Here is a 72,089-nt window from a genome sequence, read left to right on the forward strand (position 1 = left end):
ATGGAGAGAAGTAATCAAACAATGACTAATTTAGCAACGGGTGCAAAAGTGTCATGATAGTCTTGGCCTTCAATCTGATTGTAATCCTTGGCAATAAGACGAGCTTTATAACGTTCAATAGAACCATCTGAATGATATTTAATCTTGAAAACTCATTTACAACCAATAGGCTTATGATGAGAAGATAACGGAACAAGAGTCCATGTATTATTCTGTTCCAAAGCTGTAATTTCAGCAACCATAGCAGCTCTCCATTATGGAATTTTGACAAATTGAGAAAAGATGTAGGAACAACTGAAGAAGACACTTTAGACAAAAAAACTTTATGACAAGTAGAAAAATTAGTGTCAGAAAAATAAAAAATCATAGGATATGGAGTGGAAGACCTTGTTATCTTAGAGTCCGATTGGATGAAGTTGGCCGAACGAGGGACTGTAGGTACCTTGGTGAGAGTAGGACAGTGATAATCTTTGATGAGAAGTGGTGGGGGGTTTCGCACTCTAGTAGATCGAGGTGAGGTAGGAGGGTTGGGGTGTGGTGGCTGAGGGAGTTCCAAAATTGCGGGTGACGGAGCTTTCGGAGTTAGAAGATTATCAGGAGGGAGGGCGCGTTCGCGCTTTGTCTGTACTGGAGCAGAGGGCGTGCGTGCTCTATCTACTGGAGTTACAAGAGGGAGGGTGCGCGATTTGTTTTTTGATCAGATACGCGCCAGCCTCTCACCGAATTACGGAGAGAATTGAATGTCGAAAGTTTCATTGTCTGGGATGGGTAAGGGATAAACTAGCAGATGTGATGGTGGGGAAGAGAAATATTGATAGGGGAATACATTCTCATGGAAAATCACGTCACGGGAAGTATAAATTTTCTTGGAAGATAAATCATAAATGCGATAGCCTTTTTGAGCATAAGGATAACCAATGAAGATGTTAGGTTTCCCACAGTGATCAAACTTATTTTTAATGGAAGTGTTGTGAGTAAAACATAAACAATTAAAAATATGAAGATGGGCAAGAGTGGGAGGTGTTGTAAACAAAAGCTCATGAGGTGATTTGCCATTTAACAAGGTGCTAGGAATTTTAATAATGAGATAGCATGCGGTGAGAATGCATTCACCCCAGAAGGATAATGGGAGATGAGCTTGAAAATATAATGCTCGTACAACGTTGAGTAAGTGATGATATTTTCTTTCAACAACATTTTGTTGGGTGGTAGCAACGCAACTACGTTGGTGGATAACCCCATGTTTGGAAAAAAAATTGTTGCATGTTATGGGATATAAATTCGGATCCATTGTCGGATCGAAGGACTTGGATTTCATGAAAATGGTCATCAATGTTGCTGTGACCAGATATGGGCGAATGTATTGTAGAATGAAATTGAGTATGAACCATGACAAAAAAGGATTGTAAATGCATGGCAGTTTCAGATTTGACAGTCATAAGATAAATCCATGTAGCACGACTAAAATCATCGACAATAGTTAAGAAAAAATGAGCATTGGAATAGGATGGTAAATGAAAAGGACCCCAAATGTCACAATGAATCATTTGGAAAGGTCTAATAGTTTTTATTGAACTATGAGAAAAAGATAAACGTGTTTGCTTAGCTTGCGGACATACTATACATTGCAAGTAGCATTATTGGAACTAGAAATGAAAGGAAAATGCTTAGCTAAAATATGCAAAGGCGTGGAAGAGAGATGTCCTAAGAAATAATGTCATAAATTATTGGTGGTGGAGTTGTGGGATGAGAAAACGGAAGCTAGTTAGAGATGGTAGAGTCCCCCATTAAGCCGTCCCAATCCAATCTTCTTCTTCGATAACTGGTCCTGAAAAAGGCAAGAATCATTAGTGAACGTGACAGAGATAGGGTGAGATTTGACTAGTACATTAATGGAAAGCAAGTTAAAATGAAAAGTGGGAACAAACAGAACGTTGTCAAGACGCAATAGAAGAGAGAGAATAACACTACCAACATGAGTAATTAAATGGTCTGTTCCATCCGGAAGTTTAAGAGTATAATGTGTTAAACAAGTATGATAATGAGAAAACAGATGTAATGATGAACAGACATGATTGGTAGCACCAGATTCAATGATCCATATGGATTTAGAAAACCACGAGAGAGATATACCTGTCAGATTTGATTGTGAAGTGGTACTACCTGAATCAAGCAAACTGAGAAATTGGTTGTATTGATCTATGGAGAAAATAGGAGAATTGGAGTTCGTAGCAACCAAATTGGCTTAAGCAGGCTTGGGGGGGATAACCGTGAAGTTTGTAACATGTACCAATATGATGTCCAACGCGGTTATAGTGATTGCAGAATGGACGAGCGCATGCACGCTTTGGTTGCCCTATATCCGAAGCGCGCCGAGGGTCATCGCTACCGAACCGGTGTTGTGTTCATGGAGGTTTAGACGGGCCTGATTTCGAACAAGAAGCCCAGTTGGTCTTTTGAAAGTGGGTACTCAGGGTAGCAACGTCTGGAGCATAAGGAAGAGAGAGTGCATGAATCTCTTGTTAGTTGCTTCTCTTCCTGTCTGATTAAAGAATAAATCTTGGACATACGAGGAAAAAGATCCATTAAGAGAATTTGACTGCGAATGGATTGAAAACGAGCATCTAGGCCTTGCATGAATTTCATAGAACGACCATCTTCAATCTCGTTGGCAAAAATAGATGCATGACCACAAGTACAAGCAGGCATAGTAGACAAAGAACTTAATTCATCCCATAAAGATTTAAGCAAAGTGAAGTAAACAAATACCGGACGATTGTCTTGTTTGAGAAGAGTGACGGAATCCTTCAGTTGAATGACCTTGGATGCATTAGCTTGTGAAAAGCGGTCACCTAGATCTTTCCAGATTTCGAATGCAGAGTCGGCATAGAGGATGCTTCCACGAATATCTAGAGTAACAGAATTGAGAATCCATGAAGCAAAGAGGTCATCACATCGCGACCACTTGGATTTTCCTTTGGGACTAGTGGGAGGGGTGACAGAGCCATCGACAAAACCAAACTTATTCTTTGCTCGAAGGGCTCTAGAGATAGATCGTAACCAAATCGGATAATTGTCACCGAATAACAGAGAAAAGACAAGAATAGCCGTGGGACTATCTGAGTGGTGTACAAAAAAAGAATCATCGGAACCTGGAGGAGAGTCATTATTGGTGTTTGAGGCGTCGGCTATTGAGAATTGAGAGGAGGCGGAAGCTTAGAGTGGTTAGGGTTAGGGTTTGGATCGAAATTAGGCTGATACAATGATAAATTAGAGAGAGAGATTTGAGAATATTTACTTGATTAATTTTTAATGAGATTACAATGGTTTATATAGAGATTACAAGTTCCTAAAATAGGAACAAACACAAACGGTGCGAGTCTGTACAAACACAAATGGTGGATTTCTAAACAGGATGCGAGGCGCGGGCGCACTCTAATTGTACTTGAATAGAGCGCGTGTGCGCTCTGCACTCTAACATGCAGAACAACTTTTAATAGTTATATATTCAAAGGGTATGATCCATGCGAGTATGCAACCTAGCATCCATTAAATAAAACATGTATTACTTGTAATGGACAGTTTTACATAAGATACAAAGGAGTAGGTGACACTATTTTTTATGCCAAAATTGAGAGCAAAATACGACTAAATAGGTGTTATTTTTGGTGATATTAATTATATAAGTTAATTCATAACAAAGTTTGCTCCGCCAAAACAGAAGAACAACATTTGATGGGAGAATCAATATGGGTGTACGTGCAGCTGAGGACCCTTGCACCCCCTTGGCAGTGATGATCTCTATCTATGACCTGCATGTTTGTCCAGTATAATGGTTGGACGCTTTTGTGTTCGATAATACTAGACACTAAGGCTATGTTTGGTTCAAGGAATTTAAAATTCCTGTAAAGTTGTTTCTCTAAGAAATTCTTTTCCTTGATTTCAAATTCCATAAAATCTTTTTTTTTTGTGTTTGGTTCAACTGAAAAAAAAAAATGTTTTCCAGAAATTTATTTTCCACCTGTTTGGTATATGTGAACTATATATAGGTTTCAATTGGTACCTTACACGAATTGGATACACAAGTCGTCTAGTAATCTAGTCCAGACTGAAGTCTTGCTAAATTGTAAGAAGAAAAAAACAGGTTCTACGTTGGAGTTGAAATCTTGATACATATGCTTCCCGCATCAAAACGGGATTGTCTGGTATGGCGTGATATAAAGCTTGGAGTCTTGCTGGTGACAATTTTATGCAACGTCATAGCACAATGTTCATTCTGTTCTTCCATTAGAGATTTTGCATAACCCTTAACTTATATGGCTAGCACGCAACAACAAGACCTTCAAAAGTCTGCAGCTGACATCAAAGCAACTCTGTGGCTTTCTCATTTCAGATTGTAGTCTCAGTTGCTGACTGCTGGTACTTTCTGCAGTATATAGGGTGGCTAGCTGTAGCCACTAAGAGAGTGTCTTATACCTGTTATGGTCTGGTTTGATTGCTTGCAAGATCAGCAGCTGAATATCGATCACCTTGTTACTGATATCAACTCGACACTCTCAACATTGGATTGTACGTGTGTGTGTGTGTCCTACAAAGAACTGGACTATAGCTTCCAGGAGTTACTGTTTCATTTGGCCTCTACTCAAAATCAGGTTGCTGACTTGCAGGTCACTTTCAAGGCTAGTGGGTGAAAACTTAATTTCAAGTTTAGAAGCTTTTTCCTATATATAGGTACCAAGAATACACCAAACATGATAGTGTTTTGAACAACAGAACCTTGTTGAATTTCTCCATATATGTATCTTGCATTCTCATTGAACTAAATTGACTTGTGAGTTATCTGTTCAGTAACCAAATGATGTAATAAGTTCAGCATAGAATACATTTCAAACCATCTCAGTGCACAACATAGAATACATTTCAAAACATGCCTACAGACTAAACACGCCTGATTCAAAACATCCCTACAGACTAAACATGCCTGATTCAAAATATCCCTACAAACTAAACATCCCTACAGACTAAACCTTAACACAGTCCATAGCACTATCATTGTTATACGATTGAATACCAAATAAGCTACAAAAGAGTAAAAAACCAACAGGTTCACCCCTCCTCTTAAACCATCCATTCCTATTTCCTTAAAGCACACATCACTCTTTTGCCGCAAAACTCGTCAACCAATTCATACGAAGTTCATGAGTCTTTGAAATAAACTGCTTCCCGGCAAGAGGGTTTTCAGTTAGATACTCAAAAGCTGAGTTTAACATTAGAGTATCAAACCCTTCCATGTTCATCACTTCATAGAAGACTCAGTCACAAAAGCTTTGATCGACGTTACTCACTGCATTTGCTAGGCGGGAAACTTGCTGCGACAACCCGTCAAGCTTCGAAAATGCTTCCTCCCACTGTCTACTCCTCTTTGCCTTTTGTGGTGCCCCTCGAGTCTCGCTTACATCTTCAATATCAACAGTTTCAGATTGTATATCTGCAATTGCCTTTCCAGAACTCCCTGTAGCTTAGTCATCCCCACAAGCAAGAGACAACTCATCATATTGCTCTATTGGGACATTCAACAAGCCTTTTGCATATGGATTATCCTACATAAATTCAATATCATCTTTATTAATACCATATGAGACCGATCCGACAAAGACTACCAACCAAACTATATATAATACCAAGCAAAATGAGTCGAGCATGAACATATAGAAAGTCAACTTGAATACCATCCTACAATGGTAAATAAACCAAGCTACGCAGGCTCGACTCGTATTGAATACAATAACACTCCCAATATTTATCACAAGATATACCTTGTCCTACGGTGACAATTCAGATTTTGAGATCAACACAACAAACATAGTTGATAGTAGTAGTTACTTTATTTCTTCTACACAGATTTTCTTTCTCTTCCCCCCCCCCCCTCAGGTTGTTGATCAACCTTAAATCAGGTGATACCCAATTAATGTATTCATACACCAGGATTAAGTTATCAGGAGAATTATTAAAAAATTCTTCCTTTCCCCCACTTTTCATTAAATCAGTTCAGTTAGATCTGGACCTCTGTAATGAAGAAGCTCAGAGTCCAACATACAAAGAAGGGGTTGATGGCAGACTTTCTATAGAAGCTTGCTGCTCAGTCAACACCCTAAAGACTGGTATAAGATTAGAAATTAAAAAACGAACAAGAAATAAAGGGATATACATACAAGGATTTACCCATCATCCAAACTAGGAATCAGGTTGCTCAGATTTAAATGGTGAAAGTAAAGCAACAATAGTAATGAAGAAACAAGTAATGAACACTACTTATGAGCAGTGTTATTTCAGACTGGATTATCCATTGACACCTGATGTTATTTCAGCAGTTTTTACTCTTTTCAATCACTAGTGTTTTGGAAGTGGCATGAAAATGTGAAGTTGTACACTGTAGCTAAGTGAATCAAATCAAATCTTGGAAATCTTGAACAATGTGATAATTGATAACAGAATTGACTAAGTCAACCTAGGAAAGTATTATTTCAATAGACTTAAGATACTACTGTAAAGATCCACATGGTGATGTTAATGCAAGAATATAATGCGGTACTCTCTTGTACATGCATTGCAAGTAAATCTTCAGTACCTGAATGGATATGAGGCATTTAAATGCAGGACACGGTGTAGTGGGTCAAACCACCATACCTTGTGCAGTGTCAAAACTCAAAATATACCACGAGAACTAAATCAACTAATCACCAGCATACTAACACTGACTTGAAAAATCAATGGATTTGTTGTTTACACTTCATAACCATGTTGAGATTACATATGTACCATCTCGTTTCTAGGCGTTTCACGCCTATATATGTTCTGTCTCGGACCTCCTCAATCTGCCCTTTCTACAAATTCGAGCTTTTAGGGCAATCGGCAATTTTCATCTTTACTTAATTGTTTAGTTACACTCCATGACACAGCCAACCTTGGGGCAATTTTCATCTTTACTTAATTGTTTAGTTACACTCCATGACACAGCCAACCTTGGGTATAAAAGAACACTAAACTTAGTTCAAACAACAAGCCTAATCATCATATAAACATATACCTCAAACAAACAACTTCAAGAACCAAAAGACATGGCAGTAAAAGATTCAACTGTTGAGTTTGAAAAAAAAAACAAATACCTCAATAAAATCTTCAACATCTTCTTTGTCAACTTTGATCATCTTAAGCTCATCATCCCACGCCCAACCGCTCCTTTCCTTAAGGCTCTTAATCATCGCATATTTTGCCTTAGTAGTTTTCATACGACCAACAACATTTTCCGCAGTGCAAGTGTCGTTAAAGGCATCGGAAACAGCTTTAGCCGCCTGTGTAAAAGTAGACTTGCTGAATGGTTTTCCCTTCTTTTCTCCTTTTCTCGCACACTCTGCTAAAAATGAGATAAAAAAATTCTCTTTTTTATCAGTCCACCTATAATTCTTTTTCTCTTGCTTGGACTTTTCTTTCACAGATTGTTGAGTTTCTTCCATTCCTGAATATTATGTTAGTCACATGACACAATTAACAAATCAATATAGTTATCCCGTGTATGGGACAAGCATGTGCAAGTAACCATCGCACATATCTAAACTACCTTAAGCATAACAAAAATTACATCAAACGTTATACAATCAAAACATAGTATCATATTAATCACCATTGAAGTCTTATACAAGCATAGAACTAGGAAAACAAAAACCATAATAGTCTATGTACAAAGCTTGCAACACAAAGCTTGCAACACAAATTCTTCTACAGTACAAACACCACTTGTTATCCCACTCCTAATTTTTCTAAAGTTGCTCTTTCTGTGTCACCTTTGCTTTTTTTTTCTTACTAAGTTGTTATCCCACATAACCTGTGCCATATTCAGCCTAAATGCAGCCCACTCTTTCTTTTGCTCACGTTGCTCCTTCTGAGTAAGTTTTGTTTTTTTCTTTGGAGGCTCTCCACTCTCAGGTTCAGGATCTGGCTATGAAAGGAACAAATCATTAGGAGCGACACCGATGATATAGTTGTGTAGGATACAACAAGCCAGGACCACATCTACTTGTGTATCAAAAGAGAAAAAAGACTCGGAATCATCTAATATCTTCCAGCGTTTCTTTAGGATTCCAAAAGCTCGTTCAACGGAGTTCCTTAATGATGAATGACAAACATTAAATAACTCCTTCTCATTTTCTGGTTCATGCTCACTCCATTCTTTCAAGTGGTATCTAACACCGCGAAATGGAGCAAGGAATCCCATGTGATTAGGATAACCAGCATCTACCAAGTAATATTTTCCTACAAGGGAAATAACATTATTTATAGGGATCATTATCTACCATATTACATAAGTAAATAATACGTTCATATATACATTTATATATATACCTTCGGGGGACTTTAAGTCCATTAGGTCTTGTTAAAGCATCTTCAAGTACCGAGGCCATGAGTGACCCTTCCCAACCAACTAACACATAAGTAAACCTAAGATCAAAGGAAACGGCAACCAAGACATTTTGCGTAGGTTTTTCTTTCCTCCCACGAAATCTATTGCGTATACCTTCAGGTACCTTCACACGAATATGAGTCCCATCTATTGCTCCAATGCAATCCTTATTTACAATCAATAAAAAACTAATTACTTAAAATATAAGAAAACTTTTAATAATTTTAACTAAAGAATATACTTTATTTTACCTTAAACCAAGGCCAGAATCTCACTTCATTACATCATATAATTGGAGGTGTTTCCATATCAGTGGTTGGTTCCACCACTAGATCCTTGTAAAGACTAAGAACCGCCTTTAGAATAATATGAAAATACCGATTAGTTGTTTCCCCCGAACGTAAAAAATTATGTTTGATGACTCGGGTTTTAACGTTATGCCCTATAGTATGAAGGAACTCAGCAACTTGCTCTTCAACTTTCGTATTCCTTGAATCTCTTAACAAATTCTTTTCTCTAAATAAAACAACCAACTTTCGGAACGACTCTTTACTCATTCTCAAAAGATCGTAACACTCACTATCATCATTGATTATACCATCCAAGTACAATTTTCTGTCGATGTCACGATTCACATATGGCTTCCTTGGTATGCTATCTGCTAGTGCGAAAACGGTAGTTACTGCACTTGTAACCACTGCCATAGCTCCAACGACGGCAGCTACCTTACGCGTCCTTTCAAAATCGTTGTCACTACTCATCTAAGTAAAAGGAAAGATCATAGCCAATGTTAATAATACAAACAAAGTACAAAGGATATTCAAAAACACAAGGCTAGATCGAACTATAGAAGAAGAAGCTTCAACATAAACTTTCAATTTCACAGTAAAAAAGGAAGTTTGCATACTAGTTTTCTGGTCTTGCAAACCGAAGAAGAAGACCAAAAACACACGCAAAACTCAAAACCAATATGAAACAGTAACAAAGTTTTACAAAATGAACAACTCGTCACTATATAAACATCAATAAACACAAATTAACTACCATCAACAATCTCGAAACACCAGATCTACAACATCCAAACCACATAAACAACAAAACATAAAAATCATAAATAGAAACAATTTTTTTTATTTTAAGTTAGTTAGACTGAGACTAGAGATAAATCTAGTGGGTGCTGGGTTTGGAAGAAGCAAATAATAACAACTCAACAACGGGGTCGTGGTAATGAGATTTCGACAAACAAAATGATTAAACACTGTAGAGAAAACAATCTATTTATGAGAGAAGAGAGAAGAGAGAAGAGAGGGGGACACTTACCTTCTCGAGCTTGATCAATTTTTTTTTTCCAGTTCACTAGCCGTGAGTTGTTGTCGGGATGGAAAATAGAAAACGACTTCCTTTTTTATTTTAAGTTAGTTGTTTTCTTTCCTTTTATGTTTTAGAGAAACCATTTTCTGTTTTTTTGGTTTTCCACATGTTACCAAACACGCGACGCATTTCAAATTCCTAGAAAACGTTTTATTTTCTACCCTTTTTCGTGAACCAGACAAACCCTAAGAAAAATTCATACATAAATCACAAATCGCTCTTACTTATTTTTGTGTCTATGTTCATTTAAAATAACCATGCAAAGCCGGTCATCTTTACAGAATCACAAAATGTGGTAATTCATAGCACAATCAAATGGGATTAGTTAGAACTTAGACGTTGATGTTTAGCTTATATAATTAAAAAAAAAAAAACTATCTAGACTCCTTTAATAACTCCATAGGGACGCCATATCTTATGTGGCATCCAAATTATATTTGTCTTTCCAAAAATTAAAAAACAAAAATAGAAACAAATAAATAACTAATAACTTACCCAATTAAATAACTAAACCCCAAAAGTAACAAATAATAATAATAATAAACTTGCCTATATTTCCACAAACAAATCAAACAAAAAATTAAAGGAAAAAAAAATCAACAAAATAAGTTGGGCACTCAAAAAATTCACCTTCCTCATTCTCAATTCCCCCTCTATTTCTTATCACAAAATTCCACTTTTAATAACTTTAGTTTATAACCAATGTTGCACGGATGCGGACACTGATGCAGACGCGGACGCGGTCGCAAACACGACAACTCAGCTGTAACTCAAAAAAATAGGACGCGGACGCAAATTGGACGCGGGAATTAAATAATATATTTATTTTATTTTAATAATTGAACATTATAATTTATAAACTAATTCATATGTATCATAAAATTCATGATTACTCAAAATAAACATCTACAAAATAACATATTTCCAAAGAGGAGGTTTTTCTTGTGTACTCATTTCAGTGGAATGGAAACAACTGCTCTTAGTAGAAGTCGTCGCGCTAAAAGTGCCTACAAGTTAAATAAATTCAAAATTAACTTTGAGCAGAGAACCAATTGAGTTAACTAGGTCAGATCGAGCATACTAAACATGAATGTACTTTATGATAAAAATTTGGAGTGTTGGTAACACAACAAATGATTTCGTCCATACCTTGAATATCTATTTTTGTCGTTTCTCCTCCTCTCCTCCACTTCAATCTCAATCCGATCCTTTATGTTTCAGTAAAGAGCAAATTACTAAACTTTTCACAAACTGTATTAAATTAGCCAGTGAGAATAAGATTAATCAGAAGAATACTTGAGAGTTAAGGTTGATTGATCATATGTGTGAGATTATTAGAATTGATACTCAAGATGATAGTGACGTAGAAACTAATTTCCAAAAGGTTCCCCACTCAAGTAATGGTTATAATGCTGAAAGGGTTGGAGAGCAAGAGAGGAGATCAGGATTGCCAGAAAGCAAGGTGAGAATGAGAAGCGATCAGGAGATTGAGAAGCTAGGTCGTGGGGGGTTTTTTTTTTCTTACTCTGTCTTTTTTTTTTGACTTGCGTCTTGACTTGGTTTGACCGCGTCCCAAATGCATCCTGACTTGCGTCCAATGTGATCGACTGCATCTTGACTGTGTTGATCGCGTCCGCGTCCAACGCGGACACAGCTCACACTCTTTAAGACATGCGTCCTGTGTATTAGAGTTTATAACTATTTGGAATGGAGAAAAAAAAAATTATGTGGTTCTTTATCTATTGACCTGAACAAATGGTTCATATATATGGTGTATATAAATATAAAAAAATAGGATAATTTGTTTCACACCAATTCAACTTTTTTTTTGGCATTGAGGTTTATTCTTTCTTTATTTGTTTGTGGAAATATAAGTAAGTTTTTTTTTTTTTTTTTGTTACTATTTATTTGTTTGAGTTATTTAATTAACTAAGTTATTTGTTATTAATTTGTTTCTATATTTGTTTTTTGAATTTTGAAAAGAGAAAATAGGATTTTAATGGAGTCTGAGTATACTCTATATAATTAAGTATGAAAGCCCTGATTGGGCGGTCAATAATATTTTCTCAACTCTGAGAATTGAAATAAAGAGGTGTGCTAACTACCTGACTTGGTCTTTAAATTTCAGAATTTAATTCCATATCAAACAGTCAAAAAAAAAAAGTCCGGATCTTCCCACCGGTGGAAAAGATCAAGTTTTACACCTTACAAGATTTGTTTTACACGTGTCCCATCATTTAACCCCCAAAATTAATGTAGGTAACGGTTAAGATAAAAAAAAAATCAGAAAAATTGCCACAAATTAGGAAAGAAAACACAACCCGCATACACAAAACTCTTTGCCGCCTTTTGTTCTAAGCATACCGCCAGGTTGAGAAATTGGTGTTTTAGTTTCCTTCTTTTTGTCCCGGTTCATTAACTCCCCAATAGACAGAGGCTTAAAACAGACTGAAGTAGACCCATATACCAACAAGAAGGATCTTAATACGAACCATGCAACCATAATACTCTAAACCAATATATATAACACTTTTTCGATACCGAGCATTCGACTACATTGAAAGGAATTTCTGTGCATAATCAAACGTGTGAACCCAACTAAATCCGAATTCAATAAACCCCCTTATATGCTCTTCTCTTACAGGAAAAGTCTTATATATTTCCGAAGACGAAAACGGTCTATGAAGGAAAAACCCCAACCTCACTCTATTAATTAAAGCGGCCTCTTTCTCAAAAAGGTGGGCAATACCATCAAATGATAATCATGTACCCAGACAAAGTCGTCTTCTAGGTTAATTACTTTAAGTATTTTATCAGCAAAAACCTTATTAACAGAAACATAAGCCTGCCATAATGATCTATCGAAACGACCTCCAAAATCCGGTGAAAGGGGTAACATGCAATGAAACAAATGCCAAAGTTATTGTTTACAAAAGCCATGATAATTTAGTGAAAATATCATATGGTAAAAAAGTGGCATGGGCACAATGAGTCAAGCAGGATTTGAAACACTTCATCTTATTCACTTGGGTGTGTCTCTTCTCTTAAACAACCAACATATATAACTTCAACTTCATCATGATCATGGTTGTTCGTCGTCATCACAACTATTTGAAGATGATGAAGATAACAAACCATCTTTAAGTTGAAGTAAAAGTCCAACCTTTGTTATCAGCTTTGGCGACTAGCTCTAATGGGTAATAGATTAGCTACAATTATAGTTCTATCTCGAGGCATATTATTAGTTTTGTGTCTGTGTAAGACAGTACTTGTAGCAATTTTTTCTAATTTTTTTTTTAATCTCAACTCCGTTACCTGCATTAATTTTGGGGGTTAAATGATGGGACATGTGTAAAGCAAATCTTGTAAGGTGTAAACGTGATTTTTTCCACCCGGGTGGAGAAGATCCGGACTCAAAAAAAAAATACCTACAATTAGCACTGTAAATGAAATTAAGTGCAATTAACTAATTAATATGGACGGTTCCTCTTTCCTAATAAGGTTGTGGGCAGATAAATGAACATTATAATATTACATTGATAGAAACTTGATTATTTTCTTGTTTCAGACTTGATCCAAAATAATTACAAAATGCTAGTCTGCATGTGTAGCCCTAACTAACTCCCTAAGTATTTTCTTTCTCAAAATATAGGCGGGTCTCTGATGTGATTGTTTTTTTATGGAATTTATAAACTTGCCCGTGACATGCCCTATTTACATATCTACTATTGGCAAATTACCGTTTTATCACTCCTAAAAGTCAAAATAATAATAAAAAATAGCAAAATTAAGAAACTGCCGCTATGAAATCACAAAATAATAATTCTGACACTATGACAGAAATAGAATCTACTATTACACAAAACAGTAGATTTGTCTCTGTCACAAAAACAGAAATTAAAAAAACACTATAACACCTGTCAAAAACATCGATAGTCTATTTTTGATAAAAAATAATAAAATATTAAACAAAATTATTTATTTACCGTTGTAACACAAAATCAGTATTCTTTCTACCCCATATTTTTCTATATTTTAAGATGTCTGCTGTTCCTGTTTAAAGCATTTGATGGATCATGAACACGTGGTGAGGGGCGTGAGTGTATATCACTGTGAGTATAGATACCTGAGGAGTAACCAGTGGGATATTCGATTCGCTAACTTTTGGAATTTACAGGACAGAATATGTAGTGTACCTTCCATCTTTTGTCGTAATAACTCGGGCATCTAAGCAAATTAACTCATATGAATCTCTCGCCTTCCCAACAAAGTACTTTTTTTGGCAACAGTTGTCCTTATCCTACATCTGTTCCCTCCCCTTTTTCTCTGTCTCGTTGTTCTTTTACTTACTTTTGTATATAAATACCCCCCCTTCAATCATCCCTATCAATGCACAAGTAGCAAATACAACTTTCATCACCAACATGGCTACTACTGCCATCATCAAAGATTTTCTCCAACAATTTCCTTCCATCACTATAGCTTTGGCACTCTTGGTATTCCTACTTCTTAAAAAACTTCAAAAGAGTTCTCCAAGGAATCCATCTCTTCCCGGTATGTATGCAAATGTAACATTTTTTTTTGTACGTGTTTTATTAGAGCTTTAAATTTTTTACATATAGAGGACAAGGACAAGCACCGCTCTAAATTTCCAGTAGCGCGTTTTTTTTATTTTTTGGATGGTGGTGATTGATTTGAGACGGTGTTTGTTGAAATATTGTTTTTGTAGTTGTTCCTGGCTTGCCATTGATAGGAAATTTGCTGCAATTGAAAGATAAGAAACCGCACCAAACATTTACCAGGTGGGCAGAGGTTTATGGGCCAATTTACTCGATTAAGACTGGTGCATCTACTGTGGTGGTCCTTAATACAACCGATGTGGCTAAAGAGGTTACTTTTTCTTGTTAAAAAACACTTCTTTTTCATTAATTTGTCTTTCTTCTTCATTTGCAACCATAAGCTTCTGCAAGGTGGATTAGTTTAGTAATTAACCTTACCATAAGTGCGTGGATAGTTCTGATCCCATGGATTTTCTTGCTTTTTTAGTTACAATTTTTTAATAGTTGGATTTTCAGGCCTTTTTTAAAAGCATAAATAATGGCAATAGAATGAAATTTATTCCATCAAAAAGATAGAAGATAGAAGAATGTCTCAAAATTTGTGACCAAGGCGAGCGATAATACAAGAACGAATGGGCGGCACAAGTGCACAACACAGTTTTTTAGATGTTTGCTTTGGCCTTGTATTTTTGTTTTTCTCAAAGAATTTGACAGTAGGTAATAAAATAACAACTCATAAAAGAATGCGAACCAGTGGATTATAATCACAAATGTTTTGTTATTATAAGGCCTGTCTGATATCTAAGATATGTAGAATATTTCTTTCCATGATTTCCATTTTTAACCACTGATAGTCTGATGGATGCAGGGGTATCGCTATAGTCTAATTATAAAATGACAGAATACTATACTGGAATAAAAAATGATTCCAAAGTATCGATTCTATTAATTTTTGTCCGTAGGAAGATCTTCTCAAATAAAAATGGGTTGATTGTTCTATTTAATTTTATAATCATTAGTTTAACCTTGGCTTCCCTGTTGTTTACTTTTAGTAACTGACAGAAGCTGATTACCTCATGAAAGTATGAAACTAATCTACTGCTCTAGAATTCTGGAGAGCATGCAGGGCCGGCCTAACTTCCAATAGGCCCTCTAAATATGGGTCTTTTTGTTTCTTTGTTTTCGTGGACTGGGCTTTTGTAATGGATTTCCATTGGTTTTTTAACACTATAGCTTTTGTAAACAGAACCGGACCTTGTTTTTTGTTTATTTTTGGGGCTCTATGCTAAGGCTTACACAGCATAGGTCCAGGGCGGGTCCTGAGAGTGAGAGCATGCAAATGTTTTCTGGTTGGGTTAGAGACAGCACTAAAGTGATACAATATCTGAATATCCTGTGAGTGGCGCATAAGTGCGTACTACTAGTGCAGACAACACTTCTACACTTCATGTTGTATGTGTCGAAATCACAACCAAGCAAGAATGACATTATTTGGAAGCTGTCTCTCACATACATTTTACTGTTAGTACTTAGTAATACAGAATTTTTAATTTATATTTTAATTATTTAAATATGACATTTCAATCTACCTTTACTGATAAATTCATATTCGGGAAAACAAAAGGTTGATTTGTCTTAATTTTCCCTCACTATAGTGGATAAGATTATTTTCGTTGAAAAAAGCAAACCATCTACATAATATATTCACAACATTCAATCTGTGTGGTACATGTAGGCCATGGTGACTAGATTTCCATCAATCTCAACAAGGAAGCTTTCAAATGCATTGAAGATACTCACATCTGATAAGTGTATGGTTGCCACAAGTGACTATAACGAGTTTCACAAGACAACAAAGCGATATATACTATCAGGCTTTTTGGGGGCCAATGCTCAGGTTTGCTATCGTTTACCTTGTTTTCTAATCTAACCTGACTAAAGCAAAAGTGAAAACATACTTAAATTAGTCGTCCATGATGCATAAGACACCAACAATCTATGATGCGTATGTAAATTTTGGACTAATTAATATATCCATCTTGTTCGATATTCAGAAGCGATTTCGCAGTCATAGAGACACCATGATAAAGAATATGGTGCGGACATTGCATAGTTACACAAAGGACAAGCCTCTTCAAGCTTTTAACTTCAGAAATGTATTCGAGAATGAACTCTTTGGATTAGCTCTAAAACAAGTATGTTTCTTCTCTCCAGAATGATTTTTATTTGGTGTTAACTAGAAAATGGAAAAGCTGACTTCACGATATGATCATGCAATCTGGATTAAAATTTGCAGACTCTTGGTAAAGACTTGGAGTCACCGGTTTACGTGGAAGAGCTTGGTACCACACTGTCAAGAGAGGAGATATTTGAGGTGTTGGTGCTTGATCCCTTGATGGGTGCTATCGATGTGGACTGGAGAGACTTCTTCCCATATCTGAGGTGGGTACCTAATAAGAGCCTCCAAATGAAAATAGAACGGATGTTTAACCGGAGAAAAGCTGTAATGAAAGCACTTGTTGGGCAGGAAAAGAAACGAATAGCTTCTGGAGAGGTAGTGATTGTCTAGTGCTTCAATTATAGACTTAAGCAATGTAGTTTCTTCATAACCTTCCCGTAAGTCCTTTATGGTTTGAATAATTTAGTAACTCAGATGGCTTTCGAGCAGGTATTAAACAGTTATGTAGATTTCTTGTCATCAGAAGGAAAAACTTCTTCCGAGGAAGAACTCAATATGCTAATTTGGGAGCCAATTATTGAGACCTCTGATACTACTCTAGTCACCACAGAATGGGCTATGTATGAACTTGCAAAGAATAAGAGCCATCAGGTATTTTGTAGTATAAATCTTAGTACTATTCTTTCTCATTTTAGTTCAACATACTCATACTTTTATGCTCCCTACTGAACCTTCAGGATCAACTCTACCAAGAAATTGAAAGCGTTTGTGGATCAGATAAGGTTACAGAGGAGAATATATCCCAGCTACCGTGATTTGAGTGCCGTTTTCCATGAAACTCTAAGAAGACATTCTCCAGTTCGATTATACCGATGAGATATGCACATGAAGATACAGAATTGGGAGGTTACCACATCCCAGCTGGAAGTGAGGTATATAGACTTTTAATCAAACTGTGTTGTCCTTGGGGGAGCTTCATTACTAATGATCAAACTGTTGCAATGTTCACAGATTGCCGTTAACATTTATGGGTGCAATATGGATAAACACCAATGGGCTGAACCTGAAAAGTGGAAGCCTGAGAGATTTCTAGATGGTAAGTATGACCAAATGGATATGTACAAGACTATGGCGTTCGGAGGAGGAAAGAGAGTCTGCGCAGGATCTCAGCAAGCAATGACTATTTCGTGCATCGCTATTGCTACATTCGTGCAGGAATTTGAGTGGAAACTGAGTGAAGGAGAAAAAGAAGACGTAGATACACTTGGGCTGACCACTCACAAACTCCATCCAATGCATGCAATCATAACGCCAAGACAATCCTGCTAAAGGATGCACCCGAGTCTTCTCAGCGGAGCTTAGTTCTTGGCCTGTTTTGTTTATAGAGGCAATGTGTATCTGCATATTTCTGTTTTCAGCTGCAAACATACTAATGAATGAAAGAGGTGCCTAAAAATAGATTAGTCTTTTAAGAATATAAATAACTCCGTTTGCTTGGAACAATGCTGGTTGCCGGCCTATACATCTAGCCATTTATATTTGAACATCAAGTAAGTCACTATGAGGTACTAAAGACCAACACTGCATGGCAATCAAAATTGTTAAAGAGACGCATCCAATTATCTTGTGTTTATGTTCAGATAAATACACGAGTGAAAACTCTCGTAGAGGATTCTAGTGAGTTTCAAACCCAAATTAAAACCTCACACTCCTGGGCGAAGAGGCGCACAACAATGTGTAAATCATCTGCGCTGTGGTTAAATGTTATGCATCATTCTCCAATTTAAGTACTTAAGGTATCTGGAGTACCTCGTTGTGCTGTGCATATATATGTTCTTGACTCGAGAATCACAACTTTTGATTCAATCGAACAGGGAAGATAATGTGAACAGAATATATAACACGAGTTGACCAAGTGATTGCATCTATTCTAACCAATAAAATAATATCAATCAGAATTTCGATCGGAACTTCATTATAAAACATATTGTTCTTATTAACAAAAGCTAGACTTGATGCTGGCTGGATTTATCGTCAAGAAACTTGGTACAGTTCTAAGTCCTTATATAATTGTGGGCTTACTTAATTTTTTTAAGATGTAAGAATCAGGTCAAATTATAAAATTTACTTGAGATGTGCTTCACATTGAAATTATTTAAAACCGTATTTAACTGTATATTTAAATTAAAGGAAGGCTTTTTTTTTTTGTAAGCCTGTTTTAAATGAGATCAGTAATTTTCAGTAATTTTTTGATGCTGGCGGGGTTTGAGCCTCAGATTTCTGGTATCATCACCCAAAGATTTTACCGACTTTGCTAGTCGGCACCTGCTTAGGCTTGTTCTCCGATCAGCTTATATTTGATAGCACGCCATGGTTTATTGTAAGTTGCCCATTAACGAATACAAGTAAATGTAGCAAACACAACACCTCCACCATCACTCCCATCGCAATGGCTTCGATCAACTAAAGTCATAATACAAATTTTGCAAGAATTTACTCTTCAAGCATTTTCCGTCACCATAGTTTTGGGAGTACTCCTGTCACTCCTCTTTTACAAACCTCAGAAGAATTCTCCTAAAAGTTCATCTCTACGAGGTATAGTGGTACACTAGTAACTGTTTTTTTTTTCTTTGCGTATTGTATCTTGTATCCAATATAGTGTCGGCAAATTTGTGTATGCAGTTGTTCCTAGTCTGCCTTTGATTGGGAATTTGCTTCAACTGAAAGAAAAGAAACCGAACCACACATTTACAGGGTGGGCTGAGGTTTATGGCCCTACGTAAAGGTGCGTTTTGGTCCTCCTTTACATACAAGATTAAGAAGAGAAGGAGATTGGATATTGATAAGACCGAGTTCGTTGATGAGCGAACTGCCTACGTATCTTCTCTTGATCCTGGGGGGGGGAGGAGAGAAGAATTAGGTCTAACGTAGTTCATGTATGTAGTATTTATAGCCGTTGAGTATGAAGATCTGTGAGACACGTGTGCTGACATGTATAGATGTATGGTTGAGATCAAGGATGAGTCTTAGGTAGGTTTTGGTAGGAATTCTGTAATGATGGGGATCAGTCGCTGTGGTTAGTAGGTTGCGGCAGTGGTTAGTAGCTTGTGGCAGTGGTTTGTCAAAGTACAGCTTTGGTAATGATTGCATATGGATAAGAGATGGTGTCATAAGTCGAGTTGCTCGTGAGATCATCACGTTCGACTGCATTATCCTAGAAGAGGTGAAGTAAACCACCTACATGAAGCGAAATGCTCATGAAACGAGCTTGGAAGACGTTGACATGAGGTCGGTGTGGTATTTCTATTTATCTTTGGACCGCGTGTCTAATATTCATTAGATGTGAATATTACTCCCTCACCACCCACCCGCTTCTCGAGGGTCGCTTTATCACGGAGAAATGATCTGTTGAGAAAGAATGGTGCCACGTGTTTAGCGTATGTGAGGAGGCGAACGGATGTGAACATAAATATCCACCTTGCTGGAGAGATCGTTCCGTATTATATAGCAAACTGGTGGTGGATTGAAACGTGTTTAGCATAATTTTTGAGAGTGTGCGCGAGAGCTAAGTAGCCTTGGAGCTCAAGAACGTTGGAACTCCTGAGAGTTTTTTAGTTCGAATAAATGGTTGGCTCGTAGAGAGCGTTCTGCACTGAGTTGAGCGTAGGTTGAGGGACCCTTAGAGAGCTCAAGTGCGCGTTCTAGCGTATGTAAGTGTGTTGCTCCAGTAGGTCAAGGGACCTTGTAGCGCTTATGGAAGCATTCTACTCGTGGAGAGCATAGGTCAAGGGACCTTGTAAGCTTGGAAAGTTACGCTTTCGCTGGAGCGTGGGTCAAAGGACCTTGTAAATGCTTATGGAAGCATTCTACGCATGGAGAGCATAGGTCAAGGGACCTTGTAGCGCTTATGGAAGCGTTCTGCTCGCGGAGAGCGTAGGTCAAGGGACCTTGTAGTGCTTATAGAAGCATTATGCTTTCGCTTTATGGCGTGCTAGCTTAAGGAAGGCGTATTGCTCACTAAAAGCGTTCTCCACCGAAGTTGATCCTAGAAGTATAGGTCCTCAACTAGAGAGACTTGGAGAGGCTATGGAGCCCTGTACACTCGAAGAGAGCGTCTTTGCCGCCCGAGAGGCGTGTTAGCTTATAAAAGTGCACTACTCACTGAGAGCGTTCTCACTGAGTTGATCCGAAAAGTATAGGTCCTCAACTAGCGAGACTTGGAGAGGCTATGGAGCCTGTAAGCTTCGAGCTGCGTCTTTGCTCATGGAGAGTGTTTCGACCAAATATGATCAAAACACCAAGTGTTGATGAAAAAGCGAAGAACGAGAAAAAGTAATTAGAAAAATGATGGTGATGGGGAATGATGAGATCGTACCTTTGCGGTTGCCTCACGCACCCAAATTATCGGTGGGATCAAGTCTCAAGAACGTAGTTGAATGAAAAATAGTTTGGTATTTATATAGGTAGAGTAGAGAGTCCTTGTAGCTCGAAGTAATCTTGTAGCTTTTGAGTAATGTGATATACTATAACTTTCAACCGATAATTATCTCTTTGATAAGAAACGAATCGGACATAAATCAACGTACATTAGTGGCAAGCCATGTGGCTAAGGTTCATTATTAGCCCACATGAGTTAATGGCCCTGTACATTGATCCATGATATTGCGAATTGGGTTTTAGCCCCAATCGATTAAACGAATAAAGTGGAGACTCCTACCAATGGACGTTTGCCCGCGTAGGTGGGGGTAAACAGCAGAAATGTGTTAGCTTATGAAAGCGTCTTCGCTTCATCGAGAGCGTTTCACCGAGTTGATCCTAGAAGTATAGCTAGGTCCTCAATTAAGCGAGACTTGGAGAGGCTATGGAGAACTGTAAGCTCAAGAGCGATTTGTGCTTAGGCACGCGTTTGAACTCCCCGAGAGTGTTTTGTTACGTAGAACGAAATGCGGAGTAGTTTCCTCATATTGAGCTGTAAAAATGAAGCGACCTCGGCCGAGTCGGTCTCGTGATTATTTCTCGACCCGGAGGAATGGAGATCTTGGCAATAGGATTTGGTGCGACCTCTGGGGGGTCTTGACAACAAAAAGCGGGCGACCTCTAAGGTCTTGCCAATAGGAGTTAGAGGCGACCTCGGGGTCTTGATAACGGGAGGCCGGAGGCGACCTCGGGGATTTTGACAATAGGAGGCGGAGACGCGACCTCACGGGTCTTGTCAACGGGGAGAGAAGTGGTGACTATGTATGTTTGAGCTCGAGTGGCGTTATATTCAAACCGAAAGTGTTGTGACCGAGTGAGTGCCGTGGGCATCTTGCTTTGGAGATCGTTGTCAATAGCTAGCCTTAAATTGGCGTGACTATAGTTAGCCCTAGTTTTGGAGCTTCATTGACCTGTAAAAATGCGAGTTGTTTAGATGGCAACAATGAGCCCTAGTCCGGAGATGGTTGTGGCGAGCCCCCAGTGTGCATTGGAGCTTGATTGACCTGGACTAGATCGAACTAATATCCAAAAGAAATTAGAATAAAAAACTGTTAATTTGGAGACTTATCCCGCCGGAGTAGGGTAATGTGCCCGTTCATTGTGCCTAGTTGACCAACTAAACTCACGGACTTGAGCTTGAGGGCTTTCCATGGTTCGTGGCCTTGAAATTTTTCTTTTTGGTGGTAGAATTTATGAAGTGGTTCTCAAGGAATTGAGACCACAGACGACGCCAATCAATGTGTAAAGGTCGCGTTTTGGTCCTCCTTTACATACAAAATTAAGAGGAGAAGGAGATTGGATATTGATAAGACCGAAGTTAGGTTGATGAAGCGAATCGCCTACGATATCTTCTCGATCCCGGGGAGAGAATCAGTCCGACATAGTTCATTTATGTGGTATTTATAGTCGTTGAGTATAAAGATCCATGAGACATGCGACGACGTATACGTACGGATGTATGGTTGAGATCAAGGATGAGTCTTAGGTAGGCTTTGGTAGGAATTCTCAGAATGATGGGGATCGAATCGTGGTTAGTAGCTTCATGCGTGGTTTGTCAAAGTACGCCTTTGGTAATGATTGCATATAAATAAGAGATGGTGTCATAAGTCGAAGTGCTCGTGAGATCGTCTGCTCGACCCTGCGTTATCTGCGAAATGGAAGTAAACCACATACATGAGGCGAGCAGCTCATGAAGCGAGCTTGGAGAATGTTGATATGAGGTCGGTGTGGTATTTCTGTTTATACTGGACACGTGTCTAATATTCATTAGATGTGAATATTACTCCTTCACACCCTATCAATTCGATTAAGACCGGTATGCCTCACCTGTCATGGTCCTTAATTCAAAAGATGTGGCTAAACTGCTAAAGAGGTAGTCTTTTTTCTCATTATAAGAGAAATTATTTATGTCCATGAATCTTAAAAAAAGAAGTCTGTCGATCTGTCTAAGCTGATGACACAACATGCAGACCATGGTGAGTTGGTGACTAGATATTCATCAATCTCAACAAGGAAGCTTTCCAATGCATTGAGGATACTCACATCTGATAAATGTATGGTGGCCACAAGTGACTATAACGATCGAGTTCCACAAGACAGCAAAGCGATATGTAATATCAGGACATCTGGGTACCAATACTCAGGTCTGCTGCCTTATGTTCTTTAGAGCATTCCCAATGCAAGCGAGAGTTTTTCAACTCCACGTAGGCTCAATTTCTCTTGTTTCCTACCATTTTGGTGAAAAGCAAAGTGAGATTGTCCAATGCAAAGGTGAGTTTGAATCTCGGACGGAATGTTTGATTCCGTCTGAATGTAAAAATCGAAAAAACACGCCATACGGAATTAAACATGTCGTCTGAAGTTAAAAAAAAACTTGAAAAAAACCGAAAAAACACGCGAGTCGGAATGAAACCGTTTGGAAAAAAAACCTAAAAAATTAAAAAAAAATACACACGAGATGGAATAAAACATCTCGTCCGAAGTTCACAACTCAACTACTTTCTCAATAGCAACTGCTATTCTCGTTTTCACTTAGTCACAACTGACCGACTTTGTCACCTTTGCATTGGGCAAGGGCTTTTTCCCAAAAAATGGTGAAAATTGTCAGTTCCCTCCATAATGACTGTGATTGGGAATGCTATTAGTGTAGCAAGAATATTATGAGGAAAAAATGAGCTCCGTACATGTTTGTATTTTTGTTAAACAGGCACATAGAACGCGTAACACATTGATATTTTAGTATGATTTTCAGATGCGTTTCCGTGGTCATAGAGACACCATGATAGAAAATGTGGTCACAAAATTGCATACTTACACCAAGGACATGCCTCTTCAAGCTTTAAATTTTAGAATGTTTTCAAGACCGAACTCTTTGGATTAACTCTGAAACAAGTAAGCTTGCTACCTTCTTGTCAAATTATCTTCAGTTTGTGTTTTTACGAGGAAAATGTTGGAGAAAAACATAATAATACTGTATTCATGATTTAATTTGCAGTCTCTAGGTAACAACTTGGAATCACCAATCTATCTTCAAGAGCTAGGTACCCAAACTGTCGAGAGATGATATTTTTGAGGTGTTAGTGGTTGATGGGTGCAATTGATGTGGACTGGAGAGACTTCTTCCCATATCTGAGATGGTTTCCAAATAAGAGCCTGGAAATGAATATTGAGCGGATGGATAAACGCCGGAAAGCAGTGATGAAAACTCTCATTGGGCAGCAAGAGAAACGAATAGCTTCTGGAGAAGATGTAAGTGATGTGCTTCAATTCGTTCAAGAATATGAAATTTTTCTCTAACCTTCTAGTACGTGTAGCATTATTAGGCAATGATTTCAAAATTTCAGTAAGTGATCGAATTTCATGTCAAGCAGGTGTCTCACAGTTATGTAAGCTTCATGTTATCGGAAGCAAAAGGTTTTGGGAGACGATGAACTTAGTATGTTATTGTTAATTTGGGAGACAATTATTCATACCACAGATACAACTTTGGTGACAGTAGAATGGTCTATGTTTGAACTTGCAAAGAATAAGACCTGTCAGGTATTTTCCAATTTGCCATATTTAACTTCTAAGGATCATTCTCAACTTCTTTTCGCGATCAACATTTTTCATTATTTGCTGACTCCCATTAATCTTTTAGGAACATCTCTACCACGAAATTCAAAGTGTTTGTGGCTTCAATAAGATTACTTGAGTGCTGTCTTCCACGAAACTCTGAGAACACATTCTCCGGTTCCAGTCATCCCGCTAACATATGCACATGAAGATACAGAACTGGGTGGTTACCACATCCCAGCTGGAAGTGAGGTAAATCGTATCTTTAATAAGCTCTGTTGTTGTTGAGAAAACTTCATCTCAAACGCTTAAAATGTTCAAATATCTGCAGATTGCTATTAACATCTATGGCTGCAGCATGGATAAAAAGCAATGGGATGAACCTGAAAAGTGGAAGCCTGACAGATTCTTCAGTAGTGAGTACGACTCTACGGATATGTACAAGACAATGGCCTTTGGAGGAGGGAAGAGAATATGCACAGGATCTCAGCAGGGGATGACAATTTCTTGCATGGCCATTGGTAGATTTGTGCAGGAATTTAAGTGGAGATTGATGGAAAGAGAGAAAGACGACGTCGATACACTTGGACTGACCAGTTCCAAGCTCAACCCTATGTGTGCAATCCTAACTGTTAATTTACAAGACTAAATTGCTGAATAGTTCCTGTGAGGGATTTCTTGCATTATATAGTCAATGCAGCTTGCATATCATTCTAAATATGGAAAATATAACCACATTCCTAAAGTACAATTATATACATAGATATGGCAATTGCTGTCAAGGCCATAATATCTGCCAATCTCAATCTCAGTGACATATGGTAATGCAAATATGGCAATCACTGAATCTCTGCAAATCTCCAGCCACAATATTTGGCAACCTCATTGACATCCTCCCTCAAATTGATGCTGGTTGATAAAAAAGCATCAATTTGCTAACAAGAAATTGGTGTCGTTGTCGAGTCATCGCCTTGGTAAACACATCAGTGGTCTGAAGATCCGTTGAGATATGCGGAAGTGTGATAATGTGATCATCATAAGCATCACGTATAGAATGGCAACCCACTTCTATGTGCTTAGTGCGCTCATGGAACACAGGGTTCGCAGTAATTTGAATGGCACTACACTACTACAGAATGACACATATACCACGGTCAATAAGAACGTTTATACCACGGTTATTCCAAAAACCGTGGGAAATACTTATATACCACGGCGGAAATTTCTTTGGTCATTGGTTTACTAGTATATGTCACAGTTACATGAAAACCGTGGGATAAGTTGGGCCATATACCATGGTTAATTTTTTTTTCAGCATGAGAATACTCCGCATCCCCACTACCTTTAACATAAACAGTGGTATATAAATTTTCCACTTTCTACCGTGGTTTATGACTTTATGCCAAACAAGGACCAAAATATCGCCGATATATCCGACGCCGATATATCCGATATATATCGGTATTTTGGTACACATATATCGATATTTCCGACATATATCCACCGAATATAGAACCCTTTTTTCCCGCTATATATCGGAATTTCCGATATAAAATTTTATATCGCCGATATAATCGATATATCCGATATTTACGATATATATCGGTTGACTTTTTGATCATTTTTTAATATAAATCCGATATTTCCAATATATTTCTGATATATATCCGATATTTCCGATATATCCGATATTTCCGATATTTTAAATAGTTTGGACTGGTTACAAAAAAAAATGGATATATCCGAAATATCCGATATATATCGGTTTTTGGGTACACCGATATATATCCATTTTGGGCCTTGATATCGATATTTTGGGCTTTGATGCCAAATAGTCAAATCTTGAAAAAAAAAATGGCTCGAAACTTCGTTCAAATTGGATATTCCCGCTATTATCTCGGTCTCTCCCTCACAACTTCTCCAGTTCTTCCACGACTCTTAGGATTCCCGCGGGTTTACGATTCTCACATCCCATTTGGATAAAAAACTGGTAGAATTAGAATTGTTGTGGACTCCCATAACCTTATCTCGTGAGAAGAAACGGAATTGGATTTTGAGAGAATTATCACAAAGTTAGTTGCCTATAAAACTACAACTCAACTTCGTCTTCTTCACATCAACTCGTCATCGCCCCTCACTATTCAATCACTCGAGGTAACCATTTTCATAAAAATAGCAACTTTTTTTTTTTTGTTGATTTTAACCATTTCTTCTTCACTTGCTTCTTTTACTGATTTTAACCTGTCGTCCTCACTATTCACATTTGTTTTTGTTGAAGGGGACCAACTAACCAAGTTCAAAGGATTCTGTCAGTCTCTATTTCAGGTATTTTTTTTTTATGTATATATTTGTTTTTTGCGATGAGATGTGATACCCTCTAGTTTCAAGTATTTTTTTTGCGATGATTGTATACCCTCTAGTTCAGACAAGCTATATTCACTATAGTAACGACACTAGTTTTAAACGCTTGCTCTTGAGAACGATCCTCTATGGGAGGAGTGAGCCCATCTCTTGATTACTCAAGGAAACGAGAGGTATTTCCTTATAGAAACGGATCCCGTTCAAGTAAAGGTCGTTTCGTTTTATTGTTAACTAAAATCTCAATGAGATTATGATCCTAGTTTACATTCCTCCTTAGCAAAGGTAATCTGTATTCTCTAAAGCGTTAAACAAAACCTATGGTTTGATTGAGCAAAGTTTCCTATTATCACCGTAATCTAAATCAAATTGATGAGGGACAATAGCCGGGCATAGATAGTCGGGAAAAACTAAAAAACGCCGTCGTGAAGTCACATCCAAATCTGCCCTGGAAGAAAGTGGAATGTGATGGTCGGTGAATATATTGTCATTACCCGTTTTCGTTACCCACGCGAAGTATACACAAATCCATTCCATACATTGGTAGGAATGGTCGCTTTAGGGGTAAGAAGTACCATGCGAGCCATTTTCCGCGGAATCATAGGCCTCTGTTCCATAAAAACTAAAGGGCTTCCATCGCTCAGGGCGATTACCACCTTTACCATCACTTCTAATTCCAAATGTCCCAAAGTGGGTAGTCAAGGGAGCAAGTCAACATAGTAGAAACTTTGATATCTTGGGTCCTTGGATCAATTGAGTAGTAAGTAGTTGTGCATCTGGTTTAAAGCGAGCATCTGCGCCCGAATCTTAAAATGTACTACTTGTTCTTTGGATTGTCTCTATAATGTGGTATCGCGATGAAGACATGTCGACCTAGACTATGAATAGGACCTAGTTGATTTAAGTGAATCTCAATATTTTCATATGGAACATCCGGAATGAGCGGCTAAAGCTCTGAGGCAATGTCTTTCACTCACTCGGAAATAGAATAAAAGTAAAAGTATTAGGGCTATCCGTTAAGGAAACAACCGAGACCAAAGCCTGCGTCTGATCGGGATTAGCTGCGTGTCGAAGGTTTTATTTATAGCTTGAGCATTTTTCATCATGAATTAGCGGCCCGGCGATTAAATGACCACTTGCTTGACCCCCTCACTCTGGAAAGATTGACTTCCGAACCTATGGAAGACTAAAAGTGTGTTTTCATTCACAAAGAGAGCTTGAAAACGGATAGCTTTGGATTTGCGCAGAGCTTAAAATCGATTGATTGATTACCTGATGGATGGCCGGGGAGGGCGTGTTGCCTTCACCGTATCCGAAGTATACACCTTCTACTCACGGGATAAGATTCCGTTCATTGATCACCTCCGGCGGTTTATGAATGGGGTAATTGGTCTAAGCCTCCCCGCGAGGGTTCACGATCCTCACCCATGTCATTGAAGCCGGTCCAACCATCCATCCGGCTTAGCGACAAGCGCTTTAAGTTAGGAAAGCTAAGATTACCGAAGAAATAGGCTGCGCGAGGTTTAGCAGCCCCCTTCGTGTGTGTGGCTTCTTTTTGAGCGAAATGAATTTCTACTAAAGATAAATTGCCATTGTTGCGGGATTCTATAAAAATAGCTACTATCGAGGAGGTCTTTGTGGAAGAACCGTGTTAAAGGAGAAAGTAACTTCGTCGATAAGGGTTGAGTTATATTTGTAATATAATACTTATAGTCGAAACGGCGTTTGTTTATATCTGAAATAATTTAGAGAAGCTTGTATCCGCTCTCTCGATTGCCTTACCCTAGGACTCGATAGTCCTAACTATACAACAACAACTTGTTGTGGCGGGCTAAACATCTAGTATTTGAATATGAGGAACCATTTTATTTACTCTCGGTCTAAGTTCGGATTGCAATGCTTATCCTTGTTGTGTAGACCTTCCTTTTTGTAGAGTAATCTCTTGAAAAGAGACCTCGACGCTTATTTAGTACAATATATAGGTTCTAATTTGACTGGGGCCGGGGGATGAAGGAAAGGTAAAAGATTTACCTTTTTCTTCTTTTAGAACCCGAAAAACTTAATACAAAAAGACGGAATCTTGGTTGCGGGCGGTTTGAAGTTTGTTAACGGTGGGAGCTTTTCGGTTCGTTACCATGAGGGATGTTTTACTCTAATGTGTGGCATACTTGTAGAGGGGGTATAAAGAAGCTTACATGTTAGGATTTTACTTTGTTTTGATCCGGTAGCTCGGCGGTTTGAAGGTCGTTAACATGAGAGCTACTTATTTTTTTTTTCTATACTATGATATAGTTAGTATTGGTATTTCATCTACAATTAGATATTTCTTTGACTCTAAAGTGTGGTATACTTTATAGGGTATAAAAAGCTTACATGTTAGGATTGACCTTTTGTTTGATACGGTAGCTTCGGTGGGGAGCTAGTATCGGTCTGAATATCACTCTTAGGTATTTCTATTCCTTGCTTCCACTAAAAGCCGGGCTTGAGCTATCAAGTGTTTTTTTTTCTCTTGGCTTTCTCTGCCTCTTATCTTCTTACCTGGGTTTGCTAAGTAAGCATAGTCCTTATAGCTCCTCGCTTTATCTATCCAATGACCCTCAAACCCCACGAGTTAAATCCGGTGGCTTTTCGGTCTTTTGCTAGTAGGTTGATCGTTTAGTAGCATCTACTCTTTTAAGCGGAATGCTTTGATTCCCACTTTCCTCCACAGTGAGGGTTGAAATCGTATTGATAAGCCCGTCTGAATAGCTTTAAGCTTTGCCACAGTTCTCCCAATTTATTGAGTTGTTTGGAAAGTGAAGCCCGCCGACTAGACGATGTATTCATGCCTCCAATTTCCTAAAAGTAAGTGGTTCTTAGAGTTTGAACTTCGTTTGAGAAAGCCGCTAGTTGTCCAACCAGTTTGCTAGCTTAGGTTCTCCAAGTTGCCTCCCACGGTGATAGAGGTCATCTTGTTTTCCAATGCTTGACCGGAAGAATGGCGAACTTAAGCGACATTAGCTCGGATGAGGCTTGCCTTCCTCGATATCTCCTTCCGAAAAGGCAAGTAGCTCCTTTGTGAGTGAAAGGCTTCCTTGCTAGAAGTTGAACGCTGCTTTGCTTTAAGTGTTTTAGGTTAGTGAGTGCCCCCGACAGAAAGAGTTAAGCGGCGTAAGACCGAATCGCTCCTTCTTGTTTTGAGAGTTGGTTGATCAAGAAGCATTTGAAAGCTCTTTCTTTTGCCCAAGTATCCCTCTTACAGTCCTCACTAGATGAGTGAGGGAATCAAAAAGGAATCACTCTGGTTTTCTTTTTGCTTATCGTCCCTTAGATGCTAAGAGGATAAGGCTGCGAGGGGATAATGCACGGTGATGCTATCGATTCGCGTTGCTCTTTCTTGCTACTTCCTGTCGGGTTAAAGCCAGGTTTAAGAATTCCTAGGTTTCGAGAAGGCAGACTTAATAAGCTGTGGGAGGCAACTTGGAGAACCTAAGCTATTTATGGAATACTTCTATAGGGGATTTTGAGTTGATATTTGAATTCTATTTATGGAATAGTCATCAGTTAGAGTTGTTTATAACTATAGAATAGTATGTTTGAAGTTATAAATACCATTAGTTATAACTCTCTTTTTATCTAAAGTGGTGCATATTGTATAGGGTATTGAGAATAGTAGTCATTTATAAATACCATTATTATAAAATATACTATTATATATATATATATCTCTTTATTTCTCCTAAATTAGTTCTCTGGCAATTGGGTGGTAAGGCTTGACAGAGACTTGAGTTGTCTTGTTGGTTTGTTGTGGGTAATTCAAGAGAATATATTCTAGAACCTCTATGCAATGATCCCTTCTTTAAAACTGTTTTAAAAGTTAATAATACAACTGAAATGTATTGCACTCTATTGCTTGATCAAGAACACTCTAACGATATATGGCGTTTGGATTTTAGCTATAAGCTAGATGCTACCTAAAACTGAATGGTCTAGAGTGATGCAGATAGATATAGTGCGTGTTAATTTGTATGTGAAGTCACCATGGATATCCATTGCCTACTACTTCAAACAGACTTAAAATGATCAAGAAAATGTGGACTTCAAACAAGTAGAAAATTAAGAAAATAGGTGGTCATCACAAAGTAGGTTGAAAGGCATGGATCTGAGTTTGGCGTTTGAGAACCTTATAAGCAAAAGAACTCTCTTGTTAGACCACTTTAAGTCATAAGCTTGATTTGAGATTGCCAAAGTAGTAATTGCATTAAGTAACTTGAGAGTTATTGTAAACATTCTTCCTTTGTCTTGCAGATTCTTGGGAAAGCTCTTGGAGTTCTTGAGAATAGAAATGCGTGTAAGGACTTGAGTGGAAACCCGGTATTCTTGCTAGGTATTGTTTTCTGCATTCAGTTCTCGAACTTTTCTTTGTACTTTTATGTAGCTCCATGTAGTATGCTACATACTTGTTTTATTTTGTGGTTCACGGTGTTTAAAATGACTTATCTTTATGGGGTTTTAAGTTTTTGTTTACTTGCAATAGGAATAAGAATGGATAGGTCTGGATGACTATGGATAGAGTAACGAAACGCGAATTCAGTAGGGTCTTGTACTTTCTTAAATGTCTTGAAAAGAGTGTAGGCCGAAGATGCTTCATTGGATAAGATGCCCATGCTCGTTTGTGGGAATAATCAACACCAAACTTTGGTGGAGATAAAAAATCATCTATATGAAAACAGTTTTGAAGAAACCTATACAACATGGATATTGCATGGGGAAGATTCTCCTAGTGATCAACCGCGAAGTGGTAGTACATGTCAACCTCTTTCTCAAGATTTTGAGATCCCCGATGATTTCTGGAACCAACAACTAGAATGGTTGAGGATGCATATGAGCATTTCAGCGGGGATCCCGAAAAACTTTGTAAGTTTGCTTGAAGATGCGGAGAAGCCTCTGTACAAAGGTTGCAAAACATTTACAAAGTTGTCATTCCTTGTCGAAATGTTCAATTTGAAAGCAAGAAGCGGGTGGTCAGACAAGAGTTTTAGCCTTTTATTGAAGTTGTTCGGAAAAGCCCTTCCGGAAATTAATGAGTTGCCAAAATCCATGTCCAACGCTAGAGATATTTTGTCTACGTTTGGAATGCGATCTGAGAAAATACATGCATGTCCCAATGATTGTATACTTTATAGAGGTAAGGAGTACAAGTCTAGAACTACTTGTCCGACTTGTGGAGCGTCAAGATACCAAGAAAACAAGGGTAAAGCGCCTGCAAAAGTATTGTGGTACTTTTCACCTATGACAAGATTTGTAAAGATGTTTCAATCGGCTCGAATGACAAAAAGATTTGGTATGGCATGCAAATGAGAGAGAGAAGTAATTGATGGTCAAATGTGTCATCTTGGCGATTCTCCCTGCGTGGAAAGAGATCGATAAGTTGTGGCCAACTTTTGCTTCGAACCAAGGAATCTACGATTAGCTCTTTCGACCGGATGGAATCAATCCACATAGTAACCTTAGCGGTAGGCATAGTTGTTGGCCCGTTATGTTGGTCACTTACAATCTTCCTCCATGGTTGTGTATGAAGAGAAATTTTTGATGTTGACAATGTTGATATCGTCCACGCACGACAGCGGGTAATGATATTGACATTTACCTCGAACCTTTGATTGAAGATTTACAGACTTTGTGGGGTCCTCGTGTTAAGGTTTTGATGCCTACAAGCAGCAATCTTTTACATTGAGGGGCTGTACTAATGTGGACAATTAATGATTTTCCCGCGTTAGGAAATTTAGCTTGGTTGTAGCATCAAGGGGTATTTTGCTTGTCCAGTTCGCGTGAAGAAAGCGATTCCATTAGATTGAAACATTGAATAAAACATATATCAAGCATATCGAAAGTGGCTTCCAAAAACCATCGGTTTAGGAAGCAAAGAAAGGGGTTTAATGGGCAGCAAGAATGTCGATCAAGTCCGGCTGAGCATTAACGGGAAGAAGATTTTGGGAAAGGTCAAGGGGATCCGAGTCAAATGGGGAAAAAAATTTGGTGATTCCGCCAAAATCATCAAAAAGGAAGTCAAAGGCATCCAATGAAAAGTCGGATACCGAAAAGAGGAAGGCTTGCCTCGACTAATGAAAGCGAAAGTAGAACTTGTTGGAAGAAGAAGTCCATATTTTTTTAGCTCGAATATTGGGAATTTCTGCTTATGCGGTACAATTTGGATGTTATGCATATTGAGAAGAATGTTTGTGATAGTATTATTGGCACACTCCTCAACATGAAATATAAAGCGAAGGATGACCTTAAAAGTCGTCTTGACCTTGTTGAGATGAATATTAAGAAGGAACCGCACCGTAAAACAAGAGGAAATCGAACTTACCTTCCACCAAAGATGTCATACATTAACTAGAGAGGAGAAAGCAAAAGCCCGCAATACTTTGCTTGAGCTGAAAGTGCGGATGGATATTGTTCGAATTTCCGACATCGCGTCGGTCAAGATTTGAAATTATGCGGTCTCAAGTCTCATGGTATGTCATATATTGATGCAACAACTTCTTCCGGTGGCTATCGATCGGTGTTGCCAAAACATGTGAGATATGCCATCATTAAAGTCATGTTTTTTCTTGAGTTCTCTTTGTGCCAAAGTGGTGGATGTGTCTAAGTTGCAGGAAATCCAAGACAATTTGGCGGTTACATTGTGTTTGCTGGAAATGTACTTTCCACCATCATTTTTGACATTATGGTGCATCTCACAATTCATCTTGTACATGAGGTCGAGCTTTGTGGTCCAAGTATTCTTCCGTGGATGTATCCATTTGAGAGGCAAGTACAAGCTAATTTCTTATATTTTTCAATAATTCAACAAAGCTTCCCTTTTCTCTAACTCTTATATGTATTAAATTTTAGATTCATGAAGATATTGAAGGGATCGTTAAATCGAAATCGTCCCGAAAGGATGCATTGCAGAAAATTATCTTGTTGAGGAAGTTGTAGAGTTTCTTCTTGAAAGTACTTATAAGGTCCGCAAACCGTGGGAGTTCCTTTAGGAAGAAACATGGATACCAACAACAAAGAAAAAAAAGATACAATATCCAACGGAAAGCCTCTTGGTGGTACAAAGGTTGTTGGAGTGGAACAATACTCTTGGGAGCAAAAGCATCGGTGTGTTTTGCAAAACACGGATGATGTACAACTTTATATTGAGTAAAATCGGCATTAATTATACCTAACAATGTGCCTACAAGAAACTATGAAAGTTTCTTGCTTAATTTGGACAGTTTGATGGTTCTTGTATTTTCCTAATTATGTCTTTGTAGGAAGCATATGGAGCACCTAAGGCGTAGTAATCCCCTTAGGTCAAATAAATGGCTACAAGATGAGCACCACCGCACCTTTATTTCTTGGCCAGTAAAACGGTATACTAATTGAACTTGCATCACATTTAATACCATATTATAAATGTGACTAACAAGTTCCCAAAACCTGCAAAAGCGGGTTGAGGAAGAGGAAATGATTCCCTGAACGATCTCCGGACATCTTGAAAGTTGTAGCTCAAGGACCTCGTCGAGACGTTATAAAATGCTCTCGGCTATGTTATTGGCGGGTTTAAACTTTCATACAAAGGCTCATGAAGCATCACTAGTAAACCAGAATAGTGGTGTAAGCTTAGTGGCTTCAACGATTACAAATTGCTAGTGCCAAGGATAAAACCCACCATTTTGGAGATGTGTTATTACGGTGTTATTCAAGAAATATGGTTGCTTGACTATATGACGCTTTAAAGTCCCAAAGATTCAAGTGTGATTGGGTTGAGAGCAGAAATGGCGTCAAAGTGGATGAATTGGGTTTCACATCCGTTGATCTTGGTAGAATAGGCCATAAATCGGACTCTTTTTGTTATGGCCTCCCAAGCCAAGCAAGTATTTTATGTACCCGACCATTTCGACCCAAGATGGTCAATAACATTGAGGGCTCTGAAAGAGACTACCATGAAGAGGAGAATGAGGATGAGATCAACGTTGGTTGCTCCATTGACCATACAAACAATAAAAGTTTGCGGAAGTTGACTCTTTGGGTTCTTATGCTCGTGCAAATTGTGAGGGGATATGGAGTCGATTCGACCTAAAACATATTTTCTTTCCTTCCAAAGGAGTTGGTTTATCTTGTACCGATATTTTATCATTTTAGTTTATCACTAAGAAAAGTTTGTTTAGTTAATTTTTTCTTCAATAAAATTTATTTGGGTTTATTTTGATTTGTTATCTTACTCGCTTAAGTAAAATTGTGTAATCATTTTAGAAGTTATAGTTGTTATCTTATTTGGCTTCATGTGCTTTTATTCATGTCTACACTCTACGAGAATTTAACATGGATCCGGAAAGAAAACTTCAATCCTAACACGGAAGTTAGCGAGACTCTTGACTCGGACATGGATCGAGAAAGAAAACTTCAATTCTAACACGGAAGTTGGGGAGACTCCGACTCAAACATGGAAGAAAATGTGACACAACGTCTTGGAGAAAAAAGGAAAAGTAGAGGAGCAAAAGTTGTATGCTCCGCCTTTACAAAGATGAAAGAGAATGAACGTGTGGATGTTGTATTCAATCAAAATGGTCAACGTATTGGTGAAGGTGGGAAAGATTTGGCTAGCTACTTTCGAGGTTTCTTTGCTTCTCGAAGTTTCCATTGCTACTTATGGCAATTGGCATGATGTCAAAGGAGGCGAGAGCAGATTATGGAAATTTATAAAGGTAAAAAGTTCAAAAATAAAATTACTTAATTAGATAGTCTTAATTCTTTGCTAGTTTCAAAATCTCTTGTATGTGTTTTTGGGAAATTCAACTTGGAAGACCACGAAAATGAAAGGTACTTTGCAAGATATCGGTGAGAAATGGAGAGAATTCAAAGGCGGTGACCGGGTTCTACATCACACCATTTAAAGACCAACTCAAATTGCTTAGAAAACCTCCCAGAATATACGAAAAATATATCAGCCAAGAAGATTGGGACAAGTTTGTTAAATCGAGATTGACTGATGAATTTCAGGTATACTATTTTAACAATTGAATTTCTGCTTATAGTTTTTTTTTTTTTTTTTCTTTCTTTCTTTCTCTACTTGCATGAATACCATTTGGTTGTATATGAGTGTGGAAATTGGAGTCACTACATAATAATACATGATGCTCTGCTTCAAGCTAGGATGAGTTGTTTCATTTAAGTCATAGAAGAGAAATGATGGGCTTATTTGCTTTTGATCTAGGCGGGGTGTCGGCTTTTGAACTGGAAGGAATGCCAAGTGCTTTAGAACGTATTACTTAGGAAGTCTAATCGGGGGATCAGCCCCAACGAGAATAGAAGCGACTTCGCTCGGGCGTAGTTGTAGTCGTAGTCTTTTTAGTTTCATGAGTCGACATTCCCATAGAAGATCTACAATGTTCCCCTGACAAATGTAGTTGTGTCGGGAGGTCTTGCTCTCTGCTCTTCCCCGACTCTTATTCCTTAATTAATTAGCTGGCTTCGTTCACCGACCTTTACCTTCTGAGGCTTTCTTTCTAATGAAAGGGCGAGAGAAGGGCGCGTGTGGGTCACATTAGTTTCGTTTGGTCTTAGCTTATCGTTAGGGTACTAAAATAAAAGGCTTGAAAGCTGGCTAGGTCGCACTTGAAATGTGCCGGGCTTCTATAACAAGGGCATTCTGAGATTGAGAGCAAGTGGTGCGATAAGACACCAAGAGAAGGCCCCGAAGCTACGTTATCTATCGCAGCTAAAAAATCACCGGAACGAGCGGAGTTGAAGAGCGCACTCCTTCTCTTGAAAACTCACTTCTTAAGGTTAGGAGATGCTGCGCCCGTCTACCGGGATTGGAGAAAGAGAAGATCTCGACTAGGGCCGAGAGGGAATCTCTAGCGGATCTTTTCTAAGCCGAAGATGCCTCTGCTGAAGTATTGGGGTTTCAAAGCGAGATTTTACTTTTTCTAGTAGGTTTACCGGATCGAAAGAATCCCGGAGTGCTTTTTCTATGTGTAATAGTTGTAGAGAAAAGTACCGAGAATTGATATTAAGGGAGGGGCAATAAATTGATTGCCCGACTTCTGGCGTTAATGGGACATGGAGGGCTAAAGGTTTAGCTAAATCTCTGTTGTTGCTATTAAGGGAGGAGTCCGAATTCGATTCTAGAAGACAGTTAGGGGATGATCTTTTTGAGCGATTATGGCGGAAATATATTCAGGTGAAGAGAAGGTTGCTAACAATACCGTAAAATTAGTAGAAAGGATGATAATGAATCACTCGTTGTTCGATTTATTTAGTGCTCATGACTAATCTTTGATGGATAGAGCATCTAGAATAGGTCTTTAATTTGTTTTCTCGACTATCATAGTTGGCTCAATACCTCATTGTATTCAACAATGTTCTTTTCATTTTATTTTTTGGGGCCGATGAAATGGTTAAGAAGCGACCCATCCCACCTGGCATGTTTGGTTAGCATGAAGTGGCTCATCATCCAACTTAAACATGCCTCTGTTATGTTGACAAGTTTGAGTTTTGTGTGGCTATCTCGGTACAATCGCTGACCCCAACCATCCAAATGTCGGTTAAACAATCTCATGAATGAAAAAAAAGGTGGCTAACAAGTATTCTAACTCACACTCGATTGAAATAGGATGACTCTTTACATCTAAACAACGAAAACAACAAGTGAAGAACAAATGAATTCTCTCATACCACCAATCAAATAAATAATCTATAAGTACAATTCTACAGTCTCATGAAGCGAACAAGTTCCTCCATCCATCGAACTTCTTATCATCAAGGATGCGTGCCAATATCTCATAAGTGCAAGTGTAGGAGAGTCGAGGAGTTCAGTATCTTAGGTGCATTGTGTTATCTATTTATCTAACACATAGTACAATTCTGATCTCATGAAATGTAAAGTTCCCGTCCATCGGGAACTTCTTATTGATCAAGGATACGTGCCAATATCCCATAAGTACAAGTGTAGGAGAGTCGAGGAGTTAAGTATCTTAGGTGCATTGTGTTATCTATTTATCTAACACGCAGTACAATTCTACCTACATCTCATGAAGCAGAAAAAGTTCCCGTCCATCGGGAACTTCTTGTGTTGATCAAGGATGCGTGCCAATATCTCATAAGTACAAGTGTAGGAGAGTCGAGGAGTTAAGTATCTTACAAGTGTAGGAGTCGAGGAGTTAAGTATCTTAGGTGCATTGTGTTATCTATTTATCTAACACATAGTACAATTCTGATCTCATGAAACAGAACAAGTTCACGTCCATCGGGAACTTCTTATGAAGTGTATTTTTTAGAGCGATGAGCATGCATCTTAGATAAACGCATTATATGTCCTTATATAGAAAAATTTTATCTAATAGTATTTATCTAATGTACATAGTTCATTAAAACATAGAAGTTGTGTTAGATATGGTTGACAATAGGCTCCAAGGATTATGTGTATGGTTGGTGATAGGTCATGCGTGCTTAGTGAAATATCGAGATTAACATCGTGTACTCATGGGCTATATAAAATTTCTGTGTTGTATAAGCGAACGACCGAATGACCGGGGAGCTCATAATTGCTCAGCTTATTTCTTAAGTCCGGAGTCCACGGTCCAAAGTCCGAGGTCCAGTCAAGTCAAAGTCAAAGTCCAGCGTCCGTATAGTCGCGATGCGTTTTAGTCAAGTTACCTTACTCACGTGGGATTGGTAGGATAGGTCGAGTAAGGGATCGTCCAAACCTTAGGGCTCGGATAGGTTCCTGGCCCCGGAATTACAACTTTAAGTGAGTAGGATTTTAGGTTTCTTTTTAGTTGGTTTTAATTAAATTAGCGGTAATGTAAATTACTACGGTGATTAAATATAGGTAAACGAAATGTAGAGAAACGGGGAGAGTTAATCATGCTCATGCAAGAATCATTTTTCAACGGTTTTATTACCAAATCACTACATCTCTAGTTAGTCTCGTTTGGAGCGGCGTCGATATTGATCCCTAGTGCATGCCCACATCTCTAGGTTAGCATTTCACTAGCATAAGGAGTTTTAATAATACCACATCTACGGTATATTATCTCCGCTCTGGCCAAGTTCACATCAATTTGGGCCGAATTGGAGAGGTGTCGACACCAGAGTGTGCAGCGAACATTTTAGATTACGTAGCGAAGCTGTCTCGAACATCGGCACTCGACTTTATGCGATCTCGATCATTTTGGGACGGATGTTAATTCTATGCCTAATTCCTAAGTAGTGATTCTAGAATATTAGCGAGTCAATCCGGATTTTCACCGGCGACATATAACCCTCCCCCGGGGAATAAAATCATCATCATAGCGAGGAATAATAAAATTTCTTTGTATACATTAAGTAAATAAATCACGGGACGAAATTAACAAGAAAAAAAAATGAAGTATTTATTAAGGGTAAAATAACTTCTTGTATTAAAAGGCTCTTTGAAATAAAAATGGCGAAGGTAAGTCTCTTGAAAAAAAACTAAGCGTAGCTAAAGCATTAATATCTTTGAAGACCTTCTAATGAAGGAAGACCCCTTCATATATATAGGCGGATGTCCGAGGATCATTAAATTTGGTTTTGGCTGTTTTACTCCAATTGAGACATTCAAAACTTTGAATGTCAAAGTTTTGTTTTCGCGTGACAAAGTTTTGTTTTCTGAAACAAAACTTATTTAATGTTTAGTGCGCTTTGCCTTATAATTGTCCTTTTTTTATTTCATTTCCATATTGAGCAGTGCGTGTCTTCTCTCATTGCAAGGTGGCATCAATTTGAAACCATCATTTGCCACCTGCCTATCTTTGACTCATCATGTCTTACGGGCCGCATAATGTGTCCACTTAGTGTGTCGATTAAACGGCGTAAAATTAGGCGTTTTACGACTTTTTGTCCTTCTTGCGAGTTAAATTAAGCGGTCGCTATGGCGGCTTCACTAGCCCGTCGGCACCTAGATTTATCGATTTGAGCCGGAAGTTTCACGCCTCTTTATATGTGGGCCCGTTACGCGGATTTACGTTCTTTTGGAAACCGGCTCTAGTCGGGCTTTGTTTGGGCTTCACGGGGATTGGCGGGAATTCGATATTCCGTATTCTTGTACTTGGCGGCTTCACTAGCCAACGTCGGCACCTAGATTTATCGATTTGAGCATCGGAAGTTTCTGCTTCTTCATATGTGGGCCGTTTCGCGGTTACGTTCTTTTGGAAACTTGACTGCGGGGTCGAGTGGGAAACTCCAAATATTCCGTATTCACGTACTTTGATGCATGTTTTATCACTATCTTCATTTTAATTGCGGAAACCTGCAAAAATGCGAAAATATAATTATTACATGATTATTAAACACATAATTGACCAAAATGCTATGTCTCTCGAGGGTTTAATATTACGGTTTTGGGTGCTTATCACACCACCCCAAACGACACTTTGCTTGTCCTCGAAGCAAAGAAGAGACGATAAAGCGATAAGTGATCAAAAATGTGTTGTCTAAGCTAAATCTCATTTAGCGAGTCGCGGTTGCATTGACCATATGCAACAAGGCCTTGAACCACTAGGAATTCCCTAGTGGGCCGAGTTATAACCTCGTGAGAGTTTTCGAGAAGATACTCACAAACTTCATTTATCTTCTGGCGACTTCGATAACAAAGGCTTGTTTCTTTAATTAATCTCGGGTATCTAGACATCTCACTAGCAAGGGGAAACAAGGATTTTATTCTTTGAAATTCAAGTTAATATACATACAATAATCGAAACATCTGCGTTATGAGCATGCATGCGATGATCTAAATAATGAAATGTCTGGCGGGGCGTTTACGGATCCTTTGGATGGCGTCCTTAAGTAGGTTCTTACGGTATGTGTCGAAACACAATTTCTCTCTTATTTTTCCACTCGAAGCTTTGCTATCTCCGGTGTCGCGGTGGGCACCGCGTTTCCTCATATACTCGATAGCGGTCGGGAGGAGCGAGGGTTAGAAGTCCACAACTACTACTTATTATCATACTACCCTATTCCTAATTGAGCTAGAGGTCTTTATTAGGTGTTATGGGGCTTAGGTGGTAGTGTAAAAGAAAATGGAATGGAAAATTCAAAAATGATAAGTATGAGAGAATAAGGTCTTGAGATATTCATACTAGAAAACCCTTTTTTTTTTTTTTTTTTTCCTACACATGGTTTCCATACTTGGATTTTTCAAGCTTTTGTATTCCCTTTGATTTGATCTTTGGGGAAATTCTAACCTTGATATTTCTTTTGATTTTTGGAAACATATTTCTATTTTCTTTTTCTTTTCTTAAAGCAGTTAAGCGATTTTGATTTGTGACAAGGTTTTTCTCTTCATTTTTACTGCTTCATCCTATTTCTCATACTCATCATCTAGGTAGGCTTATTTATTTGTGGTTACTAGATGGGTAATGATTTTATTGGTGAAGTAGAAAGGATTAATGAAAGGTTCGATTGAGGCGACTAGCGGTAAAAAAAAAATTTGGTCGCGAATTTTTGGCTATCGATCGAAAGAAGGCCTAAATTCTACTTTAGGATTTGGGTAGTGATCAAGTAAGTAGGCGTGTGAACTTCTCTATTAGGAAGAACTACTCCTCTGTGTCATTACTCATATATCATACATTTTGAGGCTTTTGGTTAGATTCTTACGGGACATGGAAACTAAGTTGTCTAACCGTGGGTCCCGAAAACTTCTTAGCGTGTACATTTAATGATAGTCGGTGCATGAATGCTCATGAAAAGATGTAAAAACTATTGCATCATTATTAAATTAAGTTTCTAAGAACAAGTCTTAATTTTTATGCTAGGGTGAGATTTCTAAATATTTTTCATCATAGAAAGAAAAATGAGAATTTGTCACTAAATCGTTTATTTAGACATTAAGTAAACTATGCATGCCTAATTTTTGCAAAAGGTTCTCACCACCCCAAACAGTCGGACCTTTGTGTCCTCAAAGTGTTAAGAGGAAGAAAGATTATACACGAGGGCTTTGAGCAAAATAAAGTGACATCTTCCACAATTTATTGTAACCACACTATATATTATACATCATAAAAGTAGAAGCACTGCTTGTTAGAGTAGCACACTGTTAGGTCACTTATTTATTTCACATCAAAACATAAAACAAATATGTACATGCATCAACTCACATTGCTGACCTTGGGCGGGGATAGTCCTTCCTTGCCTCGTCCTGTAGAAATGCCATTCCTTAGCATCCAGCCAATCTATCATAGCTTTCGGACTTCCTCCACTTCCTTTTCTTTGCATTGTCTAGATGAGCTATCATTTTTTCATCATTAGGGGAAAGAGCGAACTTTCTTAAGATACCTTGCGAGGCGTGTCCATGTCGAAATCGCAAAAGGAGCGAATTATCTTGTTTGTTTGGACACATAAAATCGACCTTTACCCGATCTTGAAAGGTGGCTGCAAACTTCGAGGAAATGCGTCCTCACTATCACGCATCTTTATGGCGGCGGGTGATATAGTCTTGCCGAAAAGACCGAGCCTTCTTAAGATTCTCAATTACTAGTTACGTAATGTCGAAGGTGAAAGTGCGTTCTTTGGGCCAATGCATGGAATGTCTTACCGCTTCCTTTGATGCGTGGAAAAATGCCAATCTCCCATGATGTTGAGGAAGAATAAATAACATGGCGGTTCCCACATTCATGGTCATACTGGCTAGTGGAATAGTGAATTCTGGCCATCGGCCAGCTTCGGCACGTTCTTTGACGTGGGCAAGGCCATCGCCATAGCGGGCAGCAAAATCCTCCCTAGAGTAGTCATTAAGGTCATTCTCTATCATGTATTGGATGGGGAGGTCTGGCTGAAGAGGAGGAAGGTCTAGAGCCATAGCCACTGTTGGCTCATAAAAAGCGTGTCGTGTGTTTACCAATCGTGAGTGTAAACCCATTCAAAGGGAAACCACGGGCCGGTGGTAGATCTTCCATGTTATCATAAAAATAAAGCGCCAAACACGGGGAGTATATGCGCTCGGGTGTAGAATGAGAGAGTTCCACCCAACTTGAGTGATGTAGTCTCTGAAAAATGTCCATATCTTGGGAGAATTCAACAATGAATGGAAGGATTGTTACGGAATCATCTTTGGAGCTTCCATTGTGTGAAAAAAATGTGACTGTTTAGACAAGGATAAACAAATATTAGAGCATGATGAGAATAATTACGTAAAAACAATTTACCATCATGAAAATTAAAAAAAAAAGAAAATATAAAATTATAAAATTTTAAATGGTTTCATTGGCCCAAATAGCTTGGCGAGGATCTGTTGTGGAAGGGATCCGTTTATAAGATTTTCTATGCGAGTCAATCCTTGCAACGACTGTTGCATTTTTTTGCTTCTGTTGCGGTAAATCTTGGCGTGGTTTTCCATTATGAGAGTGTGATTTGCCAAAACTGGTTGTGGTACGTGCAAAAATTGTGCTTGTTCCTCTTAGTTTATTGTCCATGGTCACGAAATTCAAGAAGGCTGGTGATAATAATGTTACGGCGTTTGAATAATGTCATCGAGTCCTTGTTGAATTAAAGCGAAGCCCTTCCATTGGATTAAATCGTTGCATAATGCATTTTTCGGTAAAAATGTTGTCGGTTGGAACAATCGTCGTTTGGTCTGTCTTGACATGGTTCTTTACAGCGTCGGGGTTCGAAATCCGTTCCTACATCTTGAGTGAATGGTAAGAATGTTAGCTTTGTTGAAGAGGTGTATGAGGAGAACTGCTAGAAAAACCCCAATGTATCATGATAAGTGTTACAATGGTTGGTAAAGGAGCTGCCTTTTTCTGTAGCGCGTCGCGATCGCATTCGGAGAAATTTAATAATGCAAAAATCATTGCGGTTAGTGCGCAACACCGAGTAAATGGAGGAGTGGTTTGGTTATTTGGAAGTCTTAGATGTGCCTAGGACATTATGAGCTACCCATTGGATCCGCGGATAATTGGTTCTTTTGTAAAGATCGGCGATAAACAATACGGTTTTCGGTTGTATTCGCCGTGAAGGATAGTTGCAAACATCGGATGCGGATATTATCGAAAGGTGAATCTGAAGGTGTACTCCTTGGTTTGTAATAGGAATTTGAAGTACCTCGAGATGATTTCCATAGTTAATTCATGCTTTCGCATCCGTTAGCGGACAAAAGAATTGTCCGTTTTGGAAATAACGCTTTTATAAAATAACAAGACCAATTCTGGGAATAAAATGTTTGCTTATGGTGTAAAAGAGGGTACCATCCTCGGCGTAATATTTGATTCAAAAAAAGATGAAAAAGGCCATTTTGAAAATTTTCCATAAAATTTTGCTCAGGCACGAAACTTCGAGTGAGGGCCATTAAAGATGGAGTGGTGAAAAATTATTTTGGAAAAAGGAAAGTTAAATATTTTGAGGTGTCTATCCTTGGTATAAATAGCCACCCATCCGAAAATGTAAAATCGTTTGAGGTGTCACGCAGGGGTAGTTAGACCACGTGTATCTTCTAAGATATCGCAAAAGTGGATGAAGTGTAGATGAGAAGAATGGGGCATGTGACAAGGTGCCCCTTTTTTTTTTTTTTTTTTTTTTTTTTTTTTTTTTTTTTTTTTTTGGGTAAAATAGAAGGACAAGGAAAATGTAGATATACTATCACAATAGGATGTAAGAGCGTTACAATGGTATGGAAACACAACATAATGTTACGATGACTTAACTACAAACCTAAATATTAGATAGAATTATATGCCACATTAACAACATGACTATAACAAAACAACCGAGCATGAAAACTTGAGTAGCATATTCAAAGCTTCTGGCTGCTCAAACTTTTCTAGTGCATCCATGAATCTTGAACTTGGAGTGATCTAAAAGCGTTTTTAGAATAAGAAGTGTAGAGGGAAGAATAAGAAATGAGTGAATAGGGAGGAAGAGTTGAACTTATTTATAGGAAGAAAATTTCCGTTTTCGACCGTTTTTTAGATGTTTTTTAGATGTTTTCATGACCGTTTTTTTTTAGATGTGGTTCATGACCGTTTTCCGTTTTTAGATCGTTTTCATTATTATTGGTTTATGAGCGTTTTATAAAAGCGTTAGTTTCACGTTAAAATTTGTTGTTTAAGTATGACATTTAAAATATATTTATATATATAATTTATTATTACCAATATATGTTCCTACCTATATACTAAAATATTAGATATAGCTAATATGTTAAGATAGAAATATTTAGGAACCATGTACTATTAAGCTAGAAAATTCAAACCGTAAATAAAATATCTAATAAAAATTATTATACAAGACCCGAATAAAACTAGCTCTTGATGATCCTCACGGTGTTTGTGGCGAGAGTCCTCGAGGGGCTCTGCGAGAAGAAGAACCGGGGAGTCTGCGGACGTCGTGCGATCTGAGCTCCGTGGAGGCTAACTGCTCTGGATATCACCAAGAGTATCCATCACGAGCACTGGCCCGATCTTTGGCTCGCCATGAACATTCATTTGGCGGGTTACGGCGGTAAAGCATCTTGTCTGAAATGTAGTCATGGAGGCTCTCATTTCTGTTGGAATTCACCCATCTTTATCTGTCATCGACTTCGTGGCGAGTGGTCATATCGGTCCTTAACTTCGCCCAAAGTGCGTCTCATCGATACAGGCGAGTGTACATGTCTCTCGGACCAGCATTTCCTTTTTGCCGCGTAGGGCCTCTATGGGTTGGGTGATCTTACTCATGGCGATCTCATCAAAGTATGGTGGGTGAGAGGATCCTACGCTAAGCGTGCTTTCGGCAGCCCTAGGTGCTTGTGGGTTCCCAAAGGGTCTTGTATGCATTTCTTAAAGACCGGCATATTCTCATATTGTGGTATAGGGGTAGTGGGGTGGCGGACAAAATCCCAGTTAATCATGACTTGCGTTACTAGAGCGGCAAGGGGGCTGACCTAAGAGTGGCATGTGTGATAATATCAAAAAGAAAGGTAGCGATCGAGAAGTTACCCTTTAAACTCTGAAGAGATCGAGAAGAAGGTGGAGGAAGGTCTTGTTGATGTCGGAAGGCTTGAGGTGCCAATGGCGTTCGATCCGACCATTGAGTCAACGCTGCTTTAGCTGGTTCACGTCGCACGCGTGCGTCTGGCGCATTTCCGTCGATGTTGTACTCTCCCTCGATAAAGCGTGTCGAGCATTAGGTCGTAAGTCCGTGGGTACCGCGGACTCTTCTTCGAAATCGATCCGTGGTTAGACCCGATGGAATGCCCGTGATCGGGAGAGCAACACGGTGTGACTTAAATGTCGCACCCCTCGGCGGTGATCAAAATGAGTTAAGCCATTAAAGCTTCCATTGTCGTAGAATTTCATCACCAAATCCTTAGAATAAAGCCCTCCATTGGCATATAACAAACTCTCCCATCCTCTAGAGTGAATTTAAGTGATCAAAGAATGGAGCAAACATCCGTTTTCAAACAAATTTCCAAAAAATTTTTCCACAAAATCCGTCTGTTTCCAGCCATTGCTGATCTAAGAGGGAGGATGGCTATGGATTATTGATGAGGGGAGAATTGGGATGATCGGCGGAAGGAAATTTTGATCCGGGCTGTGAGGGTCTCATGCGAGACTGGTTTTAGTGTGGGCTGTCTCGTGCGAGGCTGATTCGAGAGGGGGCAAGATCCGGTTTTAGGGAGGCGAATCGTGGAATAGTGGCCCAGCGTGTTATCGGGTTGGTTGGGTTTAAATGGGCGAAAATCGATATTTGGGTTGGGCCAAAATTTTCTCGAAGCCCAATCAAACCTAAAGCTGATTTAAACCTAAAATCTAAATCGTTACCCATGACTTCGTTTGGACTCGAATTGGGCCGAATGAGATATCGAAGCGATCGGCCGCGAAAAATTCTATCAATTGTATGAGTCATTCTTGAAAGTCACAATTTTTTTTTTTTTTTTTTTTTTTTAGGAAAGTGTAAAGGTTTTATTTACATACAAAGGGAGATATCGTGAAAAACACTGATGTCGGTCACCATCTTAAATCATAGACAACTGTCATGTCGGCTCTGGAGGCGAACCCAATCCAGCCCGGTGTGGCTTCACCTCTATGTATTATGGGGTTAGAGGCGGGGGCGGTACCATCTGGACCGTCGCGGCGCTCTGATCTAATAAAAAAATGCCCTTTTTACATCGGCTATCCTCAAACCGCCCCAAAGGGGACTCAAAGTAACCAATTCTAGGGTTGGTGCGGTGGAATCCATTGCCCGTTTGTGTTCAAAGTATGCAACATCGAGGTTTGACCGCGTCCCTTGTGCAAAACTTAATGCAAAGGGAAAAAGGTAACAAAATAAACATATTTACAAGGTGAGTCTTTTAGCGTCGGATCCTCAAGGCGAATTGAGTCTTTTAACGTCGGTTCTTTTTTAGCGTCGATTCTCAAGGCGAATCGAATCCCATCATTCTCAAGGGAGAATCGGTAGCGGCGGAGATTATCTGCGCGGTGGTGTTAGACAAAAGTATACCTTAAAAGCTGGCTAGTATCGGATATAGGAAGTCGAGCCTAGGCGAGCGGAAGGGTGTTTGGCAATGCATACACCAGACCCGTCATCCTTGGCCGCGTCGTTTTCACGAGCAAAAGAACTACGACCATTCCTATTAAGTGATGAGTGAGACTTACACCAAATGATTAGCTGAAGTTAGCGAGGTAGAGAGTAGAAAAGGGAAGAAAGGAAGGAGGTGAAATTTTAGGTACCCATCGTTTACCCGAAAAGCCGCGTTTGCTTTCGTGTTCGCGAGAATACATTTATACTCCGGATTACGTAAAAGAGTTTTAAGTGGACTAAGGTTCCGTAGCTTGCAACCACCACACTTCAAAGAACTTTGGAGATCATAAGATAGAAGATGGCCCGGCTACCAAAATGGCGTACCTCTCTATAGAAACAAGATTAGTCATGAAAGAAACATCTAGTCGATTAATATTTGGATTACGAAGAAGAGTCACGTTCAACATCGGTGGCGTAATTAGTGGTAATGTTTTAGAAGCGTTGTCCATTGACTTGAAATTCAACTGTTATCTTTTGGATTAAGCAAAGAGATTGCCCCATAATGTTTCACGGTGACCTGATGAAAGGACCGGACCATCGTGTTTTCAATTTACGGGGAAAGATGTGTAATCACGGGTTATGCTGAAAAACTTTTGGCCAATTTTGAAATCCTTACGCCAAAATGTGCTTGTCGTGCACTCTTTTCATATTAGCTTTGTAGGATTTTAGAGATCATAAGCATCACTCGAATCTCCTCCAGCTCGTTTAATTGCGGTTTTAAACTTCTCACTGCCTCGATGATATTGTAATTGAGGGCTTTTGATGGCCAAAGCCGCGATGCTCAAGTTCAAGTGGCGGATGACAAGGTTTTCAAAACAATGCGGTAAGGAGACATCCACATAGGTGTCTTAAATCTTTGTTCGGTATGCCCACAAGGCATCCGATAAAGCGGAAGACCGATCCTTTCTTGATGGGTTGGCGTTTTCTCGAAATAGACTTTATCTCTCTGTTGGAGACTTCCACTTGGCCACTTTCGTTTGTGGGTGGTATGGAGTAACAACCTTGTGAGTAACTCCATATTTCTTCATTAAAACCCAAAATTTTGTTACAAAATGTGTACCCCATCGTGATGATAGCTTTGGGAACACCAAAGCGAGAAAAATGTTTTCTTTTACAAATCTCCGGCCAGTCTTATGGTCATTTGGCGACATCACGAGTGCCTCAATCCATTTGGACACATAGTCTACAGCGACTAAAATGTATAGAAAACCTTGAAAATAGGGAAGGGTCCCATAAAATCAATGCCCCAAACATCAAAAATTTCCACAATCAATATAGGATTTAGGGGCATCATATTTCGTTTGGTAATTAGACCTAAGTGTTGACAACGAATGCAAGCTACACAATGTTAGGTGTGCATCGCGAAAAAGGGTAGGCGATAAAAACCACATTGTAACACCTTGGCGCGGTTTTCTTTCCACTTTGAAATGACCTCCATAAGATTGTTCATGGCAAAAGGATAATCGTCGGTGTGTTCCCGGTCGGGAATCACGGCGAATGAATGAATTATTCGAACAATACTTAAAGAGGTAGGGTTCATCGAAATAATATTTTCTGATGGATAAGAACTTTTTATGATCGGGGCGTGACCAAAAGGAGGGACTTCCTCGGTAACTAGGTAGTTAACGATATCCAGCGTACCATGGGAGATGAGAAAATAGAGTACAAGTATTAGATGCAGGAAGGAATCAGCGATAACCCGAATCACTATCGATGTCACCAACCGGTCTTGATAAATGGTTAGAAACTCACGACATTTTTCGGTTCCTTTCTTGTCTTTGATTTCGGGGTGAATTCTTGTAAGAGAAGGATCCGTGGTAACAATCGTTGTTTTCGTCCTTTTTAGCGAGTAAGTACGAATTGCGGCATGGTCGATTATATACTATGGTTAGATGTTCCAACTAGGTAGAGGCGAAACTTATCAAAGCATAGACAACAGCTAGGAACTCTTTCTCCGGTTGTGGTATAATTCGTTGGCGTCGTTAAAGAGTTTTACTAAGCGTAATAAATGACAACGGGTTTGTCGTCGCGTCGTTAGCCTATACGGCACCAATAGCAAAATCGCTAGCGTCACATCATCCGATTCGAATGGTTGAGACCAATCGGGGGTTGAATAATAGGAGGCGGTAGTCGGGCGGTTTTAGTGTATCAAAAGCTTGTTTGCAATTGAAATTGAAGTCGAATCTGCATCCTTAAAGCGGGGAGATTGGTTAAAGGGTCGAGCAACTTTAGAAAATCTGAATGAATCTCTGTAAAACCAGTGGCCTAAAAGGCGGATATCGAGCGTGCGTGGGAAGGGTAGCGAAGAAATTTTAACAATTTTAGCTTTATCAACCTCTATCCGTCTTTTTTGAAACAATATGACCTAGAACAAGTCCTTTGGTAACCATGAAATGACACTTCTCCCAATTGAGTACCAGATTTTTCTCTCCATGGCATGGCGTTAAGACTTTGGAAAGGTTGGATAAACAATCGTTAAAGGAATTTCCGTAAATGGAAAAGTCGTCCATGAAGACTTCCATATAGCGTTCCACCATATCACTAAAAATGTGAAGCATGCGGCGTTGGAAAGTGCACAGGGCATTACAAAGACCAAAAGGCATTAGATGCGTAAGCAAAGGTTCCAAAGGGACCGTGAAAGTTGTCTTTTCTTGATGGTGGGATCGATGACAATTTGGAAGTATCGGAATAGCCATCAAAAAACGGTAGTAAGCATGACCCATTTAAGCGTTCTAGCATCACGGTCAATGAATGGGAGAGGAAAATGATCTTTCACGGGTTACGGCATTAAGTTTCGCGATAGTCGATGCAAATTCTCCATTTCAAAGGAATCACGAGTGGAGATGCATTCACCATTTTCATTTTGCACAACTTGAATGCGGGACTTTTTGGGAACAAGCGTGGGCCGGGACTAACCGATCACTATCGAGATAGGGTATATGATACCAGCATCAAATAAGCGTAGAACTTCCTCTCTCACTACTTCCTTCATGGCGGGATTAAAGGCGTTGTGGTTCTCGTGATGTCTTTGTGCGTCATCAAGATGTATCACGATCGTGCATATGCTAGGGTCTATTCCTTGATATCATCTAAGGACCATCCGATGGCGGGCGGTGTTCCGCGAATGACATGGATCAAAGCGTGTCTCTTAGTCTGTAGTTAAGTGAGCAGAAATTATTATAGGATGACTACCATCGGGATCGAGATATGCGTCTTCAAATCGGGGGTAGAGGTTTTAAATCCGGAGTTGGAGGATTGGGGATCAAGGATTAAGTGAGGGATCATCTCTTGATGGAAAAAAGCGAATCGGTTCTTACGAATTAGTTTGCACGAAGCATTAGGGTCAAATAGTGATGCGACTCTAATAATGCATGGACATCCCTTATGTGCGAGTCATCGTCAAACTCGGGATTATCAAAAAAAGAAATTGGTGTATCTAAATGCGGGGAAAAGAGTTTGTGAAATAATCATGTTCGGACTATCAACCAAGCTAATCTAAGCCCTCCATTATAGGATCGGAAAGCTGTTTCATTAATTTGAACACGTTGAGTTAAATGAAAAAGGTTCGAAAGACAATGTCATTGAACCGTCCGACAATTTATAAGGCGTTGGCGGTTGCAAGGAAAGGGCGTCCCAAGATGATAGGGATGGAGTCACGAGGCTACTTGATTATCTAGAATGACAAAATCAAGCTGGATAGTAAAATCTTGGACCTTTACTATAGCGTTCTCTACTATGCCTTTTGGGTATTTGATGGAAGCGATCCATGAGTTCAAAGTCATATTGGTAGGTTTCAATTCATGAAGACCTAAGCTGCTTAAATAAGTAGTAGGGAAGTAGGTTAACAACGGCACCTAGGTCTAAAAGTCGCGATGGCGGTATACTTGTAAGCGTGTGCATGAATACGGTTAATTAGACACAGGTCCTTGTACTTTACCACACCATTGGTAGTGGTGTCGAAACTGCTTTCGATGAGGAGCGGCTTGTTGAGGTACATTAAATGCGTCGTTTGGTGGTGCACATGTCCTTCAAAAACTTGGCATGCTTGGGCAAATGCTTTAGCGCATCTAGGAAAGGTAAGTTTATGGTCAAATTTTTGAAGGTTTCCGCGGATCTCATCAAAATGTTAATCATGTTTGTTCTTTTTACCAAGCGAGGGGAGCGGAGCTTTTAGGGCGAATCGGCGTATAAGGATCAATGGTATCTTTTCCTAGGGGCGTAGGTGTAGATTTTGAAGGTACTGACAACCGTCCGTTATAGGTTCGCGAGGTAGGAGTTGGAAGGGCGTTAATTCGTGGCTTCCGTCGATTCCTCGTCGGCATCGTATATTATTGTCGATGGTTCGGCCCGGAGCGAAGAGTGGTAATGGCATTTACCTCACCACGGCTTGGATTACTAGGTCACAGTGCATTGTTGAGTTCAAAGCGGTGTTTGTAGGCTTAGGGTTTGGAAGCTGCTTGGCGGGGAACCGCCTTTTGACTTTATCTGAGCTAACGGTGAAGAAGGCTGTTGGATAGAAGCTAGGATTTGATTACTGTTGATTCATGTATGTCGGGGAAAGTTTCAGCCGTTTTATCGGTGTGGATTATACCAAAGGAAGCGGCGGGAACTAGTTCCGCGGTTATTATTCTGGGTTGATTTTGGTAGCCATATCCTTGGTTAAGCGGGAACAAGGTTCGCGGTTGTTTTGGTATCCCATATTTGCGTTGTTGGGAAAATTACTTTGCCCTTGCTGAAATTGTGGAGGATTTCCTTGGCGATAGGAATTGTAGTTAGCGGGTGGTCGTCTGAGGAGCGTTGTTGCCACACGGAGGAGCTTGTTGTTGGGCGGGGGTGCCCAAGCTAAATTCGGATGTTGTGCGCCAAAGGTGCGTTAGGGATGTTGAAAGCACAAAACCTCTTGAAAGGTTGGGGAGGACACTTTCGTATACCAAAGGACAATAAGAATCGGCGTGCTTTCGGGACTTAAGCAAAGGGGCATGGGGAAGCGTTGGCGACCATGACTGTTTGGGTTTTTGTTCATTTACTTGTACCCGAAAAGAGCATCGACCTTTTTGTTTAAGGACTCGATTAGAGTTTTAATTCGGATCGGGTTTGACCTCGAACATAGGCGTAACTTTGGTAGGAGTGTCTTTAGAAGATCTAGAAGAATCGATGTTTCCCCGATGGGTGCCGTGAGGCTGTTTCTCAAGAAAAGTGTATGCTTGATGGCGCCCTTGTCCATGAAACAACCGCCGTTCATGATATCTAATGTTTCCTTTTGATGGTCGGAGAGACCATTAAAAATGAAACGGAATATCTGGCCGGTGTCGAGTTGATGATGGGGACATTAGAAAGTAGATCGATAAATCTGCTCCGCAGCTTCGAAAAAAGGATTCACAGGGGTCTTTGGCGAAAAGAATTGAATCTTTTGAAGCATTTACGTAGTTTTCTTTTGAGTATAGAACTTTATCATGAATGCTTGAACAAGTTTGGCCCATGTGTCAATGGATTCGCGGTGCTTGTCCGTGAGAGCAAAGCTGAAGCTTTATCGGCTAAGGTGAAGGGAAACAACCTAAGCAAGACTTGTTAGTTAGTAGCGATCGGATGGCGGAAAGTGGTGACTACTTGTTGCATCCGGCGAAGATGATTATGCGGTTTTCATGGTCTAAACCATGGTAAGCAGGTAACAAACCGAAAATGTTTGGCCGGAATCTGAAAATCACCTACAATCGCGTCGAGTTTAATCACGAGGCGGAGTCCTTCTGTAGAGGCGATATAGAAATCGAAAGGGTTTTCACCATTTGTGAGATTTTTCTTCACCCATAATTAAAGGAGATAATGGAAGCGGAGATGTTTGGCGAGGTTGATTCTGGAGGAGGAACTATGCCTAGGAGATAACATAAGCAGTTGTTTCTTGTATTTTCGGCGATGATATGTAAGTTCTAATTCCTTATGTTTACGGACCGTAGTCTCATACAAATATAAATTTTAATTTAGTGCTCATAAAGGAATGAATAATGGCTGGAGTTTTTAGAAGTTAGGAAGGAGGGAGTTGAAACCGCGTCTTCACGGTACATTTGCTAACTTTCGGCGAGGGAAGCTAGGATAGCGTGTGAATATTCCGGCGACCGAGTTACTCTGAGAGAATTGAGGGAGGTTGTTAGTGCTATACGTTCCTTAATTAGAGCAACCTCAATTTTTTTCAAGTTTCCTAGGCGATGGAATAGGATGATGATTTATGATGGTGTATTATCTTGGGGGGTGTTATTAAGATGATTTAGATGAAAATTTTTAATTACTATGATTTTTTAATTTTTAATTTTTTTTTTTTTTTTTTTTTTTTTTTTTTTTTTTTTTTTTTTTTTATTTTAATTTCGTGATTAGTGTATTATGGAGACTTGATTCTGAAATATGCAATTAAAAGCGATAGATGCCAAAATAGAAACTAACTAACATATACTAGTTTACTGTGAAAAGTCTACCCATGCAAATCTATATTACCTATACGTGCAACTATGTGTAAAGTTATCGTGAGTTAGGGGAATGTCAAGAAACGAACTCATGCAATTGAATACAGCGTATGTGAATTGATGTAACATACACATACAAAAATATTCTAAGCAAGTGGTTTGGTGCTTCTGCGTATATCAAAATATATCTGAATCATATTAATTGTGTTCGTGAATATGTGATGAAACCACCTTTACATGCCGCGAGTTCTCATGTTAACATACAAATATCTGAGGTAAAAAGCGGGTTATAGCAAATAATATCCTCGACAAAGTTTGAGGAGTTTAAGAGTTTGAAACACAGCGTCCGCGATTCCTCGTATATAGCGATCGACTACTCCCAAGCTTATGCTTACTAGAAAAAAGCAGGGACCAAAGAGCCCAAAAGTCTTGAAAAAGGAAAGTGGCACATACACGAAAACCGGTGTTGATACTCGAGGTTAGTTTAAACGTGCTTACTAATTGAGTCTCGTCGAGACTCTTTTTCTCTGTTTAGTACTTCAAATTCCCTCACAATTACTTAGGCTGTGCTAATGAAAATAAACAAAACTTGGCTCCACGGTTATTTGTTAGTAGAAAAAAAAAAATTACGGTAAAGAGTTAGTATTGTAGCAAATGAAAATTAAAAGATGATGAGGTAAAGGGAGGGGGTTTTATGGATGTATTCCGGTTATTACGTTAAGTCGAGTCGCCCGGCGTCTGTGGCGCATTTGATAAAAACGCTTTTTTTACTCCGCGTTTATTGGTTTTTAGTTACTTATTTCTTAAGTCCAGGAGTCCACATCAAAGTCCGAGGTCCACATCAAGTCAAAGTCAAAGTCCAGCGTCCGTATAGTTAATGCGTTTTAGTCAAGTTACCTTACTCCGTGGGATTGGTAGGATAGGTCGAGTAAGGGATCGTCAAACCCTTAGGGCTCGGATAGGTTCCTGGCTGGAATTACAACTTTAAGTGAGTAGGATTTTTTAGGGTTTCTTTTTAGTTGGTTTTAATTAAATTAGCGGTAATGGTAATGTAAATTACTACGGTGATTAAATATAGGTAAACAAAATGTAGAAGCGAGGGGAGAGAGTTAATCATGCTCATGCAAGAATCATTTTTCAACGGTTTTTATTACCAAATCACTACATCTCTAGTTAGTCTCGTTTAGGAGCGGCGTCGATATTGATCCCTAGTGCATGCCCACATCTCTAGGTAGCATTTCACTAGCATAAGGAGTTTTAATAATACCTCATCTACGGTATATTATCTCGGCTCACAGCCAAGTTCACATCAATTTGGGCCGAATTGGAGAGTATCGACACCGAGTGTAGCGGCGAACATTTTAGATTCAGCCGCGAAGCTGGAACATCGGCCTCAACTTTATGCTGATCTCGATCATTTTGGGACGGGATGTTAATTCTATGCCTAATTCTAAGTAGTGATTCTAGAATATTAGCGAGTCAATCCGGTTTTCACCGCGGCGGCATAACCACTCCCCGAGGGGATTAACTTCATCATCATAGGGAATAATAAAAACTTCTTTGTATACATTAAGTAAATAAATGCGGGGACAAAAATAAACAAGAAAAAAGAAATGGCTGTTATTAAGGGTAAAATAACTTCTTGTATTAAGGCTGCTTTGAAATAAAAATGGCGGAAGGTAAGTCTTGAAGAAAGAAAACTAAAAGCGTAGCTAAAGCATTAATATCTTTGAAGACCTTCTAATGAAGGCGAAGCCCTTCATATATATAGGCATCATAATGGGAGGATCATTAAATTTGGTTTTGGTTTTTTACTCAATTGAGACATTCAAAACTTTGAATGTCAATGGTTTTGTTTTTGTGACAAAGTTTTTTTTTTAGAAACAAAACTTTTCTTTCTTTTTTTTTTTTTATAATTGTCCTTTTGCTTTATTTCATTTCCAATTGAGCAGTTTGCGTGTCTTCTCTCTTGCAAGGTGGCATCAATTTGAAACCATCATTTGCCACCTGCCTATCTTGACTCATCATGTCTTACGGGCCGCAAATGTGTCCACAGGTGTGTCGATTAAATGTGGGCCAAAATTGGCGTTTTCGACTTTTTGTCCTTAGCTTGAGTTAAATTAAGCCGAATTCCGCTATGGCGGCTTCACTAGCCGTCGGCACCTAGATTTATCGATTTGAGCTTGGAAGTTTCACGCCTCTTTTATATGTGGGCCCGTTACGCGGTTACGTTCTTTTTGGAAACCCGGCTCTGAGTCGGGCTTTGTTTGGGCTTCTGGGGGATTGGCGGGAATTCCAATATTCCGTATTCTTGTACTTGGCGGCTTCACTAGCCAGCGTCGGCACCTAGATTTATCGATTTGAGCATCGGAAGTTTCTGCTTCTTCATATGTGGGCCCGTTACGCGGTTACGTTCTTTTGGAAACCCGGCTTTCGAGAGTCAGTGGGAAACTCAAATATTCCCGTATTCACGTACTTTGATGCATGTTTTATCGCTATCTTCATTTTAATTGCGGAAACCTGCAAAAAATCACGAAAATATAATTATTACATGATTATTAAACACATAATTGACCAAAATGCTATGTCTCGTAGACCTATAACATAGCCCGAGCATGCACCTTATGTTTCATCTTTGAGCGAGAGGGTGTCTAGTGAATAAGTGTGGAAAAGTGAATGGTTGTGGAAAATATGGTGGATTAGGATAAGTTTTAGAGGAAAGCATAGAAAAATGAGTATGTGGGTTTAGCACAAAACTTCGTTCATGGTGTAGTTAGGGGTCACTCGAGTCTGAAAATGAAGGTGTGAAGTGGTTTATCCTTAGGAAGTATTTGTTTTATTAGGTGGATTTAAAAATCATGAAACCACGGGAGAAACTAAAGGATCGAGTGCAAACTTCGAGGTTCCTTTGAAAAGGTGGAGGGTGGGAATATTGGTGATGGAAGGTGAATGATTCTCAACTAGAGCTCTCAAGTCCATATCATGAAATCTTGATATATGCAAGACATTCCTCAATAGATGGGTCAAAAGGATCAACTGGGATAGAGATTGAAAAATTCATCTTCGTCATAGCATCAAAGGGATGAATGGTTGTTGTTGGCAAGGGGGACTCGCTGAAAGTGGTAAAGCGGTGCAAAGAGTTGCGAGGGAATTCTTCTTGATTTAAATCTACTACCGAGTCATTGTTAAAGTCGGGAATTTCGAAGGAAATAAATTTGTTAATCTGTCTCTCGGAAACATGTTTTGAAGTAATCTTGAGCTAAGCTCTCGATCATGCTAACCTCGCCATTTGTAGATGAATCGAGAATCTTGTCTCCTCGTTTTGAAAACATTTACCTCAACAGAAAAGATGGCCAAAGGACAAGGACATCGAACCATCATGATACGGCAGTTTATGGTAGCGTTGGCGATAACCAGAAGGGATGCCCTAAAATAATAGATACAATTCGTTAGTGACTTACATTATCGAGGATAACGAAGTGGTTTTGGTAGTAAAATTTTTGGACTTTAACCCGGTACGTTTTCAACCACACCCTTAGGATATTTAATGAACCCGATCAGACTAATTGCAATGTCATTTTAGTAGGTTGCATCTCCTCTAGACCTATTTGTTTATACAAATAAAAGCGGGAGATAAGTTAACAGCCCCGAGTCTAGTAAGCGATCGTCGTGTGAGAATCTCTAAGGTGCATTATGCTGATAAGACGACGGGGTCCTTGTATATTAACAATTCTATTATTTTAGGATAAAGTTGGGAGCTTGTTTAGTTAGAAGAAGTCTTTAGGTATGTTGGTCTTACGCCTAGTAGTGCCGCAACTCCTTAAGAAACTTAAGCGTGGTTAGGTAGCTTTTTATAGCTTGAGAAAAGGAAGGTTTATCGTTAGATTTTTTGAAAGCGTTCTAATCTCCTCAAAGTTAGTATCCACAGTTAGCATGGCTAATTTAGGAGATAGTGGTTTAAACTCTATATTTAAGCGTATGGCTCGACTTGATGTGTAACCTTGGCTTTTGTTTCTTAGGTTGTGGTTTAAGCTGGTACCTCTACGGTGGTAGGTTCTTGGTTTCTATTTAGGTATCTAGTTCGATATCCGGTGTAGGGAATCTTGATGGAGTAACTATAGGCATAGTTACTTTGTTATCAACCACTCTTCGAGCGCGGAGAGTGGTGATGGCATTTAGCTCACCTACGGATGTAGTTTCCGTTACTAGTATTACCGTTTACCTCAAAGGCTGTGTTTGTTGTTCTAAGGTTGGGTATCGCTTGGCACGGAAACCGCCTTTTGGTTGGGCTTTCTCTTGGGCTAGCTGTTGGTTTAAATTATTAGGATTGTAGAATGTGTTGGTTAGATTGAGCCATGGTTTGGAAAAGTTGTTGGCTCAAACTTGTATGAAGGTGTCAAGGCGATCGGTTGTGTGGGTGTAGTAGTCCGCGGGTGGTGTGACTAGAACTATCTTCGTTGATTATTTATGGTAGTTTGTGATAGTTATTATTTAGGAACGATACCTCTATTAGCATTATAATTATTATAACTACATTGACCTTGTGCTTGACTATGTCGAGGTTGCACTTGGTTGTTATAATTATTATAATTACCGATCTGTCCTTGTTGTGGTGGAGCTTGGTTATAAGCGTGTTGTTGGCCTAACATATTGATTATTGTACCACAGAGGTGTGACTTGTTGGTTATTTCTCCAACCGAAGTTGGGATTTTGTCTCCAAGGGGTTAGGTTCACTATTAATGGAACAAAGAATGTTCATAGGCTATAGAACGATAGGAGTCGGGATCTTTCGGGACTCTAACGAAACTACATGGATTTGAATTTACATTCATGCCCGGGGATAGGCTTTTGTTGTACAAAATGGCCTCTACCTTTTTGTGAGGGATTCATTAGAGTTTTAAGCTCGGGATCTGGTTTAACCTCAAACATCTTGGTAGCAAGCTGTTGAAGAAGAACTAACTAGAGCGGGGGTAATCGTCGCTACCCCCATTATTATTATGCTTAGTCGATCTTCCAAAAATTTATATGCCTTGGGGCTCCTTTACTTAGGAAACTACCCCCATTCATTATGTCTAGGACTTCTTTATGGTGGTGTAGAAGTCCTTTGAAAAAAGCCACGAACTAACGTGTCTTTTGCTAGGTGATAGTGTGGACACTCTATAAGGAGATCGGTGAAACGATTCCAAGCCTCTGAAAATAATTCATGAGGGATTACGTCGAAAAGTGAAATCTTGGAAAGCATTTCATCCGTCTTTAGGGGTGGGTAAAAATGTTCCATAAGCAATTTGAACAAGTTTGGCCCACAAGTCCTGAGAGTTAAGTGACAGGCCGGTTAACCAAAAGCGGCCTTATCGGCTAAAGGTGAAGGGAAATACCACTCGGTTTAATTTGTTCCATACCAACCGTAGGATGATGAAATGTTGTAAGGACTTGTTCAATCCCTACATGTGTTGATAAGGTTTTCATGGTCTAAACCATGGAAAAGGGTAACAAATTAAATATGTTTGGAGTAATCGAAAATCCCCAAATTTAGATTACTAGAGAAACGATGCAAGATTTAGGGCTATCAACGAGGCTTTGTAAAAAGTCCGAGGAGGAGTCTCTTTCTTCACCATTGTGTCAGGTGTGGTTGGTGGGATAGTAGTTAGAGGTGTAGTGATTGGTATACTCGATAGATTTGTTTGTTGGCGTTGGCGGTTAATTCGTTCGGTGTTTTCTCCGACCGGACCTTAATCTCATGCAAGTCTAAAGTCTAAACCGACAATAATCCAAACAATCTTGATATATTAGTATGAACCTCTAAGCGGAGATCGGGTATGGAAGAAAGGAATACGATAAGCGTCCTTTGCTTCGCTTATGAATAGCGTCTTGTTTTCGTGTGTTCGATGTAAATAACAAGTTAGAACACTGAAAACTTAAAAATCGAAGTTGAAACAAACTGTAGAAATCGGAAAATTTTGCTTAGAGCGGAATTATTTCGCGCAAAGCGTGATGCTCCGTGTTCGATAAGTTAAGCGGGTTACGCTTCGGTATAAGAAGCCCCGCTTACTTGTGGTCGATAAAATCGAGTAGTTAGTGCTTTCGTGTTCCAGGCTATAGAGTAGTGTCGCTCCTTATAAGCCCGGTTGTCGCTTCGGTGTAATTTTTAGCGGAATTTGTCAAGCTGAAGCGGATAACCACAGTATGAATCAAACAAAGGGTGGGTGGGTTTAATGGGACTTAAAATGACTAATTCTACTATGAAAACAATGCTAAAGTGCAACTAAGATGGCGTGGCCATTTGATAAGCGTAAAATTAAATAGTTTACCTACGAAATGAGCGATGAAACTCAAAGCGTAAGTAAACTAAAACTATTTATGTGTCTATATTTATCAAAGTTTCTACTCTCAATTCTATCAAAATGATAGGTGGAGTAACAAGTTAGTTCCACTCCTAGTTCTCTGGCATGTGATGTTTTCTAGTTAACTAATCGGTCTTAAGTCTAATGAGAGGTTTCTGAGGGGAATTATACTCACGATGCAACTACCCACAAGATACAAACTATAATTGATTCAACTTCACGAAATACTACGTTGATTATATAATAAGGAATTAGGGGGATTGATTCCACCTTAACTCGACTTAACTTCGCTAAAGGCGAATAGCGTTAAGTAATCGAATTGAATTGCAGAACAATTGGTTCTTCCTAATCCTAATTACACATGACATTTCTACCAATTCATAACTAGCATGTGAATGATTAAACCCATTCTCATGGCCAATTAATCGTTTCTAGAGTGGAATAGAAATTACTGCTGACTTCTACGATAATCCGAATCAAGCTTTCATCAAGGCTTCTCAACCCCTCTAATGGAGGTTTGGCGAGAATCATTCATAATCATTTTCATATGAATCTAAACTAAACATAATATCAAGATTTGAAATTTACTAATCTAAATTAAACAATAATTGAAATCTAATTAATTAACTAAGAATGAAATAAGAACAAAATTTAAACTAGATCTATAAATGCAAATGACAAAATCGAAATTGAATAATAATAACTATTTTATTTATCTAATTAAATGAATGAACAATCATTCAAGGAATTAAATAAAACAAGATATGAAACTAATTAAATTAAACTAATTAAATCCCCAAGGAAAACTAGACCTAGAATTAATTAATGGAGGCTACTAATCTAATCTTTAATCTAGGTCTAACTATCTACCATTAACAAAGAGCTCGGCTTTTGTTTTATACTTCGGATCTAAAATCGTGCATGGGCTTGGAGCCATGTTTTGGGCGGAGAATCGGGCCCAAAACCCAATTCTTTAGTCCAAAAATGGGCTCTTCACTGCAGTTGGCTTCGACAGATATTTCGTCCACTTCTGCTCCTCTAATTGGGTCAAGGCTTGGACTATTGGAAATCTCTTTCGAACCGGTCGTTTTACATAAGGTAGGCCCAATTCAGTGCAGGTCCAAAGATATAGTCTTCGGAAGTTCTCACTTTTTGTGTTGTTGTTTACGCCCGTTGACTTTGACTTTTCAGCTTTGGCCGGGCTTTAGAAAGGCTTTGTCTTCTTGAATCTTGGCCTTTAATCCGCGGAACTCCTTAGCAACCAACCATTGCTCCTTTATCTAGCTAAAAGTGGCACATTTTCTGCACATAATGGACTTTGAAGCTTTGAAATGCATAAAAACACGTAATCAATATTAACTCTTACTTATTATTCACATAATTGGTCTAAAAAGTATGATTATTAAGGGGTTAAAACTACAGTTTTGGGCTCTTATCGAGTAAATATTTGAGATACTTATAATTAGTTGCTTTCTCTTCTATCTCCCATCTATCCATTTTCTTTAGTTATTCACTAGAGCAATTATGAGTGCGGAAGTCGATCGGGGCAAGTGTTAGGATCTATTATGACATAGCCATGAGGCTCAAGCGGACCTTTCAAATCTTGGAAAACCCCTTATTTGGCCGAACTAACGAAAAACTCTTTTTTTCCAACCTAGTGTATTTATATCTCAATGTATAAATGCCAAGATGGAACTACTTCATGTCTTACGGAGCGTATGAATTCTATATTTATATTCTATTCAAAATCGGCTGAAGCCGCCACCATTAGTTAATAAAAGAGACACCTCGACATCCATATTTAGTCATTCTAAGGTCTTTTTAGTTTAACTAGCGGCGGGGATATATTACGATTTCTATATCCGCGTCGTATTGTTTTTATCCCTACAAGGCCCTGGGCAATGAAATAGAACTATTTTCTTTTAGAAGGGGTATAATTAAATTCCTTGATTGGCTATTCCGGAGGAATGATCCGTTTTATTTGACTAATGGATCCAACAAACAATTATAATAATAATAAAAGTGTTCTTATTCAAACCGCCTAGTGATCTTCAACCAATTATGTGCTTCAATATAATTACGGAGTAAGCGCTATAGCTTCGTTTCAATACTCAGCTTACTTGATCGGACCAAGCCTCCGCAATTTCAGAATCTCCTGTCGAATGGCCTGTTTTCCTCGGTTGGAATAGGTGGGTAATTTCCTTTCCTTGAACCCGTGCCGAGAGTTTCCTACCTCATGCATTTCGGCAATCAATTATTTTTTTTATGTCCCATCTTATCTTAATTCTAAGCGAATAAGATAAGATTTTTAAATAAATCTATCCCACCTTTTTCTCTCGGGTTAACCAGAAGATATTAATTAATTTACATGAGTTTCAAACTTGAATTTTGATTACTAAATCCGTTTATCTTTTTTCTCCACCTTGAAAAGAATGAAGCGTAGACAACCCCATTTTCGGTATAATTTTTTGAAAGGTAACTATCTCGGTTTCATATAGAAATTCATATAGAATCTTTGAAAAGGCTTTCCTCCATTCTATAAGAAAGAAAGGACTTACTATCTTTGGGATCTGATGTTACACACACGCTTTCAATATTTTAGTGGATCGACTCTCTATTACATAAGTTGATTCCTAACTTTTATCTCATATCATGACATAAGTAAAAGCGGTTCTTTTTGTATCGGCCCAAAACCTCGCTAATTGATCTTTACGATGCTTCCTCTAACAATTAGATCTTTTATCCATAGAATAAAGTATTATGGGCATATCTATTTCTTCATATTTTTGGCTTATATGAAGTCTCGTTCTTTACTTCACTGATAAAAATCATTGTTTTGTCATGATACATATGTAGAAAGCCCATTTTATTTTTTTTCTTTCATAGTATTTACTAGCAGATTTTTTATTTTTTTCTTCTTTCTATAGTGGAGATAGTCGCGTAATGACAGATCCGGCCATATTATTAAAAGCTTGTGGTAAGAATGGGTTTTAAGTTCTAATGCCGGAAAATAATATTCCAAAGCTTTTCATTATGTTCTCCGTTGCTTGTGTGGATAAGACCTATGTTATAGAGTATATAACCGATCATAGGGATCAATTTCTAATCTCGTAGCTTCATAATAATTCTGTAAAGCTTCCGCATAATTTCCTTGGATTGAGTGACATCCGTTCACGATTCGTTCATTCTATTCAAAGAATCCCGTTCGAACCGTTACATGAGATTTTCACCTCATCATCGGCTCCTCCTTTCTGTGCATAATGATAATAATCCATGGAATTAAAATTAAATATTCTCATTATAAAACTGGGAGGGGCTAAGCGTTTTTACAATAAATATCTAGCCAACCCTCCTGCAAGAGGTTTTTCTTAACACCAAGCTCGTTGGTGCTAGATAGAAAAAGGGTAACTTTGAGCAATTTATTTGTCCTCAACCCCTATTTCCAGGAATTAGTCACTTCAACGGTCTTCGATGGTTATCACGGGTATCAAAGTACGAGAGCGAGATGGATGTTTGTTGTCCCAACCATTCTTGGTAATCCCGATCCCCGATAAGGAAAGGGTATACTTTATAACAATAACAAAGTTTTTCATTGTTGTTGATTCCTAGGTGTAGTGCTTCTTCCCCTATGCAGCCTATTAGTACTAGTGGAGGGTGTTGACCTGTAATACGAGAACCCATAGGTGTAACCTTTAAGCTTAAGACTAGAATCTAAAATTGAAGGCGTCCGAGGCTGCATCAACCGAGGATACATGATGAAGGAATTGTTCTATTTTCAAACTTCACCTTGACAAAGCGTAGGTTTATTTCAATAATATTTTTATTTATATCCCAAATCATGTGCCTTTCTCGTAAGACCGGAGGCGAAAAGAAAAAATCAAATCGCACCATCTCTGTAATAAGTAAAAGCATCTTTTTCTCCGAAGTTGTCGGAATTATTAAGTAATAAGATATTGGCTACAATTGAAAAGGTCTTATCAATAAAATTTCCATTTATCCGCGATCAAGGGCATAGTTAACAATCCATTCGATAATTCTTAGCATTACCTCTCGTAGGAAAATGATCCCACAAAAAAGGAATTGTGCGATCACGAAATAACATAAAAACAGGACTCATTCTAAAAAAAAAAGATGTGGATCTTCCACTCAAATTGTTCCTTTTGATAGGAATCGATGGGAAGAAATATTTGAATCGATTGGATTTAAGCCAAACAATGTACAATGTAGTAGTATACCAATGAACGAACTATTACTATATTTCATTTCATCTAAGTGGAAGAATCGAAAAATTTTTCCCTCTGGTCGATTATAACTTCGAGGAGTTAGTTTTGATTGAATTATGATCCAAAAAGGAAAAAGAATCAAATAACCATTCTATGATAAAAATAGAATAATCATCAATTTTGTCTTTACATACCGTATACACTAATAATTGAAATATAAAAATACACAGTATGATTCCTGAATTTGTAATAGATCCACGGGGTAGGGAGTTGTTGTTGAGAAATCTGAAGCGGGAAGGTTACTTTTTAATTCCCACGTAACCATAATATAAATATAATCATGGTCTAAATGTAGTATAAAATATGGATACATCAGACGATTCGATTCGTTTCAATTCATTGGTTTAATCGGTATAAATATCGAGAAAAAGACGACTTCTTGACAAAATAAACAAAAGATATATCTATTCATGCCATGTTTGTTTTTTAATGGCTTTTCACAAGATAAATAGATATTTTTATCCCCCTGGAAAAGATCTTTCTTTGATGAAAAGTTTTCTATTTTCTTTATTGATCGGCCATACCTATCTTGAAATAATATGAATCTTGCAAAATACTAGGAATGGCTCGCTATTCACTTTCGATTTACGGTCATAATCATAAGATTCTGCAGGAGATGGCTGAGTGGTTCAAAGTAGCATTGGAACTACTATGTAGGCTTTGTTTACCGAGGGTTGAATCCCTCTCTTTCCGTGACCTGCAACTAATTCCACGAACATTACTTACCGCGAATGGATCAAATCCAATAAAATAACAACAATAGATATCATTATTCCAACGTTTTAAGTTTCTTTAATATAGATTGTATATTCCTAATTGTAGTTGTTGTGAATGCGTGGTACATAAAATATTGGAAAGAGTAAGCCAAGGGATGAAAATTTCCCCTCGACCCATTTATGATAAATGAATCGGAGAAAAACCCGATAAAAATTCCTTGCCTTAGGCCGATTTATTTCCTCGAAAGGGGAAAAATTATCCTAACCTTTTTTTTAGTTAGGTTCAAGTCGGCGGGAATAATATTCTACTAGCAATTCATTTATTTTCAAACCGACCCCCTTACTATCTATTATTTGATTGACCAATCCTTTATATTGGGATGAGTGAAGAGTCAAATGTTTTGGCAATTCCTCGTGGGGGATGAATCAAGATAATTTTTGAATCGAGAGCTCTGGATTTTGTTCATCCCTTGTAGTAATAATATCTCTCGGGTTTGCATCGATAACTTCGGTATGTCTACTATCACGCCCATTAACTAAAATATGCCTATGGTTAACCAATTGTCGGCTCCGAGAATGGTCGAAGCCATGCCTAATCGAAAAAGGGTGTTATCAAAACGCATTTCAAGTAATTGTAGTAAAACCTGACCCGTTGAACCTTTGGCTTTTCCCAAATATGAGCGTATTTAAGTAATTGTCGCTCTGTCGGACCATAATGAAAACGCAAATTTTGTTTTCTTCTAGAGCGAATCACGATATTGAGATCTTTTTACGGAACATAATTGGTTTCTAAGATCACTTCGGGGTAGGCCTTTTACTAGTTAGTCCCGTAAAACACCCGGACGGGCGATTTTTTTGAAAGCGAGGCCCTCGGTAACGAGACATAAAGACTCCTTTATTTTATTGAAAAAAAAAATTTACAGAATAACCCTAAATTAAGACTGAACTAAATGATAAACGATAAGCGAAATCCAATGAAATACTGTATTACAAAGAAGAATGGGATGAATTGTATCAATATCGGACCCTTTGTATATATAGGAAGTTAGGTATACTTTTTCTGATTTGTTCGGTAGAGATCTAATTGCTCCAATCCATTTTTATTCATAGTTGGAAGTTCTTCCGTCATAATAGATCAGCGATCCTTGGAGAAGGGGGAAAGTCTTTCAAATATTCTTTGATTTCAAGGAGACAGTCTTAATAATTTATGTAACTTGATTATGTAAAAAAAAAAAAAGACCAAAGAGATAAAAGCCGACTGTCGAGATCGAATTGATGATGCTCTAACCTCCTCTGAGCTAAGCGGGCTCATATAAAAGAACTTGCGTTGTGCATAAGGCTTTAGTGAACTACTGTAATCTTGGCTATTCCATTATGAATTTTATAATTTTAAGTCATAATGATAATGAATATCTTATATATGTTATGTAATATGTAACATAAATAGAATAAATAATAATATATTTATATACAATACAACAATATTATTATAACAATTTATATTATAACAATTAATAGAATTAAATGGAAATAACTATAATAACAAACTTATATATATTATAGTAGAATAACTCTATTCTAATTATATGAGGGGGGTCCTAAAGGAAAGATAGGGATAAAGATTAAGGATAAATCCAGTTAGAATGAGACATTCCTCTGGTTTCATTCGGAAAGGTAGGGGATAAGGTGAAAAAAAAGAATCGACCGTTCAAGTAATAAAAATTATAGGGAAAAATGAGAGTAAGAGAGGCATATATATATGTGGTATATATCCATCCATATTGAATTATTGGATACATCAATGATAGAATCATTTTTATTGGACTAAATACAAATATAGGTCCTCTGATATATGAAATGCAATAAAATAGAAAAGAAAATCAAACAAAGGGAGGCAGAGACACTTTTTCTATATAGAGAAATGCATATCTAGCAATTAAGCGTAAAAGGCTCGAGAATAAATGAAGGAAAAGGGGCATCCCAAGATCCTAGTCTATAAAAGTGGGGATATGGCGAAATTGGTAGGCCTTCTGGGACTTAATTGGATTGAGCCTTGGTATGGGAAACATATTAAGTGATAACTTTCAAATTCAGAGAAACCACAGGAATAAAAAAAGGGCAATCCAGGCCAAATCCTGTTTTCATTGAAAAAAAAAAAAAAAAAAAAAAAAAAAAAAAAAAGGTTCGAGAAAAGCAAAAATAATAAAAAAATAAAGGATAGGTCTCAGGAGACTCAATGGAAGATGTTCTAGCAGATAGAGTTGACTGCATTGATCGAGAATCCTTCTATTTAAACTCCATATAAATAAAGGATGAACCCATATATATCTGTCTTATTATCATAATAAAATATCAAAGATTCATGGCAATCCAAAATACTCTTTCTTTTTTATATGCAAAATTTAGGAATTCTTGTGAATCGATTCCAAGGTTAAGTAAATCAATTCAAGGTTAAGTAAAATAGAATATTCAGTCAAATCTGTTATTCCATAGTCGATAGATCTTTTAAAGAACTCACTAATTGGACGAGAATAAAGATAGAGTCCCATTATACATGTCAATATCAATACCGGCAAAATTAAATTTATAGTAAGAGGAGGAAAATCCGTCGACTTTTTTTTAAATCGTGAGGGTTCAAGTCCCTCTATCCCCAAAGAAAGTCCGGCTTTACTCCCCAACTATTTATCTAACTAGTTTTTTTATCCTTTTTTCAGTGGTTCCACATTAGTTATGTTTATTAGTCGTTTTACTCTTTCACAAACGGATCGTTAGGAGAAAGGTTTCTCTCTTATCACAAGTTTTGTGATATATACAACATATGTGCAAATTAACATCTATGAATATGAAAAAAGAATCCACGTTTGAATCATTCCATAAATATAATAATTCATTTTTATAGTTAAACTTAACTTACAAAGTATTCTTTTGAAGAGCCAAGAAATTCCAAGCTTGGATAACACTTTGTAATGTTTTTTTTAGTCTATTTAATTGATTGACATAGACCCAAGCCCTCTAATCTAAATAGTATAGGGACAATTCAAATTGAAGAGTCGGGATAGCTCGGTTGGTAGAAGCAGAGGAGGACTGAAAATCCTCGTGTCACCCGTTCAAATCTAGTTCTGGCATGTGGTTAATAATGGATACTGATATAAATTAATCTATGTGGATCGGTATACATAGTCGTTACTAGTCTAGATCATCATAACATACTTATCATTTGTGTATATAAAAAATGTATCCTTTTTGGTGTGGTGTCTAGACCCCATATTTTAGGTGAGTATTCAAATTTAAAAGTCTAGAGGGGTGGAACTATCATAATAGACAAGATTCATTTCATACATTAATTTAATTTAATTATTAATTTCTTTGGATTTTATTTCATATATTATATTTATTAACTCCTCCCTACGAGACCCTCTAGAACACATATAAAGCGAATGCACTGTGGTACAAAGTTCATGTTGCAAAACTCTTTATTATATATTTTTTTTAGAGCACCCATATATGAAATGAGAGTGCAATGACTCTGTTTGATCTAGAACATAATGTAAAAAAATTCCTTGAATATCTGGAATCGTAGAAGTAAATGAAAATTAGTTTCTTATCATTCAATGAGCATCTTGGATTTCATAGAAATTAGGGGCAATATAATCCTTACGTAAAGGCCATCCTATCCAACTTTCGGGCATCAAAATCACGTTTCAGGCGTGGATGATTATCATAAGAGATTCCCAACATATCATAAGATTCCCGTTCTTGAAAATCAGCTTTTCCAAATCCAGAAAACAGACGGAGTTCTAGGATTCCTCCTTGGGGGCAAATACTTTTATGCATACCTCTTCCGGTTGATCCACACCATCTTGTATTCTCGTAAGATGATACACACTAGCTAACAGTCCGCGGGGCTACATCATATGCACACTGGGGGCGTAGATAATTGTAACCATATACATATAAAATAACAACAATGGAGTGCCAATCCTCGGGCTTTATTTGTAAAGTTTCTATTCCTTGGTAATCCAGCCCAAAGATCTATGAACTAGCCTAAACTTGACTAGCCAAGCGGACAAGCGACCCTGCATCTTTTTTGATCTCCCCAGTTGAAATTTGTATAAATAAATTAAGTATAAATGAAGTATTTTACATTTCACGATGAAATTTTTTGAAAATTGGCACCATTGCTTGTTATTTTGAACAAAAACATCCGCGCACCTGTCTAATTGACTATTAATTGGAAGATACTGAATTTTTATTTTAAAAATGTTTCATTTTTCATAAGGGATCTTTGAAGTAGATGGCGGTTGATAGAGTAATCCTTGATCATAATTTCCAGCCGCAGTCTGCGTCCAACATGAAACTTGTGATTTGTAGTAAAACATCGAGACTCTGTTGAGACCCAATTCTATCTTCATAGATTTCTCTAGATACCTTTTACTGAAGTTTTGTTATAGCATCTATAAGCTGCCTCCGGTTTGAAGCGGGCAACCCCAAGAATAAACATCGGCAATTAGCTTATCGACTCCCGAGCGATTACTATAAGAATCGGTGCGGAACATCCCTCCTGTAATGAGTACAGGGCTCCCATAAATAATGACATATTTTTGCTCGGGGCATTTGCTCATATAATCTCACTAAAGAAGGAGCCATTTTCATGGTTCTTGTGCTTGCTGTTAAAAATGAGATCCGCTTTGCCTAGGACTTCGACCTTGGTACCAGCCCATAACGATCAAAGTCTTAATCGTGAGCCTATTAATGAAACAAATTCAATGAAGCAACAACTGGTACCATAGAAAGCGGCCATAAACTGGAGAGTCTTGACCAATTAGAAAGATCATTTGATGTAGTTGAAATAAGCTGAATTTTGGGTTGTTCATCAAGTAATGGAAACTCAATGGAATTCATAATTCTCTAATGTAATTTTTTTTCTTCTTTTTATTTTATTATTATTGTCTCGAATATTAAGGAGCTAAGACCATTCCAATGCTCCTTTTTTAGCCATGCGTAAACTGAACCAACAATTGGGATAAACACGAGAAAATTAAAGCTTCTATAAATCACGGATACACCCAATACATCGAAACTCATAAGCCCATGGATAAAGAAAAACCGTTTCAACATCAAAAAACAACAAAAACTAGAGCAAACATATAATAGCGGTTGAATTGTAACCAAGCATTGCCCATCGGTTCTATACCCGATTCATAACTAGAAAGTTTATCTGGGCCCTTCGTTAACTGGGGCCAAAACTCCGGAAATTAGAAATGCCAAAATAGGAATAACACTTGATATTATTAGAAAAGCCCAAAAATATCATATTAGAGTAGGGAAAACATAGATGCACTCCTATGAATGTGGAAAATATACCCGGATTAGTCGATTCAAATTGTAATGTGAATTCATCCATAAGTATTTAGTCGAACTAAATATGTCTCGTTTCAATCTTAATCGAATAAAAAATCCCAATTTAAACTTTCTTGATTTGATATTCTATTTCGATATGGTATAGACATATCATGCTGCATTATACAAAAAAAACTCTTTTCGTTCACAGAGGTTCTCGCATTCAAAAAAAACAATAACACTAGTATTATATATATATATATATATATATATATATATATATATATATATATATATATATTAAATTAAATACTATATTAATTATTAATTAATATTAGTACGATAATCAGTATGTATAATAATATATTATTATATATTTATATAATAATAATAAATTGATTGATATTTTTAAAAATGAATATATAAAAAAGTGTAAAATATATACTTTATCATTAAGATCGAGGGAGGAATATTTTTATATTAATAGATTATATGGAAGCGAGTGCATTGACCGTTTATTTTTTATCTCTCCGTATGCGAGGACTTTAAAGATTGGATTGAATCGTTGAATTCTGCGAGGAGCCCTTACATATAACAAACGCATAGGCTCCTATCCCCATTAGGATCAATTCATTTTTTCTGAAACAATTAGTTGGGGTTGGTTGTTCTTCACATAAAAAGTTGATAAGATAAGTAGGGGGATTTCCTAATTAGTCTAAGTTCAAATGGGCCTCCAATCTTCTTGGATAAAGCCCGACATCGGGAGAATTCAAATTTGGAATGGTGGGCAATTGGGTTTGAGATATATTAATTAGAGACTTATGTCATGATTTTTTACTTCAAAATTTTTAATTTTTCTGGTATACCAAAAAGTAGTATCACTAATTCTTTGATCATGGATAGGAAAAGCAGGAAAATAAATTATGAATCGTGTGTATGTAATTCACCCACCGAGATAAATGAAAAAAAAGTGGGTTTTGTCGAAATTTTTAAAATGCCCGATTGGTTCCATTGAAATGTTTTTTTTTTAGTTTCATGTTGAAGGATCCCAGCGAGAATGTAGGAATGATTCTATTTTGATTTAGATGGAGCAACCAACGACCAGCTACAAACAACAAATAATAATAAGAAATGGAAATAAAACTATCTAAAAGTAAAAATTATTTTAATAAAATTAATATTAATGAAAATTAGGGCTATCACTGGACTTCGAGCGAGTAGACCTTCTCATTAAAACAGATCAAACTTCTTATTTTTTATCCAAATGATTCGAACTGTTTTCAAGACCAACATGCATTGTTTTTTGCATTGGGCTCCTTAAATCAATGATATAAATATCGTGAGAGTCCGTATCTTTTTCTTGATAGAAAGATACTTGAGATGGCTCAGCGTTCTGATTTCTTTATTTTTATTCAATAGCAATACCAAAAGTGTTTCAAAAAGAATTATCTTGGCGTAGCTCT

The 72,089-nt window shown here is 38.1% G+C and overlaps 2 protein-coding genes and 1 pseudogene across 6 annotated transcripts; 2 read left to right on the forward strand and 1 right to left on the reverse strand.

Moving 5' to 3' along the window:
• Positions 1 to 4,777: 4,777 nt before the first annotated feature.
• On the reverse strand, positions 4,778 to 10,798 carry LOC147501547 (uncharacterized). Of its 5 annotated transcripts, none has more exons than XM_086606601.1 (3): positions 10,780 to 10,798; positions 7,167 to 7,516; positions 4,778 to 5,600 (listed from the first exon to the last, which is right to left on the reverse strand). In XM_086606601.1, exons 1-3 carry the CDS (start codon positions 10,781 to 10,783, stop codon positions 5,520 to 5,522), a joined length of 435 nt encoding a protein of 144 aa, XP_086462727.1. In that variant the 5' UTR covers positions 10,784 to 10,798; the 3' UTR covers positions 4,778 to 5,519. The 5 variants fall into 5 exon arrangements, 2 of the variants coding, with proteins under 2 accessions (XP_086462727.1, XP_086462728.1); XM_086606602.1 differs by lacking the exon at positions 10,780 to 10,798 and adding an exon at positions 9,779 to 9,877; XR_015221409.1 differs by lacking the exons at positions 7,167 to 7,516; positions 10,780 to 10,798 and adding an exon at positions 6,065 to 6,504.
• A 3,360-nt stretch (positions 10,799 to 14,158) lies between these two features.
• Positions 14,159 to 18,070, forward strand: LOC147501548 (ent-kaurene oxidase, chloroplastic-like). Its single transcript, XM_086606598.1, is given in 10 exon segments — positions 14,159 to 14,383; positions 14,559 to 14,719; positions 16,124 to 16,285; positions 16,443 to 16,583; positions 16,685 to 16,942; positions 17,057 to 17,218; positions 17,305 to 17,376; positions 17,378 to 17,426; positions 17,429 to 17,499; positions 17,579 to 18,070. Coding segments are annotated over 10 exon segments (1,524 nt in total). The 5' UTR covers positions 14,159 to 14,253; the 3' UTR covers positions 17,897 to 18,070.
• A 57-nt stretch (positions 18,071 to 18,127) lies between these two features.
• On the forward strand, positions 18,128 to 25,309 carry LOC147501549 (ent-kaurene oxidase, chloroplastic-like; annotated as a pseudogene).
• The last annotated feature ends 46,780 nt before the right edge of the window (positions 25,310 to 72,089 follow it).

This window comes from Coptis chinensis, chromosome 4 (assembly GCF_015680905.1).
Source record: "Coptis chinensis isolate HL-2020 chromosome 4, ASM1568090v1, whole genome shotgun sequence".
NCBI lineage: Eukaryota > Viridiplantae > Streptophyta > Magnoliopsida > Ranunculales > Ranunculaceae > Coptis > Coptis chinensis.

What these genes read in the sequence shown, in the direction of transcription:
- LOC147501547 (XM_086606601.1), bottom strand. An exon ending in ATGTTGAAGATTTTATTGAG is followed by an intron (nt 5,601 to 7,166) that starts GTATTTGTTTTT and finishes GAATTTATGTAG; the next exon opens with GATAATCCATATGCAAAAGG.